Source organism: Nuphar pumila, chromosome 13 (assembly GCF_984573655.1).
Source record: "Nuphar pumila chromosome 13, dmNupPumi1.hap1.1, whole genome shotgun sequence".
Taxonomy (NCBI): Eukaryota; Viridiplantae; Streptophyta; class Magnoliopsida; order Nymphaeales; family Nymphaeaceae; genus Nuphar; species Nuphar pumila.
In genome coordinates, this window is record NC_143261.1 from 100990040 (window position 1) to 101062128 (window position 72089).

A 72089-nucleotide genomic window follows, 5' to 3' on the forward strand; every position below is an offset into this window, starting at 1 on the left:
TTTGTGCGCCAAACCACCTGAGTTATCTGTGATCGCAGTGTCGAGAAATTAAAAAAAAAAGGTAAAAAGGAGAAGAGGAAGGTGGTTTGGTTCCCTCTTTTCTCTCTCTTTTCTGAAGGGATCGAACCAAACGAGGGTTCGGTTCCCTTATTTTCTGAGAAGGGATCGAACCAAACCAGGATTTGGTTCCCTTATTTTTTGAGAAGGGATCGAACCAAACGAGAGTTCGGTTCCCTCATTTTTTGAGAAAAGATCGAACCAAACGAGGGTTTGATTCCCTCTTTTTATGAGAAGGGGCGTCAGTTGAATCCATTAAAAAAAAACACTCACCATTTCGATCAGAGGTCGGATTACCAACCGTCAAACCCTCGCAAGTGGAAGTCTTCAGACGTCGTACAGTGACTGTCGGTCACCCAATCTATTGCAATATCCTGTCGTTGACTGACATCCGAGTGTCATCGGGTGTGGTGTGCAGTTGTCAGATCAATGCCGGTTTTTTTGCCTGCACCGACAGGCAGACAACAAAACAAAACAAAAAACATAAAAAAAGGAGGATGAAGAAAGGGAACATGTACTGCTTACTTGGGCATCTCCGAACAGGCTGGAGGAGGTCGCCGGAAAACTAGTGTTGCTTCGACGAGTAGCGGCGGGCTCCCCTCTTTTCTCAGAACAAAAGTTTTTTTTTTAATGAAAAGGAACCCTAACCGAGTTTCCCTTCATTTAACGTATAAATCTTTAAAAAAATCAGATTAAACTTGAAATTTCTTGCAAATTTGGAAAAGGGGTTATTTTTTTTTGAAAAACAGACAATAGTATCTGGCTTTTCTGAAATTACAGAAAAGTGGTTCCTTTCTTTCTGTTAAACTCAGGAAAATTTATAATTACAGAAAGGCAATGATATTTTATGAAATTATAGATAGTGGGTTGAATCTTTCTGTTTAACTCAAAAAAATTCTTTTTTAAAGTTTATGTTTCTATTTTTTGCTTAAAAAGGCTTCTACCTTTCTGAAAATTACATAAAAGAAGTTTATCTTTTCTGATAAACTCAAAAAGTTGCAGAAACAAGTCTTTATGATTTTTGTTTACATAGAACTTTTTACATTACTTTCTGAAATTATAGAAAAGTGATTCTAATTTTGAAAAAACTACCTGCTACTTATTTTTGTCAAATAGTGCTTAAATTTAACAAGTTTTTTAGAGTTTCTTGCATACTTAAAGATTTAATTGCATGGCAAACTAATTTAGAAGGATCAAAACTAGTTACATTTATAAATATTAGTTAAAAAACTTTATTAATTCTAATATTTATTTATAATTAGGAATATGACAAATCAAATTATTATGACTGAGTTATCCACAATAAAAAAAACTCAATGGGATGCATTTTAGATTATGGAAAAGAAAAATCAAATATCTATTGACTTATGACAAGACCCTATACATATTAAACAAATTAGAATCTTCCCTAACTGATAAATCGAATGAAAAAGAGACGAGAGCTCATAACAAGTTTATTAAAGATGATCAACTTGCTCGAGCAACTCTTCTAACATTTATGCAAGATGATCTCATCTGATTGTCTGAAGATTTTAAAACTGTGAAGAGAATGATGAAATAAGTCAGAAAAAAGTATGATATGACTTCCAAGACTCACATTCAACTTCTTCTGGAATTGTACAATTCTTGCAGAATGAAAGAGTCCAACAACATGCTCGATCATGTGAATCGAATATTGGTAATGACTAAGGACTTAGCCATAGCAGAAAATGATATTCTCGAGCGCATGCAAATCTCCACCATACTAAACAACCTTCCTCCAACTTGAAAAATAGTATCGATTGCCATGAGATTAAACCAGAAAAGCCTTACTCTAATTGAACTCCCTCTGCAATTAGCTCTTGAGCTAGAGCACATGTCAAAAAACAAAAAGAGAGAAGTTATAAATACACAAGAATTTTTTTCGGCAACCTCTCATAAGTTCAAATCTAAAGGCACATTCTTCACAAAATTTAATATGAATAAATTCAATAAGAAGCGTCTAGTGCAGACAAAAAACTCCAAGACTGCAACCAGAAGAGCATGTTTTTCTTGTGAAAAATTTTGGCATTTTAAGAATATGTGTCTAAATAGAACAAAAAAAAATAAAAAAAATAAGTAAATGAAGAACAAGAGTTAGTATGCACTGTATATGAATCATTGATCACAGATAGTGATCTCCCAAGGTGGTGGATTAATTCAGGGGTGACGCAACATGTGTCTAAGACAAATGAAGGACTTGTGAAAATGAAGGGGTTGAAGCCTAGAAATCATAAGGTGTATATGATAAATAACACCTATAGTGATGTGGTCAGGATAGAGACTTACAGGCTTTAGATATAAGATATCAGACTCCTACTAGAAAATGTATTTTATGTACCTTTCATGAGAAAGAATCTTTTAACAGTGTGAGATTTTGCTAAAAAGGGTTTCAAAATCCGCTTTCGAGGTGACAAAGTCGCTATTGGGAAAGATAGAAAAGTGAAGCTCAGGGGTTGCTATGATGCTGACCATGGTCTTTTTTGTCTTAATGTAACTCCTTATATAAGTAATACAATACATATTTCTAGTTATGTTGATTGTGCATTTAATGTCGATGTATATTTATGACATTTAAGGTTAGGGCATGTAAATGTCAATAAAATAAAAAGAATAATTTAGATAGAATTATTACATTCTCTTAAAAATCTAGAATTTAAAAAATACAAACCATGTATATCAAGTAAAATGACTAGAAGACCTTTTCCTAAGAGAAGTAGGTCATGTGACTTGCTAGTTTTGGTACACATAAATATTTATAGACCTTTAACCGTAGAAACACACGAAAGGAAATCATATTTTATCACATTTATAAATGATTACTCAAGGTATGAATACATATACCTAATTTCTAAAAAATCTAAAACTCTAGAAAAGTTTAAGGTATACAAACATGAAGTTAAATGATTACTAGGAAGAAAAATCCAAGTTATTAAATCTGATAGATAAGGCGAATATAACTCTAATGAGTTTAAAAACTTCTGTACTGATAATAATATAACTCCTAATACAACTATGCCTTATACACCACAACAAAATGATATAGCAGAACGAAGGAATAAAACCTTGATATATATGACAAGATCCATGTTGGCACATGCAAATTTTTTCAAAAAATTCTGGAGAGAAGTAATTTTCATTACCATGTATATCCTGAATAATGTTCCTTCTAAGGCAATAGAGCTTACACCCCATGAATTATGGACTGATAAGAGTCATTTATGAAAGTGAGGGTCACTTGCTCATGTGTTGATTCTTAGTCAAATAAGAAATAAGTTAGATAATAAAGCTATCAAATGCATCTTCATGGGATACCCAAAGGGATCAAAGTGATATCGACTATATAATCCTGAAAAAAGATTTATAGAGAATAGAGAGGTATAATTCTTGGAAACTCAAGAAAATATTTTTGATCCTGAAGATGGTGGTGTCTTTCTTGATATCATAAATGATAATGGGGTATCAAGTCAAGAGTTAGGGCATAACGATCCAGTTGTGAATAATGAACACAGAAAAGAACAAGAACTCATCCAATCTATTTGAATGAATATTACACATTCTTGAGTGAGGAATTGTGTTACTTCATGGATTTGAACAAAACTCTTGATAACTTAAGTTTTGAAGATGCAATTGCTTCTAATGAGTCTGAACTTTGGAAGGAAGCAATAAAAGATGAGTTAAACTCTATAGAAAAGAATAAAGTTTGAGAATTAGTTACTTTGCCCAATAGATATAGGGCAATTGGTAGCAAGTGAGTTCTCACCCTTTGCCCAATAGATTAAGTGAGAATTAGTTACTTTGCCTAATAGATATAAGGCAATTGGTAGCAAGTGAGAATTAGTTACTTTGCCCAATAGATTAAGTGAAAAGTCTCAATCACTTAATGCGTTCAAATCCTTCAAGGCTGACATTGAAAACCAACTTAGCAAAAGAATTAAGGCCATCAAATCTAACCATAGTGAGTACTATAGTAGATATGATGGATCAGGTGAATAACGTCCAAGACTCTTTGCTAAATTCTTAGAGAAATGTGGGATTGTCCCTCAATATACCATGCAAGACACTTCTAGCCTAAATAATGTAGCTGAGAGACAAATTATGACCCTTAAAGATATGATAAGGAGTATGATTTCTCATTCTACCTTACCAGAGTCTCTTTGGGGAGATGCATTAAAGACTATAACTTATGTATTGAACATGATACCATATAAAGCATTAACCAAGACCCTATATGAATTATGAACAGACAGGAAATCTACTTTGAAACATTTTCATATTCGGGGATGTCCAGCTGAGGCTATACATGCCACACAAAATGAAACTGGATTCCAGTTTGGTTAACTGCTACTTTGTTGGGTATTCTAAAAGGTCCATGGGCTATAAGTTTTACAACCCTGTGAATAAGTACCTTTTTTAAATGGGAAACACTTGTTTCTTTGAGGGTGCTGAGTTTGGGGGGAGTGATAAGGTAAAAGACATTGCTTTTGAATGAGAGTCTTTTTTTCTTTTTATAGTTGTAGTTGACAATTATCAGATTTTTATTCCTGACCTTATTCTAAAAAATCTAAATCAAGACAATACTTTAGATCTTCCTATTCAAAATCAAGCTTTTACTCATAGAGTACAAACTCAACAACCTCAAGAAACACCTAAAGAATAAGTGCCATTAAGAAAATTCACTAGAGAGATAAGAAGGACAATTTCAGATGATTACATTATCTTTCTATAGGAATATGACGGTGACACTGGCCTAAGGAAAAATGATTCAATCAACTTCCATCAAGTCATACAAAGTTCTATCTCTCAAAAGTGGATTGATGCAATGTATAAGGATATTAAATTCATGAAGGACAATGACGTATAGGATCTTGTCCCATTACCTGAAGGTGTGAAACCCATTGGTTGCAAATTATCATTTAAAACCAAAATGGATTCATAGGGTAAAGTGAAAAGATATAAGACCCGTCTTGTTGTAAAAGGGTTTACTCAAAGGGAAGACATTGACCACAGAGACTTTCTCTCCGGTTTATATGAAAGACTCTTTTAGGATTATTATGACACTAGTGACTCATTATGATTTGGAGCTGCATCAGATGGATGTAAAGAGAACATTCCTTAATTGTGACATTGATGAGACAATATATATGATCCAACTAGAATATTTTGTCTTAAAAGATGCAAATAAAATGGTTTGCAAATTAAAGAAATTCATCTATGGACTTAAGCAGACTTTCCATCAATGGTATCATAAATTTCATCAAGTTGTCCTCTCATTTGGTTTTGAGATGAATATGGTTGATGAATGCATATACCATAAGTTTAGTTAAAGTAAATATATTTTTCTGGTTTTATATATTGATGACATATTGTTTGCCAGTAATGATATAGACATACTACATGAAACCAAGAGATTTTTGATAAAGAAATTTAAAATGAAAGATCTTGGTGATGCCACTTTTGTATTATGGATCCAAATACAATGATACCGTTCTTGGGATATTCTTGGGTTATTGTAAAAGAACTATATCGAAAGAATTCTAGATTGATTTGGCATGAAGGATTGCAAATCAGATGATACTTCTCTTGCTAAGGAAGACAAGTTTAGTCTCGCTTTGTGCCCCAAACACTAGTATGAAATTAAGGATATGAAACTGATTCTCTATGCATATGTTGTAGGGAGTCTTATGTATGATAATGTATGTACACGTCCGGATATAGCGTACATTATTGGGATATCAGGCAGATGTCTTAGTAACTCAGGTATGGATCATTGGAAAGTATTCAAATGGGTTATGTGGTATTTGCAGAGAATAAAAGATTAGATGCTCACATATAGGAAGTCAAAACAGTTGTAGATCATTAAGTATTCTGATTCTGACTTTGTTGGATGCCAAGACAGTCATAGATCTACGTTAGGTTATATTTTTCTGTTGGTCAGGGCAACTATTTCTTAGAAGAGTGCCAAGCAGACATTCATTGCTTTTTCCACCATGACAACATAATTTGTATCTTGTTATGAGGCATCCAATCATAGAATATTGTTATGTAATTTTGTCACAGAGCCACAATTTTTGGATAATGTTGAGAAATTATTGAAGTTATTTTGTGACAATAATTCAACAGTGCTATATTTCAATAATAACAAAAGCTCATCGAAGTCAAAGTATATTGACATTATGTTCCTTGTTGTTAAAAAAAGAACGCATAATGATCAGATATAGATAGAACATATTTACACAAACTCCATGATTTTGGATCTACTTACTAAAGGTTTTCCGCCTAAGGTCTTTCATAAGCATGCTGCTCGAATAGTTGTTTTATCATTTTATGATATGCAGGTTTAATGGGAGTTTGTATTTGGACATTCTATGATATAATAAAGTTCCTTTACCACTTCAGAATAAAATTAAAGTTTCAGTTTCATTATGTACTCATATGTTGTGATCTCACTAAAGTTTAAGGAAGAACCAGTTGAAAATAGGCATGTTTCTATCACATTACATATAATTTTTATGCTTCACATTCATACTTGATCCATGTCATTTGGTTATGTCAATATACATGATCATTAATGGGTTCAATTACATTATTTGTAATGAATACCACTTTTAGTTCTATATTGACATGATCAATGAACCAGATTGATAGAGATGTCAATTGATAAAATAGTGTTTTTGAGTTCGTAAGGTTATAATGTGTGATTATAAGGTTACATATGTGGCCCAAGTGGGAGATTGTTGGAAAAAATCGTGTGGGCCTATATATGACAAATCACACATTATAGGTTGTTTATGGTTTAGGCCATCTTTATGTGATCTAATTCAGGTGGGCCATGTAATATCTCATATGGTGTGGTGTTATTATGTAAATAAGTCTCTTATGCCCTTATATGTCATTTTTTGATTCTATGATGAGCTGAATTAAAAATAATTAGGTTGTGGTTCCCAAACCATATATGGCTTTCTATCTTTAGACTCCTCATCTGCTTATAAGGTCTAGAGAAAATCATACCCCGTTAAAGATCTAACAGAGCACCAATGAATTTAAGTATGCTTCCACATCAAAATTTGGTTTATGTTTTGCTTTCAACGATTTAGCGTGAACATGTTTGAAGATCCTTTTTAGTTTTTCAATGAATTCAAAATCCAACATAAGCACTGCCTATCACAAAGATGGATGACACCATTGGCTTCTTCACAATTGAACATGAAAAGGTCCTATGTACCATCTTTTTCCTTTATAAATATTAATAACAAGCACTCCCCTTCTTGGGGTTTTCTTGATTTTGATAAGAAAGTGGTTCCCATTCCTCAATGTAAAAATGTCCCTCCACTTGAACTTTTGGAAAACCAAATCTCTCTCTCTCTCTCTCTCTCTCTCTCTCTCTCTGAGTGTGTGTGTGTGTGTGTGAAGTCACGAGGGGTGCATGCAAACTGTAAATATCAGTGGCAACTTGAATTTATAGTGAATTTAGGGTGATAAATTCAAAACATAAAAACCATGATGAAATTACAATGAATTCAACTAATTGTTTTTTAGAAAATTTCATGATATTAATGCATTCATGACTTATGTATATTTTTAAATATCCTTAATGCTCTTGTTTTTTGCATTTGCATCTTTTTAACTGTGGTGTGTATGTATTAATGTATGTGTACGTATTTGTGCGCTCAGAGACATGATTAGGTGGTCTGGCAAGAACTTGAGCTGAGGTGGTTTAGCAGCACAGCTTGAACGGTTTCAGCCACTGACAATGAACAATTTGAAAAGTCAGTGCCTTAATTTAATAGGCAAACCCATGACTCTCCAACCCATTTGATTTTTCCAATCTGGGTCCACTGATCTCTTAACTCAACTCATATGTGGGCATTTGAGTGCCGTAGATCTCTCGGGATATCCACGGAGTCGGTCAGACACGTGGATCAAGGTGTTGGCCGCATGCCTCGATCCCCTTTCGGACCAAAGATGAGATTCTAATTTTAGGCCTTTCGAGCCCGAAATCCATGGATCTCTAACTCGATTGTGCCCGCCCCAACCAATCACATGACAGCATTTCATGGCCCCCCTCAAAAACATAATATGGGCCCCACTCAACATTGCTGCTATGTGATTTGCCGTGCACACATAGATGAGTTACACCATTTGATTCCGGTTGCTGATTGTTGGTCAACTAACATTAAAAAAAAAAGGTCGCTTAGTTGGAGCTGTCCACTGATCACCTGATTGCTTCCTTCTTGTAATAGAGTTGAAATAGTCTAAATTTTGACTCGAAATAATGGTCACTTGGTTAGTTGTCTAACTGACTCACAGTTGGCCTTGTAGCATTGAAATAGTGGCCCAGAAGGAAAGAGGTTGGAGATCTAAATTGGTTCCAAAACTCTCAGGCTCTCTCAGCAGCCTCACAATTAATATTAGGTTTACATTCAATAATTTTTGGAAAACAATATAGTCAATAGTGAGCAAAGATTCACATCAGTGGAAAGAAATGACATCAAACTTGCTATATTTATGTGTTGTTAACAGCCAAATAAGAGACGCAAAATAATGGTGAATAAAATAGAAATTTTATTCGTCCTCATGTACTAAAGATAATTCATGTCAATGCACAAGACAAACCCTAACGGTGGCGTTATCTCAGACCTACCACAAATAGGCTGTCGATCCAATAGATTTGTTAGTACCCATCAACTGTGATAGTGCAGGTATATATATATATATATATATATATATATATATAGAGAGAGAGAGAGAGAGAGAGAGAGAGAGAGGAATGAAAACCTATCAGCTAAAAAAATATGCCAAACCTAGTCACTACACATTTTATTGTATTTTTGGTGTTAATATGATTTATATGCTTGTTTTTATAGGAATAAAGCATTTGATTCTGACGCATGGATAAGTTTTTATAAGTTTCAAAAATCAACTGCTTATAATTTTTGTAAAATTTCAATGCTCTAAATACCATTTTCTATCCAAAATTCACGATCCAAGTATAGATTTCTAGTAAATCCATCACGCTGAACACATCTGCACAGTCAGAATTTTTAAAAAAATATCAAAAAATTTCTGTTGGATAGGTTTGGCATGTTTTTTACTGGGTAGGTTTTTATTTTCATATATATATATATATAGTAGAAAGAGAATTGAAAATATAGGCTCTCTTTTTTCATTAGGTCTCGTTAGCCCCCATAGTTTGAAGTGTTTTATGATAGATCTAAACCGTTAGATGTGTTTATCATGCTCGATTTAGTAGGAATCGACTCTTGGATCATGGTTCTTTGATGAAAAATGTATTTTCATGAGGCAAAAAAATTTGATGACTTTATAGCCATTGGTTTTTGGATCACCGGAAAAAGGTGTACACACTTACCCAAAAGCTGGTTCCCACTAAACAAAACCTATAAATCACATCTGTTGTGTTAGATGTGAGAAAAAAAACTAAAAACTACGATTTTTTAAAAGGCAGCTTAAGGAGCCCATTGAAGACCACCTCACTTGGAGAAAAAACGACCTCACTTAGGGGCTAATTTGTGTAAAAACTAAAAACCCCATATCTCCTTTTTGTCCACTAAATGAACCCAGCTTTGGCATTACAGTAAAGAACATACACCTTCGGGTTTCGAACCCGTGAACTCCCTTAAACTTGGTGACATTTACAAGTAGACTGTACCAAATGAGCATAGCCTGCGTGACCGTTATAGGGGCTAATTCACCCTTACTAAGTCCGACTTATACCACCACGTGAGTCGCTCGTATGGCCAGTGGGGTGATTGTCAGAGCATTGAGATGAAGACGCTGAATCAAACCCTTCTGATGCATGGGCGTGTCCGTAGCTTTTAGAGGTGGGGTCACATATGCCGAATCAAACCCTTCTGATGCATGAGTGTGTCCGTAGCTTTTAGAGGTGGGCCACGTAAGGCTAGGGGTGGCAATCTGGTCGGGTTGGTGGGTTGGCGGGTCAGGTTGGTGGGTCAGCATACCTCAACCTGAATCCGACCCGTTTATTAAAGAGGTCGGCTGTGGCAAACACGAACCCGACCCGTTTATTAAACGGGTAACCCGACACAACCCACCAACCCGTTTAATAAACTGGTTGGATCGGGTAAACGGGTTGGCAGGTTAGCGGGTCGGGTTGGCGGGTTGACTCACCCGCCTAACCCATTTATTAAACAGGTTCGTTTTTGCCCAACCCGAACCCGCCTAAGAGGCAGGTTTGCGGGTCGTGTCAGGTTTTGCCACCCCTACGTAAGGCAGGGTGATCGAGGGGCTCTACCTGGGTTTTTTCTCGCTTCGACCAGGGTTCATCATCATTAAAAATAGAAAAACAGAGTCCCAGTTATTTACCAAAATGTTTAATTTTTAGAGAGTGGTCTATAATAAACCAAGATACAATAAGCACAAAGCTTATACGCCAACATGCAACGTATCCAGAATTGCACGATTGTCGTTGGGTAGTTCCAAGAGACCTATGTGGTAGGTGAGCCGAGTTGACTCCACAGAAGGGTTTGAAAGAAGTACTACAGGGCTAATCTAATTAACACACCTTGGTCTACTCCCGAGCCTGTTAGTTGGCCCATATGAACCAAACTTTGGAAGTCAGATGTATAACTTTGGATGGACGTGAAGAAACCCACATGAGTGGTCCGGCACCGGCACCGGCACAGCTTAGACCTTGTTGACTAGGACCATTGTGATGGCCAGATCCAAAAAGTCCAAACTTTGAGTTTCCCAAGTGAACGTCGTAAACAGAGAGAGTGCATGAGAACACATTTCCCTCGTAAACACTTTTTTTTAGAGAAAAGCACAAAGTTCTGCAATCTTTTACTGAACGTATGCAAACAAATAAAAAACAAACCACGTGATCATGAAGAATCGGAGGAACGCTGGGCAGTGGGCATGAAATAAAAAGCGGCCACTGAATTCTGTTTGGAAACAGTGAGCCAGAATTGAATAATGAGGGGTTAAATTTGGAAAAGGATTTCAGAGAGAGAGAGAGAGGGAGCAGTAATGGATGGGGAGGGTGGGAAGCAATATGATACTATTACAACTCCCTCTCTCTCTCTCTCTTTGGTGGATTTAGTGCCTCTTGCTCTGGATGGTACGTAAATGGGATAGGTGAAGAATTTTCTCTCTCTGGACACTAGATAGACAGGAAATATTACTGTGTGTGGCAGAAAATGATAGGTGAAGAGTTTTTCTTCTCGCTAGACAGTACTAAATACCGAAGATGGTAGATGGACAGTTGAAGAAATTTGACGAGATTTTCTCTTATCACAGTAACTAGACAGGAGGCAGCTCTCTCTCTCTCTCTCTCTCTCTCTCTGCACCGGCGGAACATGGGTTGCGGCACCTCCAAGCTAGAGAGCGAGGATGCCGTCAGCCGCTGCAGGGAGAGGCGCCGCCTTATGAAACAGGCGGTGAAGGCCCGCCACCTCTTCGCGGCTGCCCACTCCGACTACATCCACCACCTCCGCCTGACCGGCTCGGCCCTCTCCCGCTTCTCCGCCGGCGAGTCCCTCGCCGTCTCGGAGGGAACCCCTCTTGTCTTCCTCCACCACTCTCTCTCCTCCTCTGCCGAACCTCCTCCTCCTCCTCCGGCCACGAAATCCCACTCCTTCAGCCACTCCACCGTTTCCGCCTCCCACTCCTCTGTCCGCGCGAATCCCTACCCTCCCGCCAAAACGACAACGGCCGGGATCATCGGCGGAAAACCGAATCCCGCATCCTTCTCCACCCTATCGCCTGCCCACTCCATCTCCGGCACCTCCCAATTCTCCAATTTCCCCTTCACCGGAAAACCCCAATTCGCCGAAAAGACGAATTCCGTCTACTCAACCATGTCCCCTTCACAATCTTCGTCCTCGATGTGGAATTGGGAGAATTTCTACCCGCCATCGCCTCCTGGTTCGGATTTCTATCGGCAACGCGAAGAGGAGAAATCCGGCGAGCACGACGAGCACGACGCCGGCGGCGAGCGTGAGGAGGTGCAATGCAGCGACTGGGGAGACGGGTATTGCTGCACCACCAGCGAGAGCAGCTCCGACGACGACGGCAGGAGCGGCGGCGAGCCGGAGAACGCGGAGTCTCGTTCGGAGAGTTGGGTTCCGGCGGAGTCGGCAGAAAAGTTCAGCCGGAGATCGGACAATGTGGAGGTGGTCGGCTCCTCCGTGAATTGGAAGGAGAGCGTGGGGAAATTGAATATGGTGAGGAAGCACAAGGATCTGGCGGAGATCGCCGTGGCGCTCGAGGAGTGCTTTGTGAAGGCAGCCGAGGCCGGGAAAGAGGTGGCGGAGTTCCTCGAGATCGATAGGGAGCAGCTCGATCGAAGTTTCCGCCAATTGACGAGTAAGGATTTCAAGGGTTTTCGTTTTGTTCTTCTTGAAATTTGGTCCTACATTGAATTTCCAAAAACAGATCGTCCTTTTCTTAACTTGTGGCCTCTATATTTCTCAGAAAAAAGTCATTCATTCTTGATAAAAAATCATCGGATTCCGGTGAGAAGTCGGCGTAAAGCTTGCGCTTGTCTTGGTATTTCCAGTGTGTTAAATTTTCAGATTCTTTTTAAACGTCTTTCTTTTAGATCTTGCGTATTTGGCGTTCTCCGTTTTTTTTTTAAATTCTCCGGCCTCATTCCGGCAGGAATCTTGGGTAGCTTCTGTTATCTTAAAATGGTAGCTTTTTTAATTTCCGGGCATCAGTTCTCCAGATCGAGTGGGGATTGCCTATTCCAGATGCTGCTTTATTTTGGAAATTCTGCAGACCTTTTTCCGGTTTCTCTTTTGGAATTTCTGGTTCTCTTTTTGCAAAATGCCGGCGAGAAATGTGGTCCTTTATTTTGTGGTCATAACCAATGAAGCTTAAAGGCATCAACTTGTTTTGCAGAATCCAAAACAACGACTTTTTCCTGCCTCCGGTGTCTTCGCCGGAATCCGTGCTCTTTCCGGCATCCCACCCAGCTTTTGTTCAATAGTGTTTTTAATGCACACTTCTCTTTTTCAGGGTCTCGGACAAATTAAAAGAGAAAAGCCTCTTTTTTGTCATTGTGAGAGAGGCAGGTAGATTTTAGGCATACCAATTTGTTTTCTTCCCCTCTTGTTATTACACCCACCTTTTTTTTTGGCTTTTTTGCTAATGATATTTGCGAAAATTCCCTGTCGATTGGTTGTATTTGTCCTCTTTTGCACTGATATGAAGACAAGGAAAGGCAATTTTCTAATGTTCAGGGACATGAGTGCCAATTGTGACATAGTCAAGGGCATATTAGACTTTTTATTCCCCATTTGTTCCGTTAAGATGTTATACGCGCTCCACTTTACAAAATGGAAATTTCCGGCTTTGTATCCTTACCCTCGGAGAAAACGCCAATGACGCATCTGCCTTACTTATTTTCTTCAATATCCAATATGTCCCTTCAAGCTTTCTGTATGTGGTTAGTTGCAGAACTGAAATCAGCATGAACGAGTCCACTTGGGATTTGTTTTCCTAGTGATGATGAAAGTGCTCCCGAATTGACATGATTCTGGCTGCTCAACTGATTTAGGTTGGTCAATTGTAACCCAGTTATCCATTCCCTCTTATGGTTGGATTTGCTCTCTGTTCTTAACAGGGAAGGTGTACCATTCAAACAATGTCTTCACCAAACTTTCATCTAGTTGGACATCAAAGCCACCATTGGAAATCAAGTACAGCATGAAGGCAGGTGCACTTATAGAATCAGGCGGCCGGAAAAGCCATTGTTCTACATTGGAGCAGCTTCTTGCTTGGGAGAAGAAGCTCTATGAAGAAGTCAAGGTAAGCATTTGTTGGTTCCAATTGTCTGTCTGAATTTCTTAAGGGCTTTGAATTATGCAAGATTATGTAGATACAGATGCTACATTTGATTCTATCTCAGAACTCATCAGGACTCTTTGTTTATGGCAATGTTGATTGCAATGATACATCACCACATGAGTCCTCTTCTGCTTTCTGATTGCAACTTGGTAATTACATGGCATTGCTGACATAAACCAGTACATACAAGCCATCCTTTAATTGGTGGCCCATATGAAATTTGACATGATCCTTAAGATGCCTTTTTCTCTTGCCTTTGTAGTTGAGACCAGGGCCTTGAGTGATCTGATCTTCTGTGTCATTCATAATACTATTCCTTGTTGTGTATGACACTTGATTACTTTAAGTGCCATTCAGATCCCCAGTGATTCTGCTTTAGCAGAATCAGGCATTGCTGCTACCTGTATATCAGACCACAAATTGCTTGAGTGTCTTGTTAATTTATGTATCTCTAGCAAGTTGGGTCTTTTATGAACAGATTGATCATGATAACCAGCTTCGTCCATAAAGAAGTTGACAGAAACATACAGAAAAAGGAGCAAAACAGGCAAGTATTATTCTCATATTGTCTAAGGCACAAAACTGAAAACTTCCCTTACCGCATCATTTGCAATCCAGGTCCATCCACTGATAAAATATACCATCAATGTGTTCTACAGACTTCCTCATACTATGTCCAAACTTTGTAGCTGGAGGCACTTTGCCTAGTTATTTTCTTTTCCTCCTACTTATTATGGGACTGATCTTTTGGTTGTATTCACTTGGCAAAAGAGCTAACTGAAATAAGTTTGTGTGAAAATGCTTGCAAGTGGCAACAACACTGTCCATGCTATTGCACTCTTTGAAAGGCATGGTGGCACTCATTTGTGAATGCAGGCAAGGGAGGCAGCAAAAATAGAACACGAGAAGAAGCTGCATTTATTGCAGAGCCAAGAATACAAAGGAGAGAAGGAGGTCAAGCTGGACAAGACCAAGGCATCTATAAAGAAGTTGCAGTCGCTGATAATGGTGGCTTCCCAGGCTGTAAACACCACCTCCTCTGCTATTACCATGGTCAGAGACAACGATTTTGGTCCTCAACTGCTTGAACTTTGTCATGGGTAGCAACACTTTCCCTTTTTACTTTCTTCTTCTCTTTTTTTTTTCCAATTAAAAGAAGGAAAATTGGCTTGTCTATTCTATTCAAAGTCTATAATTCTTAATCATTTAATCTTGTCAAAAATTAGATTGGAAAAATGGGATATGCATCTCATTGTACATGGAGAGCCAGAAAGTGGTCTTGTTCCCTCACAATATGCACTTCGCCATTTTCATTTGTACCTGTATTAAGACCGAGAGGCTACAGTTAAGGACATATCGAGACCTTTATATTAGCACCATTTCAAGTTAGCAACCATGGTTGAAACAGCTGAAACATGGTTTTTGTGTGAACTGCAAACTCTCTATTGATAATTTGTAAATTATTGAGAACTTAGAGTTCCAAATGGAAGGCGGTTTTGTAGCCTGGCTTGTCAAACATGGGCCTGTGCGTGCATTTACGGACAATACAACATACTTCATAAGCCTCTCATCCACCGGTTGGTACTTCCATTGCTCTGAGAGATGACACAAATGTTAACATGACACAAGGAGGTTGTACTTCCATTGTCCTGTCAGTCTTAGCCCAGTAGAACTGATACTGTCATATGATTCACCTCTAGGTGACAGTTACTAACAGACTCAGCACCACCAAGTTCCTCATCGAGATGCCCATCATATGTGGCTACGTGGTGCCTGATCATAATAGTCCTAACATCTGGTACCCACAGCATCACAGCCCTCAAGTATTCTGTCTGTATAAAGCCTAAAAGCATTTTATTGCAACTTTTATCCAGTACTGACCATTTATCATTATCATGCTCTCAATAGGGATGGGATACCGGTTCCTCTTTTTCTCAGTTTGTAAGTTTTAGGATCACCCTGTAGAAAAATTGATCTTATAGCCAGATCATATAAATAATGCCATTTTCCTATGTTGGCAAATGTGCACACACATGTTCAGACACATCATGTGTGCACACTGGTTCTTTGTCTCGTAAGACCAATAACTGCATACACATATAGGCTCATTGTTCTTATCTTAAAAATACTTGTTGCTGGATAGTGATAAATGCATATGCATTAAAGTATTTCATCTGTTGCTGCATGCAGGTTGATGAGAATGTGGAAATCCATGAATCATTTCCATGAGATCCAAAATGATATTGTTCATCAGGTTCGTGGTCTCGTAAACCATTCTAATTCTGGGGAGTCAACTTCTGATCTTCACCGTCAAGCAACCCACCATCTCCAACTTGCTATCTCTGGCTGGCACTCTTCCTTCTTCCGGCTAACAAAGCACCACCGTGACTACATCCAGTCATTGCATTCTTGGCTCAGACTCACCCGTTACCGCCTTGACGACTCATCAGAGGACAAGGATGCCTCTGCAACTGCATCTCCTGCGGCCTCTGAATACTCCCTCTGTGAAGAGTGGAGACATGCTGTAGACCGCCTCCCAGACACCGTTGCCTCTGAGGCTATCAAGAGCTTCGTCACTATTGTGCAAGCCATTGCACTGCAGCAATCTGAGGAGCTCAGGTGCCGGAAACGGTCTGAAGCATCAGCAAGAGAGCTTGAGAAGAAGGCAGCTGCCCTGGGAGCACTTGAGAAGAAGTTCTATGGCTCAGTGAGATCATACTCACTGGCAGGAATTAACATACCAGGCAGCGGATCAGATCCCTCGACCATTGATGCAAGAGATCCCCTAGCAGAGAAGAGGGTAGTGGTGGCATCATGCCGGAGACGGGCAGAGGGGGAGCGTTCAAAGCATGCAAAGGCAGTGCAGGTAACACGGGCGATGACACTGAATAACATCCAAACAGGGTTGCCTGGCGTCTTTCAGGCGATGACAGCATTTTCTGGCGTGTGCTCAGAGACATTTGAAGCAGTCTACAACCATGCTAGAGTGCTGTTTTAGACATTTTTATGACACAATTATACTATGATATGCTCCAGCTAAAACCCCCACAAGCTTGGTAGTTCAGAAGAGGAATAAAAAATGTTTTGGCTATCATTTTTAATGAGTTACTATATTACTATGTAAACTTGTACAGGGTTTGGGTGATTCTTGCTTTATGGAGTAATAAGATCGGGTGTCTTTGAAAATCAGTCTTTAATAGTCTTGTTTCCACAACCTTTATCATTTCACCCTGTGTATGGGTGTTCTTATGAGTTATATATGTACTGCATGTTCAAATCATCTGAGAAAATATTGCTTTCCTCTTTGATTGGCCTTGTCCCTAAAGTTCCGCCTTGCAAGGATTTGGAGTCAAATAAGTCTGAACCTTTGCATGTTGGCAGCAGAACCGATGCCTTTTTTAATAAATCAAAGAACCTAATGAATCGAAAAACATATTGGCCTTCTCATGTTGACCTTGAAAAACATACCTCTCCCATTCGGACTGGCAGATTACCATAGAGAACCCGCCTTGACTGCATCCCGATCCTTCCTCTCGCCAATCTTCTCACTGTGCATAAAGATTTTAGAATTCTTATATATAATATATATATATAAAATATATATAAAGAGTAAAATGAAACATGCTATTGTTCGGTGTTTTTTTTAGACTTAGCTGTCCTTGGGGGCGTAAAACACTGTGGCTAGGGCCCTTTCTCCCATGGCCTATGCCAGGCTTCGGCTTATGCAAGGGGGTGTGCCTGCAGGAATCGAACCTTGACTGGTGGTATGCCAGCCAAGGCCAGCTCTAACTATGCTAACCCCTTGGGTACACTTTTTGAGCATTTGATTCCGATGCATGAATAGGTTTTTATAAGGTTTCAAAAATCAACATCCTATAATTTTCATAAAATTTTAAGCTCTAAATATCATTTTTTCAGCCAAAATGCATGACCTAAATGTCAATCTCTAAGTAACTCTATCATGCTGAAGACATCTATGGGGTCAGAATTTCGAAAAACATATATAATCATTTGTTAGACTAGCCGTCAACCTTAAAATGCTCAATCTGTAAATATATTCATCTACCCATCTCTTTCTTTTGCCTATGTTTCTGTATAATACAGCAGTACAAGTGATTACCATTTTGTGATATCCATTTTCTTAAACCGATTTATGATTATTGACTAGCTTTAATCGCTATCTTCACTTTAAATTTGCTTGAATCCTGGCTAATAGGTGTGTAAGCAGAGTTGAGCTAAAGTGTGCATCATTATACTGCATAAAACAACAAAAATGCTAAAGCCTATCACGGCGACACCACAAGGTCACACATGGCAAATATTTCCATCATTTTTTTTCTCAATTATGAGGCTAGAAAGAAATTTCAAAACCTTAAGAAATATTCCAATGCAACTAAGTTATCTAAACATTACCAACGGGGGCTCCTAGTGCACGTCATCTTGTGTAGGGACGTTGCAAGTTCAAATCCCAATGGTATCGTTGCATAACTGGTAGGGGTCTGCCTAACCCCAGCTTGCCTTTAAAAAAAAAACTTATCCACACATAGGAGTGAGTTTGGATATGGCAATATGGACCCTGACAGTGTCCTACTGATTTTACTTTTCTGGATAGGTGGGTGCAAGAGAACACCACTTGAAAATGTGTACCCCATATGAACCACTCATCTTTTAAGAGGCTGTCCGTAGCTAAAAGGTACGATCCATAACAGCAAAATCCAGGCACGCCTCTTAAATAGACCTACCACGATTCAGTGATTGGCTGGGGCAGCCATAGATCGGTGCCCTCATGAATGCTGGTACCCACTAAACTTGTCCTGTATTAGTAGAACCATGAGGGTATTCAACGACAGGCCAAGCCTCGACCTTGGTGTTCACCTTTTGTCATCAATCTTGGGCCACAGGTCCTTCAATTCAAGTACTGGATCTCGTGTTGCGCAAACAATCCCCTACCATGTGGGTCGCCACCATGTGACACGTCTAACAGCATGCCCAGAAAGGTGTTGGTTGGTCCAGTACTTAATGGCACTCAAATTGAAGTGCTAGATCCACTCCCAACATGGATCCATTAACGTAACCATTAACACGAGCAAATTCATCATGGCAAGTTTGATCGAATCTATCCGGATCTTACTCACCTATCTTACTTTAATAATAAAAATATAACTACAAAAATGAAATTCTTTGTAACATAAGATTTTTCGGCCCACAAAGGCTCCACTCATTTGGTAGGAGCAACTTGTGAATGTCTTCAAGTCGACTGAACGTCACAAGTTCAAAACCCACAGGTGGCATCCCTTGCGGCAAGATCGAAGCTGGGTGTACTTCCCAGTGAATAGGAGGGACTTAAAGGGTTTTACCAATCGGAGACCAGCCAATGTGCGATGTGATTGGGGTGGGGTTTTCCCTTGGTTTATAAAAAAAAAAATACAGGGTTTTTAACTTCTTTGAAGTTCAATTTCATGTTGCAAAAATCAAGATATTCATTTTCTAAACACAAGTTTTTGGTAAAACATCAACACAGACATGGTTTCATACTTCTTAAGCAAGTTTGGCTTTTACTTTTTTTTTTCCTTGAAAAAAAGTTTCAGAGGCTTTCATAAACATCTTGGGGCTCTGCTCCTAGCAATTTTTTAGCATTTCAGTGTGGTGTCTTCAGTTAGTAAACAGTACACATCACCAGTATGAGGTTGCTGAAATGAAGGCACCAGATCAAACCCTGCTGGTGCACGGGTGTGTTAGTAGCTTTTACAGGTTCCACATAAGGCAGGGTGGTCGTGAGGCCCCACCCAGGGTTTTTCTTGCTTCGACGAGGGTTCCTCGTCATAAAAAAATCAGTACACATCACCACTCAAAACCAAGATACGTCAATTACAGGTGAACTTCATAAATAGTAGAGATGATTTTTTGTGCTAGCAATAAGAAAAAGAATAACGTGAGAGCGGATCCTGTAAAACGCTGAGTGAGATTAGCAACCGCACCCAGTGTTAACAATCACAAAACCCACCCCTCTGTAATGTAGCTCAGTACAAGTGGGACGCACAGGGGTGGATTTTGTGGTTGTAAGCGCTGGGTGAGATCAGCCGGGAACTAAGGAAAAAAGTAAAAAAAAGGCAGTCACTCGCTAATGCATGAGATCAGTTGATCACAAAAGAGTTGACTCTCGTGTGCACTGAAAAAGGTACCTGAACAGGAAGAAATTGCTTATAATCACTAAAGTGAGATACATGATCACAATATTTTTCTCTGAAAGCAAAAAGAGGTGATCTGCAACATCTCCAAAGGACCATTTCTGATGGAATCCATGTAGCATGGCAGCTACTTTCCCCAAAAGCAACAGAATAATTGATGTAGCCAAGAGGCTAGTACCACCAGGGACGCAAGTGGGTCGGATCCAGGATGGGATTTTGCAATTTTTAGCTGTTCCAGATTCGATTATAATTTGAACCCCCATGATTTATCTATTCCAGATCCGAACCATTTGCACTCCTACGTCCCACTGCCAAGTTTACTATTGCTGTTTCAAATATAATGTTCCCTGAAGTATAGAGATAGAGTCTAGACCCGCACAAAGCTTAGGGGGACCATCAACATTTTAGACAAGTCTGGGTCTAAGTCTGCCAACGTGCATGGTAGCCAACCCATAGAGGTGCGCCCGAACCTGCCCAAATAACGAATAATCGAGTTCGGGCTCGGTTCAGAACCGGGTGAGGCAGGGTGCAAGAAAATGGAACCTCAAATCCACACACAATTTAGAGGGTAATTAGAAATTTTGTTTTTTTGTTTTTTACAAATAATTATATAAGAGAACATTCGGGTCAGGTATGTGGCATTTCATGTTACTCGGGTAGGGATTACCGCGATCCAATAATATTCTGACCGATATTTTTTTATTCCATACCTAAATATCAGGGTTCCAGTCCAGCCAGGTACATGTCACAGGGACACACCATTTTGGTGGTGTTGATTCTGGTGACACGAGCAGACACGCTTGGACATGGACACTGACACATGTCTTATTTAAAAAAAGAAATTAAACTTTCGAGTCGTGTCCAAGTGTCTTTGTGACGGAGCAGATAAGCCCCCATTTCACACGATTGCTGTTCAAATTCTAGGAGGTAGGAAATCCAGGAAAGGACACAAATGCAACACGGGGAAAGTACGTACCATACAATTTCTGTGAGCCTCGAGGAATGATGAATTGCTTTTCCCATAAAAGATTCTTTGGATATCAACATACTTTTCCACTTCATATGATGCTTCTTCCCGCCAGCCTTCTATCAGCTTCCCTCACAAAGAGTGATTTTCGCTTAGGATTTGCTTTTGAGGAATGGTCCTTCATGTTTCTACTTCCAATGTTGGCTGACTTTGCAGGAAAAGCAACCGCAATGTGCCTGCTTTCTGCTGATACAAGTGGTTTCTTGTCTCACACAATTTTTATAACATGTGAACAGATTTTTATGAGGTTTCACAAATCAACAACTCAAAATTTTTATGAATTACAAAGCTGATAAAGTCATTTTTTTATCAGAAAAACACTACACAATAGCCTATTGCTAACAAATATAACATGTTGAACACATCTATACGTCTGATTTGCAAAACATGACTTGAAAGATTGAAAATCAACACACACACACACACACATTGATTGGTTCCCGCTACCGAGGTAAGAGGGCGCGGACCGTTTTATTTTTCTTTTCTGGTTCTTTTTTTCAAATCTGACATTACACAATGTGATTTACACATTTTATTTAGTAGTTACCAGCTTTTAAATCATCCAATTACGATGTGTGAGCAGGTCTTTATAAGGCTTCAAAAATCAATAGCACAAAATTTTCATAAAACCACAAATTTTCATAAAAGTACACAATTCAATCAATAGCGCGCGCGAGAGAGAACTCGTTCATTTGTAAAAGTGGCAGTGACAACATAACAGTTATGGAGAGGCTTTTGTGCATAGCGAAAAAACCAAGCAAAAAGGGAAAGGTGCTTAGGGCAACCGATATAAGAGCGGAGAGAAAAAGCCTAGAAGGAAAGATAAAGAGATGGGCAAGCAAAGAAGGAAACACAAGATCATGGAAAGGTGATGGCATCTAATAAGAATATAAGAAGAAAGGGCGGTTACAAAAAGGCAGGTGGAACAAAGGCAAAAGCGGCCCTACAAAGGACAACTTTTTTCTTGTTTTTTGAAAGGCAAACTGGGGTTAGGCAGACCCCTACCAGATATCTCTTAACCCCCGTGGGGGAGGGATTTGAACCTGGGCCTTCAGTTTAGCACAGGACCCCGCTTACCACATGGGGTACCACCTCGGTGGTACAAAGGACACAAACTTGGTAGCAATCATCCAGGATAGCCTCAAATCTCAATGTTCAAATGAAAAGAATAAGTGCAACTTTATCCCCCAACACTTATCGACAATAGTAACATTAAAAAAGTAAATGTAAACTTCATTGAAGGTCCATGTTACCATGGGCAACCTCTCAAAGTAGATGACACCGTGGCTCAAAAGTTTTTTTTTTCCGACAGAGAAAGCTGGGGTTAGGCAGACCCCTACCAGTCATACAACCATATACCATTGGGATTCGAACTTGCAACGTCCCAACACAAGGTGACGTGCACTAACTGCTCCTGTTGGTTCGTCGCTAAAAAGTTGACAAACCATTCCAATAGGATCTAGGTTGAGGTACTAAGCATTGACATTATTTTCAGCATAATTACTTCAAAGATGAAAACTGGGAAGGGTGGCATTACTAGCATAGGTAACGCTAATGTTAGCTGCCCATATACTTTTTAATTAGAAAAACCAGGGAACAACAGAATTGGGGTTGTTTTTTCTTTTTTGGGCCAGATTTGGTAAAATAGTTGCCGGAGCTGTTCAGCACTCAAACGGAAAACAACCACCATTTTTTATTAAATTTTATTATTTTCAATTTTAATAGCATATATTTTTGCAAAAGAGCCAGAACAAACTAGGTTTATTTAAGTGGGACATGCCATGAACTCAAGTTTGGCTATGCTACCAACGGGGGCTCCGCTTGTCTGGTAGGGGCAGCTAGCGCACGTCACCTTGTGTTGGGACATTGCAGGTTCAAAACCCAATGGTATAGTTGTATAACTGGTAGGGATCTGACTAACCCCAGCTTGCCTTTAAAAAAAAAAAAGTTTGGCTATGCCAAAAGCCTTTGTTCGATTCGTTCAGATCGTTTTAGCATATAACTCATTCCAATGAATCATGAGCACTTGACCTTGTTGATCAGACCTAAACTGATCCTCGACTGAAAGAAAAACTAACAAGACCATCATTGCGTTGGTTCACGCCCATGACCGTGTTCCATTTTATAGCTCTGACAACTATGCAGTTACAACTGAAAACTACACCTAGAAAAAGCAATACCAAGGTTTTCCTTATTTTCCCGCTGTTGTAAATCATATATTTTACATATCAATACCATTAAGTCCTTGGACCCCCAAAATAGTATAAAAAAGTGTCACACTACTACTATTTAACTCGAACTTGTTCTTAAATGTTGAAGTAATTCTAATTCATTTTTGACACATGCAAAGTCAGGGAAAACCTCTTAAATGATTTCAATATTGGACCTTGGACATTAATGTAATAGTGCTAAATCTCTTAAAAAATATCTATTGTCTTATGACAGCCAGCTGCAGCCATCTTACCAAACTTTTGTTATTTAGTAAGCCATATATTTCATATGTTTCTAATCATTCACATGACATCATCAACAAAATGACATGAGTCTTAAATAAGAATTTACAGCATACTAGAACACCCTTGTTGGCAATTCATTGACAACCAAGGTCCCCCAAACAAATGTAATACCTCACAAAGTAAATCCTTAATCGTTTCGGAAATACCATATTTTCTGACACAGGCATTGAACTCCATGTAAGAAGATAGGTTGCACCCACTGTCCATCAGATGTACAATGAGGTACTAAGCACTTATTCTTACCCCCAACTCATGGAAAATAGGTTGCAACTAGAAGTCCCTTAATGGTTTTGGGATGGGGTATCCAAATTAAGGGCGTGCACGTTAACATCTAGCAATTGCTAGAGATTGGTTGTCACGATCTCTTTTCTCCCTCTCTCTATGTGGTTTGATTCATTGTAGCATCTGCTATGGCCATGGCTTACATGAGCAACCGTAGAGATGTCAAATTTATCACTATCAACCTGAAAAAAATGCACCAGAAATTCCTAAAACCCCCACCATAACCATATTCTGAAGTCACCTAAGGTTTCAACATTAATAAAAAAGGCACCTAAGTTTTGAAAAAAAAATAAAACGCACATTAAAAAAATAGCGTGGTTAATTAAAAAGACCCTGGACTTAAATAACCATAAAGTTTGCAGTTAGATGTGATGTGGAATTACCATTTTACCCATCATATTTTAATAAATGCATCTAAAAAAGGAGGGAAGGAATCTTGAAAGAGTTAACCAGTAAATTAACTCTCTTAACTCATCTTGGATTAGCAATAAGTTAGGTTAAATGGATGGAAGTTTTTTATTAACAGCGCAAAAATTTAGGCGCCTTTTTAATTTTTTCTAAAACTTGGGTGTATTTTTTATTAACGGCTAAATTTTAGGCGCATTTTTTGGAAATTTCCCTTGGCATTAAGAACACTCACAATTCCAATAAATTATACATAATGGACCCACCGTTCTTGTGTCTCATGGGGTTCCATTTGTGAGACCCTCAGAGTATGTTTGATGGCTCGTCCTGTGCATCGCAGGGGACACGGGATGAAAAAGACGTTGAGAACCTGATAGTTAACCAACATTGGATGCGGCAGTCGGCATTCCGCATGTCCGCCGCTTTCATTAAGCAGTGTAATTTTCAATCCACCTCCTCCCTTGTTACAAAATGAATATGAACAGAGGGAACGAAAAAAAAAAAAGCATATACGGGCATGCTGCACCGGTTGATACGTGTCTCTCTGCCGATTGAGCAAGGAAAGCCACATGAAGGTATGGTTTCCCCGCAAAGCTGCTTGTTTTCCCATTTTTGAAAAGTTTGGATTTCTAGGGATGATGATAGCTAGTCCCCGTCCCCTTATTCGGTTCCGGAAGTTGCATGAGTTTGGCCGAGAAGACAAGGTTTTCTTGCAATGCTACTCTATATCGGTCTTAGTTTTTCTGTTTCTGAAAATATTAAGGCTTTTTAAAAACACACGGACACGTCTTTTTTCTTTGATTCCGGTCCATTTGTTAAATTTGGCTGTGGCATGAACAGATGAAGGTTTTTCTGGCTTTAATCGTCGGATCTCATTCTTCTTTATAATTTCTGTTTCTAGAAACAAAGAGGGGAGGAGGTGTTGGATCCTGATATGGATCCAGTGTGACCAAATGGGTCTCACATAGAATCCAATGACCACCTCATGGGTCATTGAGATATACACCACCAGGATAATGGTGGGGCCCAATCTACATTGGATTCCCAACATATTTGAGAATCCAATGAGACAGTTAGGCTGGATAACGGCTACCCAAGGGAGGTTAAATGCTCCAGCCCTCTGCCTCTACAGGATGATCTGAACAGGATCTATGATCTCCCTTGATACAGGTCGTTAATCAACTTCACAATGCTCTTCTCTTCTACTCGAGTTTCTTTATGCGCACACCATGATTCTAAATCCTAGAGTGGTATCAGAGCTATGGTTTGGTGTGTGCATTGGTGTTTGACAATGGCAGCAGCTAAAAAGAAGCTACTGCGAAAGGGAGCCCAATGTTTGAAAGGCTCGTCCACTGAACAGTGGTGCCCTGCAGACAAACATTGTTGTCAGTGAAGCAGCGAAAAAAAAAGGTTTCTTTGAAACCCCTGATCACTATTGACATCATCAACTCTGGAAGAGATCCCCCTGTCGTTGAGTTGCTGCCAGAGCCCGATCCAATCAAAACGGTATTGCCTCGATCGTATCTACGACACGCCGGATTGACATGCCAGAAGTATTGCGGTTTAAAAAAAAAAGGGGATACCTGCGCTTGCCAGAACACCGTGCTCCAGTGCGGCTTGAGGGCGGCAATGTCGCTCCACTCTATTCCTATGTCAGAAGTACAACCTCGAGAGGAGTGGATAGCTGAGGAGCTCGGCATCAGGCCAGTGATCTATCTGCTAGCGAAGCAGGCGGCAACGCCAAATCATGTAATGGAGGTTCTTACACCAGGATAGGCCAGAAGGTGGTGGAGAAACCCCTCTTCAGGGGGGTGGTTGCGCCAACCGACTGGTTGCCGAACTTCACGACGATGGCAATGGCGATGGCTACGGCCATTGCCCCCATTTTATCTTTTCTTTCTTCAGGTGAGGCGGTGGAGGCGGCTTCACTGGAAGGGCATCACTGCCCTGCCAGATGCGTGGGTTCCAGGAATTGCGACACAGGGCGACCGTGGAAGAGGCAGTGGAGCAGATCTTGCTGGCGATTGCACCGAAAACCATGGCAGGCGACCGCGGAAGAAGCGGGGCAGCAACCACCCACTTCTGTTTCTCTATGAAAAAAAGGGGAAACTCTTAGTCGTGGAGATCCCCCAGAATGCCGGATCTTCCGGCGAAAGCAGCGACGACGGTGGAGGTTGTGATCCCTGTCGATCTCTGGCAGCAGGTTGTTGAAGTCTGAGGCAAAGGGAAAAACCCATTTCCGTCAAGAAGTTATCGATTGAGGGGTAGTGAAGACCCCCTCCCGAACAGTTGTGCTGAAATCACCGAGTGGCGGTTATGGAATGCCTGAGGCCCACTAGCTGGACGACTGTTGGATACCATGGTCGGCGGTTGCAGGATCTTCTGGCGACGAGGACGAGAGCCACCAAGAGGTCTTTGTCGTGCTTCCCAACCACCTCTGCTAGGCCGCGCTCATCCCAAACATCACGCAGAGAAAGTCGATGGAGAACCCCCTTTTTTTGAGGTGGTTGCGCCGGTCGGACAATTGTTGGATCTTTCAGTGGTAGCGACGACGACAACCACCCTCGTTCCCCCTTTCAATCCACTCTTGTGTTTCCCCTTTTGTAAAAAAAGAAGAAGGAGATCTAGCGGGCTCCCTCTGCTTGCTGGTGGAACACAACAAGGATGTCATGCCTTCGGCGGCGTCAGGCAGACGAAAATCCATGGAGGATAGTGGAGATCCTCCGCTGGTCGACGACAGCCGGAGGGCGGCGACACTACCGTAGGGTGGAAGATCCCCCAGGAGGCCGGCGGTTGACGGATCTTCCGGCGAAGTCAGAGGAGGTGAGGACGAGATCCCCCAGCCTGTCAGGCACTTGCCGGATCTTCCGGCGGAGGCGGATGGGGCGGCTAAGGCGACGGTCATCGCCTCCGTCCCTCTCCTTCACTCTGTTTCCCCTTTGGTAAAAGGGAAACCCTAAGAGAGTTCCCCTTTACGAAAAGGGTAAACCAATTAAAAAAAACTTTTACAATGCCATTCACGCTCTTTTCCTGCTTATTACACATGTGTCCTTTGTTTTTCAAAACAAGGGCTCAACTTTCTGGGTAATTTTAGAAATATGTTAGTCTCTGGAAATTATCCGGGACAAGGTTGCAGAGTTCAATTTTTCCTATAATAGCTTAAAAAAAAATCCAAAATTTTCTGTTTAACTCAGAAATATTATGTTTTTTAATGTTATGATTTGTTACCCAGAACTATTTCTAACATTTTTGGTTTCGCAAAAAAGTGCCTCTGGTTAGCCGGAATACCTCTAACAGGTTTGAATCTGAATTGGGTCAAGTTTTTCAAGTAGATTCTTATTTATCTTGGTTGGATCTGGTAAAGCTTTCTAGACCCAGTTATGATTTATATCTCTATTGATATTTTTTGGATCCAACAATATTATGGTTGCATATATTTTAATATTTTTTTCATATTAATATCGGGATCCAATATGGTTTGATCCAATTTTCTTTTATATAGATCAAGTTTAATTATAAGACCTGTTGTTTGGGTCAATATTGGACTCTGATCCATTTGATCTTATGCTTGGCTCAAATTGGATTTGATCCGTATTAGATCAAATGTTTGGATCTAGTAAGGTAACATAGACCTAATTGGATCCAATAAAGTAATATTGCATGAATCTAGATAGTTTAAATTTATTGGGTATAGATTCAGTTGAATTAGTTTTGGATCCAAACATTATTATTGGATCTTGTTGAACTTGAACAAATCTAGTGTTGGGTTCGGCGGCCCAGATATGAGATCTGGATCTAGTTTGATCTAAATTGGATCCGGTTGGGTGATATGCCCAAATAAGGGATATGGATCCAGTTTTGTATTTTGATCCGGATGAGGGTTATAACCAGATATGGGATATAGATCCAGTTTTATGATTGGATCCAGATAAGTGTTATGCCTGAATATGGGTATGGATCCAAAATTGATCCAGAGACAGATATATACATATATATAATGTCAGATATTTTGTATAGATCAAGATTTGATTCAAGTTTTATTGTTGGATCTAGATAATATCAGTCCAGATATTTGGATCTATTAATGATATATATTTATATGGATTCAGGATTTACGCGGTTAAATCCAGATAAGTAGCATACTGGATGTGTAATATGGGTCCATTGGCATTAGAAATATATGGATTTGGATTATAGTCAAATCCTTTAAAAGATCCATGGTTTTAGTTAAACTTGTACGGAGATCCATTTTAAATATGGATCGTGTTGGACTTGATAGATAACATCTCAAGTCAGATTCAGATATGTAATTCTACAAATCTAATAAAATTGGATATATATATATATATATGGATCCGGTAATGGATTTGAACTTAAATGTTCAAACTTGTGGTTTGATTAAAGCTTGGTAATTGACTTATCATAATTTGGCATATCCAAATGATAATGAGATAACTCTCATTGGATATGGATCTAGTGCATATCCAAATTAGATTTGGGTATGAGATTTATTATTTACTTCATGATGGAAAGCAACCTAGTTTGTGAATAACCTCATGACAGGGATATATCTTGAAGAAAAAAAATCCAACTAGCGTATGTAAAACCACATGATGTCATGGTTTAATGCAAATATTGCTTAAAATGCAATGCATGAAAAGTGGGAGTGGAATTATAATTTTGCACATGCATGTGAGGATATTTATCTGTAATAATGATAAATAATCATAATACTCCTTATAGTATGATGATATAAATACATGAAAGAATATCTTTTATGTTTTAAAGTTTTGTATCAAATACTAAATGATGTTGATCTATTTGAATCCGGATACACTAATCTGAAATGATCAGGTAGTGATCAACACATGTTAATGCACATGGAAAGTGCGAGTATTTGCTATGTTTGACAAATTATGAATTTATGAATTTTCATAGTACTTCACTAGAGTGCATGCCTATGGTAAGGTCATGAAAGAGCAAAAGATCCCCATGACTATGTGAGACCCACATTATGATGTATTCGTGAACTGCATGACTTAATATGCAATGAATTGTGAATACTTGAAAGTTATGACATAATGGAAAAATAACCTAGTTTGTGAATAACCTCATGATAAAGATATATCATGAAGAAAAAATCCAACTAGCGTATGTAAACCTCATAATGTCATGAGTGCAATACATAATGCACTGGTTAGGATAAATATGGGTGTTCTCCCCATATGGTCAAGTGAGAGATGTTGAATCCTGATATGGATCCATTGTGACCAAATGGGTCTCATGTAGAATCCAATGACCACCTAATAGGTCATTGAGATATACACCACCAGGATAATGGTGGGGCCCAGTCTACATTGGATTCCCAACATATTTGAGAATCCAACGAGACAGTTAGGCTGGATAACGGCTACCCAGGAGAGGTTAAATGCTCCAGCCCTCTACCTCTGCAGGATGATCTGAACAGGATCTATGATCCCCCTTGATGCAGGCCGTTAATCAACTTCACAATGCTCTTCTCTTCTCCTCAAGTTTCTCTATGTGCACACCCCGATTCTAATTCCTACAGGAGGCTGTTGGACTTTAAGATTTGCTGAGTTCGACGTTCGACAATGACGTTCATGGAGGTGATGCCGATATATCATGATTGTCCATGATTTTCTTTTGTTTTTTCCATCTCTTGGAGAGTTGATGTTCTAGAGGTTTATAATCCCTCTTTCTTCTTTTCCTTTGGTTTTAGGAAATTACTTGAATTCATTCGATTTAGCCAGTAATTTCTTGGATCTTGTTGGTCTTTCTAGTTGAGAAATTTTAGGTTTGGATGAATGAAGAAATTGGTGTTTGAGGATTTTGTTGAAGTGCTTATGATCAGTTGTGACATGAATGGAGGAAGTAATTTGGTTGGATCAGGTGTTATTTTTCTCTTCCATGTCAAGGCTGTTGGGATCTGATTAATATTGGTGTAGCTGCATGCTTTCTCTCTCGGTAAATAGTTTTGGTCATTGTGGAAATGTTGGGGTACTGGGAATTTACATTTGGATCCGATATTCTTGTTCTGTTACAAAAAAAAACAAAAAAAAATTGTGTATTGCAGAAAGTGGAATTAGTTTTATACAGTTGGTTGGAATTACTCTAAGTTTGGATTTAGAATGAAAAGAAACCGAAGATGGAGCTATGGTGATTGGTGACATTGTCTAATCTTGTTTACTTTCCTTTCCGGTTTGTATGCATCAGTCTATATGGGGCAAACAGAACATAGTCATATTTTTCGGCATACTTTGCGTGTGTGCAGATAAGGATTGGATTGTGTACTTTGGCTGATTTTTGGTTAGTGTGATTTCTTTAGTACAGACCCAGTCTGTACAAATTTGGGCCAAGAGATTCTTTGTTTTTTATGTACTTTTTCTGTGTCAAAGTCTGGTTCAGAATAAGTATGTGTCCTGAATTTTCTATTTGTTGCTAAGTTTGTAAAGTGTTCGATAATTTGTTTTTGAGTTTGTGATTGTATTGTAAATTGGCCAAGTGTGGCCTATTGTGCTCAAAGGGCCTGTAATTGATCAAGTACAGTTGGTTTTAGTGCTTCAGAGAGGTGGAATCATTTGTAATGGATGCACAGGCTTATTTCAGCAGCTAAACTGAGCTGAGTTTCAAGAAATAAATTTATTTCTTTTCCTCTAAAATTTACCTGGCAAGCGTAGCTACTGTAGTTTGGTATCTTAAGATTGGCTTGGTATCTTATCGTGAATTCTATGATGTTATTATGCATTTGATTGCATACCTATCTTCCTTTCCCTTTAGCCTATGTGCTTCACTACTCGCATAATGCAAGCATCTTTCAGTTGAGTTCCTGGTTGTGCATGAACACATATAATTTTATATTTTTCACATTTGTGTTTTGTACTAATATTTGTGTACATATTAAAACACGTGATATGGTGTCAATCGTATGGTACACACCTGTGTTAATACATGTGTGTGTCTTTAGGTGAGATGATAGAGTATACATGAGGAAATGCAATATAGATAGCTGTAAACCTCATGAAGGTGCACACATCAATCAATCTTGCATCTCATTGTGGCCCCTCACGTTAAGGCAAAAATCTCATGCCTCGAGTCATAGTTTTTTACTACAGAGACTAAGACAAGAAAAAGAGAAGCATCATACCTTATGATTTATGCTTACTTGCATGCACATATATGTTGGAGATTCCCAAGTCAACAACATTAGAAATTCTTAAAATTTTGCATGCTTAGTTTAAGCATAACATGTGGATTTTCTTTTAGATTTTTTTAGAGACTCCAGTGTGGAAGAGTTATTGATACAGTCTATAAATAACACAAATGACTATCTTACATTCCCTAATGTCTGTGTTGGCCACAGAAAGAAACATAAAGCAACAAGAATTACCTAATTATTCCATCAGTTCTTTGGAGAGAGGATTGCAAAGCACGCCTTGAGTTTCTAATCCATGGGTGCATTAGCAATTTCTTTGCATCTGGTCGCTGCATTGCATCCTGAAAAGTGATTTTCATTATCACAGACATGTCTATTGCAAGAGAACCTAATATAACACAGAGATACAAAGACTCATAATCAAAATGTGTAACAATGAAATAATATCTAAACTACAGTAGCTATGCTTTCCAGGTAAATTTTAGAGGAAAAGAAATAAATTGTCTGGTAGTAGAGAATGTCTTGACATATTCCTGCTACTTCCACAGCCCCAGTACATTCAAAATTGGTACTTTTGAAGCACTCACAAGGCTAACATTAGAACTATTTCACTTACTATTCCAGAAAGCGTTCAGTGAATAATCATGTTATTGTTAGGCTATTGATTGGCTTCGTTATAGGAAAATTGGTTGTTACCCCTCCACAAGTGCGGATATTGGTTACTACTCCTTCATACATATCTTTAATTATACTAATGTACTTAAGAGAAACACCTTTCTTCATCATTGTCCACCAGAGAACGTCCCTAGGTACTCTATCGTATGCCTTCTCCAAATCAATAAAAACCATATGCAAATTTTTGTTCCTCTCTCTATTTCTCTCAATAAGTTGTCTAAGAAGATGTATAGCTTCCATAGTTGATCTTTCAGGCATAAAACCAAATTGATTTTCCGATATCATGACAACCTTCCTCAACCTAGACTCAATCACCCTCTCCCAAAGTTTCATAGTATGACTCATGATACTGGTGGCTATAAGTATCTAGTTACAGATCATGTTTTTAACTAAAATCAACAGAGGATCCTATCGGTTGCTATTCGTGTTATGTAATATCAATTTTGGCATAGGAGGTCTTTTAAGTACTTCGAGATTGTTATGAGTATTTTCATGATTTCATCATTTCTAATATGTAATCTTTGTAGATACAACTGTTTCTCATCTTAATAGTATATAGAGCACCATCCTTGGGATCCACAACTTTTCCTTTCAGAAGCGGCATCTTAAGTATTATTGATTGTTCGGATACCTTCACCAGTTGACATATTGTAGTACATGTAAATTACATATGTTCTCATGATTATTGTCAAGCCTTACCTTCAGCAAAGTTCCAGATTATCTAAAAAAAAGCATGTTTCAATTATTCAACAGAAGAAACAAATTTAATGATAAAAACAATAACATCTTGCAGACAAGACAAGACCTAATGTAATATGCAATCATACTGTAAGCAGAACAGAAAATTTCTGTAGTACATGTAAATTACATATTCATATTCTCATGATTATTGTCATGCCTTACCTTCAGCAAAGTTCCAAACTTCCAGATTATCTCAAAAACACAATGTGTTTCTATTATTCAACAGCAGAAACAAATTTAACAATAAAAAAAATATCTTGCAGACAAGACCTAATGTAATATGGAATAATACTGTAAGCAGAACAGAAAATTTCTGTATCAGTGGCTAACTAGGCCTTCTTGCCTCATCTGTGATGGGATAAAGGAAAATCACTGCCACTGCAGGCTTTGGAACCATCTCCAGGAGCTCTTCCTCCAAGCCATACACATCATGAAACTCTGCTTCATCCTATGGGAGGCCAAGGCCCCAAAGAAACTATAAAGAAGTATAGCAAAAAATGTAAAGATTCAAAATACTGACATTGCCCATATCTGTTAATAATTAAAAAAGAAGGTTTCTAACAAAACAAATAAGAACTCAAAATTTGCCTATAATCATAAATTAGTCATCATAACAATTCTCATCGAGTAAGTAGTCTCCAATTAATTATCCATAGATGTTATAACTGGTACTTAATTTTACTAATCTAATATACACCTAGTAAACACATATTCCAGCAAATGGGACAATTTTAAAATGAACAAAACAACAAAAGCAGCAGAGTTCCATAAAATGGCAGTTCAGCAAACCATTCAACTCGCATGGAAACAGGAGGTGAGATTGCATTGTTCAACTCCATCATTCCATCATCCCTGATCATGCATCAATAACAGAAGCACATAGCTGAAGCTTAGTTTTTATTTTCATTATTTTATATTTCCTTTTATATTTTCAAATACTTTGTTTATTTTGAGAAGAAAATGGATCATTCAGCTATAGAGTGATGCCTTGGGCAAGATCAACATCAGATCAGATTCCTAACCCAGTGTTCAATGCCAAATCTTTAGTTTTGGAATCAAATGTTCTCAATACAAACTAGCGACTTCATTATAAGTTGATCAGCAGTTAAGCATTGGATTATCTATTACATTGGATCCAAAAATCAACAGAAATCAGGAAAAGGCAGCACGTACTGTCCAAATTTCAATATTTTGGATGATAACAAATATCCCAAAATATAGCAGGAGAAAGCATGCGTGGGAGCTCCAAGGGAAAAAAAGAGTGTGATGCACATTGACGTGATAATCATACCATCCAAACCCTGATTCTTGCACACAGAAACACGAAACTCTCGTGACTCTTGTACAACTTTTTTACAACTGAAAAACAGGAGGTTGAGAAGGAATTACAAAGAACGCTTACATTGAACCAAAGAAATCAAGCAAGGGAACCTTAGTGCATTTTTTCCTAATTTCACGTAAAAGAAATGGATGATGATGATCAGAAGGGGCTCTTTGTTGTTAACTGAAAACCTACTCAAAGTTCACAACCATGTCAATTTAAAGAGACATCAAAATAGAATGTCATTGGGCAGAAATCATGAATATTCCAATGAACTAAAGAAAATAGTCAAAGAACACAATTCTTGAGGGAACTCAAGGTACGTCCGGTTGAATGTCTCCGTGTTTTATATCTGTGCAAGCAGTGGACCAAGGTTAACACAAAGAACGCCTCATTTCAGGCACTTACACATATAAGAAAAAAAAAACAAATATCATCCCATTCCCAAGTTAGCATCCATAATATGAGAACACGGATTCTCAAAAAAAAAAATTACATTGTGATTGTAAAATTTTGAGTCGCAAAGAAGAGAAGCCCCAAAAAACAAAGAAAGAAAGAAAAACTTAGATCACATATACAGAAACAAGGGCCCCATCAAATTTCAATTTTTTTTTCGACAGAGAAAGCTGGGGCTAGGCAGACCCCTACCAGTTATACAACCATACCATTCGGGGTTCGAACTTGCAACGTCCCAACACAAGGTGACGTGCACTAACTGTTCCTGCCAGACAAGCGGACAGACAAAACAATATAAGAAAACATTCTTTACTGCAACGTCCCAACACAAGGTGACGTGCACTAACTGCTCCTGCCAGACAAGCGGACACAAAACAATATAAGAGAACATTTTTTACTGCAACGTCCCAACGCAAGGTGACGTGCAGTAAAAAATGATAAGAAACATCATAAATCCAATCAGAGATTCAAAAGACAGAGAAAACAATATAAGAAAACAAAAGAGGACAAAATGCACCTCGTTCTTGAGATTAACTCCGGAACTCGTCTTTTCTGTGAACAGAAAGTGACAAAAACGCATGAATCAGGAGAAAAAACCCTACCGGAACTCATCCACGTTTCCTTCTCTATTTAAAACCGAGAAAAGTTGCTCAATGTCCCTAGGATTTCTTTTTTGGATGATCGATCTGGATATCCTCGCTATTGAATGTAGAATAGACTAAAAATACCAATTACATCTCCGTTTCAGTGATTTTCTGATATGGCAAATACAGAATGGACACACACACACACACACACACACACATATATATATATATATATATATATAGAGAGAGAGAGAGAGAGATCGGATTTGTTTTTTCGACGATCGATCTGGAAATTCTTGTTATTGAACGTAGAATAGACGAAAAATCGCCAATTACATCTCAGTTTCAGGAATTTTCTGATATAACAAATACAGAAATAAGGCACACGAGAGAGATCGAACTTCTTTTTTGAATGATCATCTGGATATTCTCGTTATTGAACGTAGAATAGACAAAAAATCCGCAATTAAATTTCTGTTTCAGGAATCTTGTGATATGACAAATACAGAACGGAGACCCACACATGCGCGCATACGAGAGAGCGAGAGAGAGCGCGCGCGCGCGAGAGAGAGAGAGAGAGAGAGCAACTCACTCGAGCTATCGGTAGACCCAATTGAGAAGGAGGAGGGGGAGAAAGAGACCTCGTTTATAACGTCCAGGTTTGCTTCTAGAGGAAGCCATCGCTTGGTGCCATCTCCCTCAGCCATTCCGATTGCTTCTCCGCTCCTCCTTTCCCTCTCTGCTTTCGCGGCTCGCTCGAGACGAAATTAAAGCGGGAAATGATGCGAGCGTATGTATAGGTATAATATATATATATATAGAGAGAGAGAGAGAGAGAGAGAGTGGAGGAGCCCTCCGCAATCTTGCGTCGTAAGCTTGACGTTACTTGGGGCACTGGGTCGGGTCGGAATTGCTCAACAACGACTTGGGTTGGGTCAAGAGAATCCAATGATTTGGTACCCATACAAGGCAGGCTTGGGTCTGGACCTGTTCTGTGGGAGGTGGGTGAGTGACTCAGTCCCTTGGGTGGTGTGCCGAGCCAGGCCAGTTGGTAAGGTGGGGCCGCGGGGGAATAGAACAAAAAATAATTCACATTTACCGCTAGAAGGAGGGCTTGAACCTCCGACCTTGTGGTTAACAGCCACACGCTCTAGCCAACTGAGCTATTCCAGCTTTGTTGATATAGGTACATTTTTATACATTATAAGACGATATTACTCTTGTCGAGTCAATACGATCACCGCAGAAATTTTTCTAGAAGACAATTGAGCATCCTGAACTTTCCCTTATAGTGCCCCGTAAGATTGAGATTGAGCCTAACATCTATTTCGTTTCACCAGATTTCATACGCTTCCAAGCAACAGTAAGATTGAAGATTCTTATTTTGCCTTTCAATTTTTTTTTTTTTGAGATTCGTATCATGCTAACCCTGCCCTGGGCCCAGACACAAATCAATTTTACGCATGTTCGAAGTACGCAGTTCCGTTTTATGAATGTTGGTCCAACAACAGAATAAGCTGGATGGATCTAATGTTGGTTTCACACCATCCCTGGCCGCTTCCAACATATCATGGCTTGAGCCAGCACGGGTAAGACTGAATCTAGACCGACTAGAATGCCACAACTCATAAGATCAAGTGGGGTCGGCACCAACATCAATTTGGACACAGCCCTATTATGAGGTTCAACCAAACTTTTAGGCTCTGTTTGGGAACTGGCAGTTGGAGGGAGATAACTTGGACAGAACCTTGTATCTAAAATTCTGAATACACATTTCTCTACACCTTGACAAACCCACCCACAAAAAAAGATGAAAAAGGAAGTCTGTCTTGTATCACTGATACCCAGCTCCATATCCTACCAGTTTCCACCCCCAAAGAGAGAGAGAGAGAGAGAGAGGCTCTACGGATTCATCTGTATAAAGAATCATTCTGAAGTCGGATGGCATGGTGGGGAATTTTCAGGGGCTGGCCCGCCGCATCAATGCAGAAGGTCCATGGACTGTTGCATGGTTTTCAGTTCAGCGCTTTTAGTCAGAAAGATGGTAGCTATGAGCTGAAAGAAGATGAAAGGGGAGGACCTGCTCTAACTCTTCAGGGATTACAGAGGGCAGGAGAATGATCTGCATAAGCACAGAGCTCAAGCTATTAAAGTTGGCAAACATATAAGAATGACCAACGTTGCCCTTCAATAATCTTTGTAAGTTGTGTTCCTAAAGAGATAGCACACTCAGCTCTGGAGAACTGACCAAAACCATCCATGGAGGAAAGAGAATTTTTCATAAGAAATGATCAAAGAGCTCTATTACCAACCAATTTCCATGCTTGCTCTTCGCATGTTCCCATACAATGCAACTGCCCTTTCTTGATAAATGACTACAACGACCTCTACATCCAACCAATAGCCATGCTCTACGTAACACGTGGCAACTACCAAGAGAACTGTTTATCACTGATTAATAACTAACCCAGCTTAGAAGAACTCAAAGTCCAAGTATTTTCCTGCAGACTTCACATCTGCTCCAACTGCCCTCTTGCTACTACTACCAACCCCCACTGGGCCAGCTGCACCAACAGCACCAAATTTCCCGGGCAACTCTGTATCGAATGGCCTCGGAACCTCCGGCGGCGTGCTGCACCGTATCAATGCCCAGTTCACGCCTTCAAAAAATGGATGCTGTTTGATCTCCGTCGCCCCCCTTTTCACTCCTGACCGGTGCTGTGGCTCCTTGACAAGCAATCCTCGGATCAAGTCCCTGCTTGAATAACTCGTCACCGGCGAGTCTGGGAACCTGAGCTGCTGCCCGACCACATTGAAAAGTGTTGCACGGTTGCCTGATCCTTTGAATGGAGTCTTTCCATAAAGAAGCTCATGAAGGAAAATTCCAAAAGTCCACCAATCAACTGCACTTCCATGGCCCTCACCCTTGATAATCTCAGGGGCCAAGTACTCGTGTGTTCCCACAAAGGACATAGATCGGGCGGTGGTCGGCTCTGCAACAAGTTCAGGCAGTTTGGTGACCAGTTGTCCCATGTCCATTTTGGGTTTTCTTTTGTTTTTCTTGTTTTTCTGAGGGAAGATACGAGGAAGCAAGCAAGCAGGCTGGATGCAGACAGATGTTGGTTCTATGCATGCAGGTTGGACACAGAACGCATTCCCACGCTTGGATGGATCAAACTCAGAGAAAGAGGAATTGATTAAGGTAGGTTTTACTGCACAGCGCAACGAGAGGTCAAAATCGGAGAGCATGATGTGGCCATCTTCCCGGACAAGGACATTTTCAGGCTTCAAGTCCCGATAAACCACCCCCAGCATATGGAGGTACTCAAGGGCCAGAAGAACCTCTGCTGCATAGAACCTATTGAGAAAACCAGAAAGACTTACAACGCACATAATGACATGAAAATGCACACCAAAAGACACGTAAAAAACTCAATGTAACATGTACACATGAAGTGATGATTATTCAGAGCCTTCAAATAATACATGCAAAGTTCAGAAACATGAACTCTGAAAGTCTTGACTTGAACAACTAACTGAAAGTCACTGTCTCAGCTAAAGCGAGATCAAACCATACACACAATCTAACAATGTTTAAAAATCTAAGGATACAACTCCATGCAAACACACTAGGGATAAAAAATCTTCCGTGTGTGGTGCTTGATGATTGTTGCGACTCAATCAGCAATTGTAGTCAGGAATGTTGCAAAATCTCACAAAGGCAAAAAAGTTTGTACTGGAAACTCCAGCTTGTAGTGATCGAAGACACTCATGGCTCATCAGCAAGCATAATTGGGTTTATTCACTTAAATCTAATTGGAAGGCAGGGAAGTTTATTGCTAAATGTTGTTAACAAGTGAACAATGATCTTGACATACTCATTTTACCCAGTGGGAAATGAGACAGTATGCATAAAGAACAAGTCATCAGATCCTTCATGTTACAAACAGTAGGTTTGTAAACTTGTATATTTGAAGCCATAATAGGCATATTTCCTTAATATTCATAACATAAGCCAGCCTATAACTACATTCACTTTTATTTTGTTTCAGTAGGGCAAGCATTATATAATGGCTACATCTCCAAACCTGGACACCCTTGGTTGCACTCATCAAGCAACCATGCCTCTCTTTATATAGGGGAGAAAGAGTGGGGGTTACATGCATGTGAACCCTTCACATGCCCACAACGTAACCCCCTTCCACTCTTCTTCCTTGTCTTTTGGTGTGCTTTGTGTCAAACCGGGTCACCTCCGATTGAACCCGATCCAAAAAGTTCAACATTCTCCCACTTGACCCATTGACACGAAAAACACACAATCGAGGTTCTTTACCGTTATCTCAATTCAATTTTCATGTGAGTTCACATGCTACCCTTTATCACAATAATGAATCATATGAGTCATAGAAATGAACAACTCTATAAGAGATGTCATATTTTCATACACTACAATATTATTCATTTTTAGTGTTTTAGTATATTAAGATTACATTTATGAATGGGTTGTCTCTGTTAAAATGTAAAACTGTACATATATGTATATATAATAATATTATATTATTATATATATATAAATACATTTTTAATTTCTTTCTTTTCTGTATTTTTTTTCCTTTATTTTTATTTTTTGTCTTTATGTCATCTAGTTCAGTTTGAACTAGAATGACTGTTGCTAGTCAAGTCCTGTCCAGACTTGACTAGCAATAGAGCTGTTGGACTGACACAGTCCAACAACTCTTAATAGAGCTGTTGGACTGACACATTCCAACAGCTCTATTGAGTCCTCTTTCAGCTGTGTATATAAAGGGGTGCAGCCCCTCTTGTATTTTACTCCAATGCTTCTTAAGCAATTGGTTTTTCATATCAATAAAGAATACATTTTTATTTTTATTTTGTTTCCAGTTATACCCTTTTTAAGGGTTATGCTTTAGTGTCATTCTTGACACTTGCTCTTGTTAATCAAAGCTCGTGTTTCGAAGATCTCCATTAGTTGGGCCAGGGAAACTGGTGCATCCTGATCTTTAGGCTTCGATCCAGCAATTGCAGCCTCATCTTTTTCTGATTTAGGTAAAATTTCTTGGCTTCTTGACTCTGGTGCATCTTTTCATATGACCCCAAATAATCAAAGTCTATCCAAATGTGTTAAAAATAAAACAAGTGTGTCAAAGGTCTTTACTGCTGATGGGACTTCTCTTGAAATAGAAGGAATAGGAGATTTTGAAAAAATTTATAAAACAAAAATTTTTTTTATTCCAGAAATTAGACATGTTCCCAAATTAAATTTAAATCTTTTATCTGTATCTCAAATTTCTGATTATGGGTGTAATATTTCTTTTTCTTCTCATGGTTGTTGGGTACAGGATCGCCAGTCAGGCAAGCTGATTGGGGAAGGCCATAGAGAAGAAGGACTCTATTACATGGATTTTTTGGAAATGCCGAAGAAAGCTTTTTGTTATAATATTCAAAAAATAGAGTTGGAACTGTGGCATAAGAGACTTGGTCACCCACATATAGCCAAAATCCAACATTTTCCAAATCTAGGGAAATTTTGTAACTCTGAATCATTTGATTGTAAAGATTGTATTCTCGGCAAAATGAAAAGATTACCATTTCAGAACAGAACCTTTTTCTCTTCAAGACCACTTGAATTAATACACTCGGATGTTTGGGGTCCTGCACCAGTAATTTCTAAAGGAGGATTTGTTTACTATGTTATTTTTGTCGATGATTTCTCCCGACATACGTGGATGTACTTTCTCAAACATAAGTCTGAAGTATTTTCATACTTTCAAACTTTTCATAATATGGTTAAAAACAAATTTCAAAATGATATTACTATTTTTCGCACAGATTTAGGGGGAGAGTTTTTATCCACAGATTTTCAAAATTATCTTAAATTGCATGGCATCACACATCAAAGATCGTGTCCTTATACACCTCAACAAAATGGACTGGCAGAACGAAAACATCGCCATATTATAGAAACCACTAGAACTTTATTAATAGCAAATCAAGTCCCTAAAGACTTTTGGGCAGAAGCTGCCTTAACTGCCACCTATCTCATTAATAGGATGCCATCTTCTTCGTTACAAAATATCACTCCCATTGAAAAACTTATGAACATTTCTCCAGACTACTCTAGATTAAGAATATTTGGGTGCAAATGTTTCATATTTACTGACAAAAATGATAAACTTTCCCCTCATGCGATTCCCTGTGCCTTTTTAGGATATGCTGAAAACCAGAAAGGTTATAGATGTTTTGACTTCAAAAATAATAAACTATATGTGTCTAGAAATGTTTCCTTTCTTGAAAAGGAGAGCTTCTTTGATTTTAGAAAATTAAAAGACGTCACTGAGTACTCCTTTTTGCTAGATCTAACATCAACATCTGATGAATATGACCTTGATTGTAACTTTGATGATGATCCAAGAATTATTGATCTTAATGTTGAAAATGAAGTTCATAGAGATACTAGTATTCAATATTCCAGGCGACAAGAGTCTAATACTCCATGTGCACTTGAGAAATATTCTAACATTCCAACTAGACAATCATCCCGAATCTCGAGGCCTCCAGAAAAGTTTGTATCATACGAGTCTTTCTCACCCACATATAGGGCAGTTATTGCATTAATTCACTCATATGAAGAACCATCCACATATTTTCAAGCAAAAAATGATATCAAATGGATAGAAGCCATGAAAGTTGAATTAGATGCACTTGAAAAGGCTTCTACATGGAATATTCAAGATCTTCCTCCAGGGAAGAAAACTATAGGATGTCGATGGGTTTATAAAATTAAAACCAAGAGTGATGGTACTCTTGAAAGATATAAAGCCCGTTTAGTAGCCAAAGGTTATGCCCAAGAATATGGGATTGATTATGAAGAAACCTTTGCTCCGGTGGCTCGTATGACTACTGTCCGAACCTTAATTGCCTTAGCTTCTATCAAAAAATGGTCTATTTTTCAAATGGATGTCAAAAATGCTTTTTTAAATGGAAAGCTAGTTGAAGAAGTATATATGGAACCCCCTCCTGGTCTAAGTATTCCTAAGGGTAAAGTCCTTCGCTTAGAAAAAGCTCTTTATGGACTTAAACAAGCACCAAAAGCTTGGTATGATAGGTTTAGTCGTGTTATGATTGATATTGGTTTTCAATTCTGTTTAACTGACACTGCTTTGTTTATTAAGAATTCTGATGCAGGGATCATTGTGCTTCTTCTCTATGTGGATGATATGATCATCACCGGAAGCGATAAACAGGGAGTTGAAACAATCAAAACACTTCTTAAATCTCATTTTGAAATGACTGATTTGGGCTTGTTGAGATATTTTTTAGGCATTGAAGTTGCTTATTCTCCTAGAGGATATTTATTATCTCAGACTAAATTTGCTTTTGATATTGTTTTCAGGTCTGGTATTACTGATGATAAGAAAGTTGACACTCCAGAAGTTGTTAATGTTAAAATGAAGATTGATGATGGAGAACTTCTTGCAGACCCTACTCCTTACAGACAGCTTGTCGGGGCACTTTCCTATCTATCCATTACCAGACCAGATATAGCACATGCTGTTCATACAGCAAGTCAATTTCAACATGCTCCTACTTCTGTTCATATGGGAGCAGTCATGCGTATTATCAGATACATCAAGTCCTCTCTTTCACGAGGACTTTTCTTATCTTCCTCCTCTTCTCTTGATTTAATTGCATATACTGATGCTAATTGGGGAGGTGATCCCAATAACAGACACTCAACCACTGGCTTTTGTGTCTTTTTAGGGGAATCATTAATCTCGTGGAGGTGTAAAAAGCAGCAGAAGGTATCTCTCTCATCCACCGAAGCTGAATACAGAGCCATGGCAACCACGACCATGGAAGTAGTTTGGCTCCGACGACTGCTTGCTGACATAGGAGTTGAAGCAACAAAGGCTTCACAAATGTGTTGTGACAACAAAAGTGCGATCTACATTGCCAGTAACAGAACATTCCACGAACGCACCAAACACATCGAAATGGATTGTCACTACGTCAGAGAGGAATATCTACACGGGATAATTGATCTGCCATATGTCACTTCAGAATATCAGTTAGCAGACCTCTTTACAAAGCCTCTCGCTGCTCCCCGATTTCACTTTCTCTTAGACAAACTTTCGCTCATTGTACCGTAAGTTTGAGGGGGAGTGTTAAAATGTAAAACTGTACATATATGTATATATAATAATATTATATTATTATATATATATAAATACATTTTTAATTTCTTTCTTTTCTGTATTTTTTTTCCTTTATTTTTATTTTTTGTCTTTATGTCATCTAGTTCAGTTTGAACTAGAATGACTGTTGCTAGTCAAGTCCTGTCCAGACTTGACTAGCAATAGAGCTGTTGGACTGACACAGTCCAACAGCTCTTAATAGAGCTGTTGGACTGACACATTCCAACAGCTCTAAATAGAGCTGTTGGACTGTGCCCAACAGCTCTATTGAGTCCTCTTTCAGCTGTGTATATAAAGGGGTGCAGCCCCTCTTGTATTTTACTCCAATGCTTCTTAAGCAATTGGTTTTTCATATCAATAAAGAATACATTTTTATTTTTATTTTGTTTCCAGTTATACCCTTTTTAAGGGTTATGCTTTAGTGTCATTCTTGACACTTGCTCTTGTTAATCAAAGCTCGTGTTTCGAAGATCCCCATTTCATTTCAGTCTCTAACCCATTCTATTGGTCATTTTTAATATTGTTATTCTACTATTCTCTCTACCCAAATGAGAGATACTTTATACAAAATCAACAATGCACAAAATCATAGAAAATCAATTTAGTTTCAGAAATATGATCAGATATACCCATAATGTATTGGCATACATCAGAAGGAATCAAACAAACCTATCATCATTACATGTTAGGAATATAATTATGATGCTAGCCCTTTAGTAAGGAGATCCACAATCATTTTCTTCGTATTGATTATTCTCAGTCATTTCTTTAACAAAATACTTTAACACCATATGTCAACACGAGGTTGAGCTCTTGTTATTCGAGAATGGCACGACAACTTCATTATTACAAAAAATCTTCAGTAGTCTCTTAATAAAGTTTACAATCCTAAGACCCGTAATGAAGTTTCTTATCCAAATGACCTGAGACGTATAGAGCAATAAATTCAGACTCCATGGTATGAGTTATAGTCGTAGATTGCTTTTCACTTCTCCATGAGACGACACCACCTGACAATAGGAGGATGCATTCAATAGTAGACTTTCTACAGTCAAGACATCCTCCTAAACCTGCATCAGAGTATCCAATAACCTCTAGGTGGCCAACCATACTGTAGGTCAAGATATAATCATTCGTTCCTTGCAAATAACACATAACCTTCTTCACTGCCTTCTAGCGCGCAATGTCTGGAATGAACTAATATCTACCAAGCATTCACACAACAAATGTGATATATGGTCGTGTGCAGGTTTACACATATTGCAAACTCCCAATCGTCGAAGCATAAGGGACAATTGTCATTCGAGCTTTTTCATTATCATCCTGAGGACAGTCCTTTAAGCTCAATTTATCCCATTTCACTATGGGTGTCGATTTAGGAGAACAATTTTCTATCTCATATCTTTTAAGAACCTTAAGTATATAGGATTTCTGAGGCCAAGGACACCCTTAGTTCTATCATGACGAATCTCAGTTCTAAGGACATATGTGGCATCACCCATGTCCTTCAAATCAAAATGAGAGGAAAGAAAATTTGTTGTCTCATGAGGGATACTCAAATCATTAGTTGTAAGAAGAATACCATCAACATACAAAATCAAAATTATGAACTTACTCTAACTAGTTTTAAGGTATATGCATTGATCAACAATGTTTTCAGTGAATCTAAAATTCAAAATTACCTAATTGAACTTTTTATACTATTGGCGGGAGGCTTGTTTCAGTCCATAGATTGATTTATTCAATTTGCAAACTAAACTATTCGAGTCATCTACACTGAAACCAGAAGGTTGTTGCATATATACCTCATCCTTTATGTCATTCAAAAAAGTCGTTTTCACATCCATTTGATGTAGATCTGAATCAAAATGAGCTACGAAGGTCATGATTATTCTCAACGATTCCTTAGTTGAGACGGGAGAAAAAGTCTCATTATAATCAATGTCCTTCATTTATGTGAATCATTTTGCAACGAGCCTAATCTTGTACCTTCCCACTCGACCTTCTTAAAAACCCACTTACAACCAACAGACTTTACTCCATCAGATCGAGGTATAAGATCCCACACTTAATTCTTTGTCATAGAGTAAAACTCTTTTTTCATGAAATTAATTCAATATGTCGATCTTTTACTTTTAATGGCTTCTGTAAAGGTTGAAGGATTATTATCAATGTTTATAAAATCATTGGGCTATTGTAAATACACCATATAATCTTGATAGATAGCAGATTTTTTGGTCCTCGTAGACCTTCATACAGGCGCTACAGGTGGTTCAAAATGAACCTCCGGATCCTGTTGTTGTTGTATATCCCCATCAACAACTGGATTTTTCCTAACATCATCCAAAAGAACAATGATCAGAAAAACTGGTCATTTTTCCTTCAAAGGTATGAAAGCCGAATTTTGCAATTCCTCAAATTCAAAACTTTAAGATGCTAGTATCCCAACCTATGTCACATGAGTGCGGGTGCGGGGATTCGGCACTTCCAAAAAAACCAGGTGCGGGGGTGCGGTAGAGGCAAAAATGTAATATATATATATCATGTATAGTGTATATGTATGAATGTATGGTAGCTGTTAAGGTCCATGACATTTATGCCCAACTTACTTTTTACCATTTTTTTATCTTATATGGTTGTCCCCAAAGATGAAAGGGATGAGTTGTGGAGCCTGATTCATTGTTTTTGCCTTTGCAGGAAGGGGGGTCCGGGGACTCCCCCCGGCGCGGGTCCAAAAAAATGGACAAAAATGACCCTGGGTGCGGTCAACACACCCAGGGTCGGGTTGACCGCACCCGGTGCCGCACCCGTGTCGAGTCGCGTCAACGCGGGTGCGGCACCCTGCTAGCCGAATCCCTGTGACATAGATCCCAACATAATTATTTTCAAGAAATCTTGTTTTATTTGTTTTCATTATCTGTGGTGTATGATATGAACAATAAAACTTAAAGTTATTTGAACTTTCTAGATAACTAATGAAAAATCGACTAGTCATCTTAGGATCAAAGGCTTTTATATGTGGATTATACAATTTAGTTTCAGTTGAACATCCCCATATACGCATACATGACAAGGAAGGTTTCCTATCGGTTCATAGCTCATAAAAGAGTCTTTTGGATAATCTTTGTAGGAACATTGTTCAATATGTGTATTATTGTCTTAAGAGTTTCACCCTACAAAGGTCAAGAAAAGGTTTGAGTCATTTAACATCACTCGAACCATTTTCTTAAGTGTACGATTTTTTCTTTCAGTTATATCATTCTGGTAAGCACTACAAGCATGTGTATTGAGGTGCAATACCTTCCGCTTTTAGAAACTACGTTAATGGTCATTCTTTTTATCTCAACTCAGTGAAACAACCATAATATTTGTCACCTTTGTCAGACCTAACTACTTTTATAACTTCACTGGTTTGTTTCTCTACTTCTTTCTTGAAGTCCTTAAAAACACGAAAGATTTTAGATTTTTCAAATAATAAGTAGAGATACATATATCGTGAATAATCATCTATAAAGGTGAAAAAATATTTTTCACTTATGTAACATGGGAAAAACGGCCTGCAAACATCCATATGCACAATCTCTGATTTCTCATTGTTGTGTTTGGCATTTTTATTATGTGTTGGACTGCTTAACCTTTATGCAGTCAACACATGGTTATGTATCCGTGAAATCAAGGGATCTAAAAATCCCTTCTTTCACAAGTATTTGGACTTTCTTTTTTGAGATATGTCATAACATTCGATACTAAAGCAAATAAGATTGATCATCCTTTAGACCACGTTTATTGCCAATCATTGTATTCTCAAAGGAGTGAGATTCACAGATTTGGAATTTGGTTTTCAAATGATACAAACCATCACTCACATATTCAGAATCAATAAAAATATAATTTTTAACAATAATAAGTTTGGAGTTTTCAAACTTAAAAGAAAATCCAAACTTATCAAGTTTTGAAATGAAAATTAAGTTTCAACTATAGGATGAAACATAAAAAGTATCAACCAAATCCAAAATAAATCCATACACCAACACAACTCTGCAGGTCCCAACGTTCTTAACATGCGAACACATCCTGAGAAGATGTTTCTTTCATACTTTGTTGGTTTCTTTTTATTAAGAAATATCTGCAAAGAGTTGTCAATGTGCACTGTGGTACTAGAATCAATCCACCAACTATGCAATGGAACATGGATTAAATTATACTCATGAGAAACGAATGACTTGTTATCTCTATTCTCAAATCATTTTTTATGCTTCGGGCAGTCCACCTTCTTATGTCCCTTCTTCTTGCAAAAGAAACACTTTATAGAAGAACCTTTTGCCTGGGATTTAGCCTTCGCCCGAGAGTTGGAACTCTCCCCAAAGATTTTCTTCTTGTTCTTCTTTTTAAAGGAACCTTTCTTTGCCCCTTACCTATATTTTCCCTGATGATAAGCCATATGAGCACTCGACACCTTCTCATCCTTCAATTTTTCTTCATCTTCAACACACTTGGTTAAGAAGTCATTAAAGGACCACTCATCGTTACGTGTGTTGTAAGAGATCTTAAAGGGTCCGTATTCAATAGGCAACAAGGTCAAAATCAAATGAACTAAAAAAGAATATGAAATGGGAAATTTAATGTCATTCAACTGAAATGCATGTATTGTCGGATTTGACTATCACTAGAATATTTCATAGACACCAATTTGAACATCAGGGTATTTGCCCTAGCCTTATTAGAACTGACAAACCGAGCCTTAATGGCTTTAAGGAATTCCTTAATTGTCCCACAGTGAGGGATGGTACCTCAAATGTTCTTAGCTACTCTTGATTGCAAAAGCAACAAGCCAAGTCTATTCGAGCGCTCCCACTTCTCAGTGGTAGCCTTCTTTTCAGCTATACTCTGCTATGTAAAAGTAGGAGATTCGTCAATTCTAAGAGTCAAATCTAGGTCCATGTAACCCAGAGTGAATAACACTATTTCTTTCCAATCCAAAAAATTGGATTTGTTTAAGATAGGGATATTATTAGAACTATTAATGATCAAAGAACCTAATATAGCAAGAACAAAAGGAAAAGACCTTATAAACGCATAAACGAGACTCATGCTGAAAAGGTGAAATTGAGACCCTTTATTATTCACATTTTCTGAGATAAGCATAATTGGATCATTATCGTTCCACTTTGGTGGAAACGATAATACTCAAAGTTTTGTCTCCTCAATTATCAAAGAATTGACTTCAATTGGTGAAACTAGCAGAATATGTAACCATAGGCAATTTATCACTGTACCTTTGGGTACGAACATGCTTCATGGGCTGGTATACACACCTACTATTACACCCTGTGTGAATTTGAAACACAATGACCTACCTTTGGATAGAATCATTGTTTCATAAAATCACACACAATCACAATATTGAATCTTAACACAGTTCAAAGAATCCTCAATCAAAACAACTCAGATCACTTTAGTGATTGCATGAGTCAATTAATCGAGATTTTTTTTAATCCCTTTCTTGTGGTTTTAACTCAACATCCCTAATAATTGTCACTGGTGGCCAGCCCTCCTTAGACCGACAGTTGGTTGGCATCCAATGGCTAGCCACCGTCGGCCTTGACCGACGTCGCTGGCTGCATAGGCGAGAAAAAAAACACAAGTTTAGATGGGGCTTACTCCCCATCCACCGACTGCTAAATCAGGTGGTCGGTCACCTCCATCGACGGCGACGGCTTGACTCAGGCGGCAGCCACCGCTGACCATGGCCAACCAGCCAACGATGGCAGCCGACCAGGCGTTCGGCTGTGATTGACCGTGGTTGTTTGCAGCCACAATCGATCAGCAATAGCCACCAACCACCACCACCTGCGGTCGGCCTAGGCCGACGCTGACGACAGCCAGCAAAAGAGGCCAGTTGCTGCTTGGCAGAACCTCAATTGGCCTCATGGTGGTGGATATGACCGGTTATGGTGGCAGGGAGGGAAAACTAAAATTGGATTCCGACAAGTGTTCTCGCCAGCAGAGCGCGCCAACGCACCCACACCAAATATACGTGCAGCTGAGGCATAGTGTGGGCCCATAACCCAATGTTGGTGAAAAACTGCATAGAGAACGAAAACTTACTGGAAGCGGCCATCCTCGGTCTGATCGAAGCTTGCATTGACGTGGGTAGTCGACTTTCTCATCAACCTATTGACGCCCACGATGAGCCTAGGCCGTCAGGTTGAAAGGTGAGCAAGACCCTTGAACCCGATGTGAGAAAGAGAGCACCTTGGTTGCAACATCAAGCAACCATGTCTCTCTTTATATAGGGGAGAAAGAGTGGGGGTTAGCATGAGCAAACTATTTCCATAAGAAGATCAGATATACTGAGATGAGCTTCAAGTTTTTTTTATTCGGAATCTTGTTGTGGCACCTATGTACATGTCATCAAACTTGCAAATTTGGGCAGTTTAGGAGCTCATCCTATTTTGATAATTTCAAGTTCTTGAAGGGGAAGATGGAAGACACAACCAACCATACTTGAAGCTTTCTTGAAAAAATAGGCCAGCTACACAAATTTGATAGGTTGAGTTCTCAATAATTTTAATTGATAGAAAGAATGGAAAAAAATGCATGTTAGGGAATGACTCAACACCTATGTCACATGGGTGCGGGTGCGGGTGCGACACGGGTGCGGCGCAATTTCAAAAATTTTGGACACGGGGACTCGGCTATATATATATTAAAAAAAAATAAAAATAAAATATATATATATATATAAGACTCGGTCAAAGTTGTGCCCATTAGGGGACAGGTGATGAGTTGTGAAGGCATTCTGTACACTTTCTTCATACAGGAATAATTCACTTTTGGGCACTTTCTTCATACACTGTAATAATTCACTTTCTTCGTACAGGAAAAAACCACAAAAACTTGAGTTGTGCCCATTCTGTACTTAAAACTTGAAAGTGTACAGGTTTTTTAGTTGTGATGGGTTTTTTTCTTACAGCTGTAGCCCATAAAATTTAAAAAAAAAAATTCAAAAAAAAAATTCCAAAAAATGGACCAAAATGACCCTGGTGCGTTGACCACACCCAGGGTCGGGTTGACCGAGTCCGAGCCGCACCCGTGTCCGCACCCGTGTCGGTGCGTGTCGACGCGGGTGCGGCGACCTTGGAGCCGAGTCCGTGTGACATAGCTCAACACTATTGATAGATCGAAGAAACAAAAACAGGAAGAAGAGAAAGAAATGAACTACACAAAGAACAAAGATTTTACGTGGTTCGGCAAGAGTTGCCTACGCCCACGACCGCACTGAGATCCACTATTAGATTGAGATACACACTTACAAAAGACGGATTGTCCTCTTTAAATACAAGGAGTCTAGGGCAACTTGTTGGAGTAAAATTATAAAACTACCCTCCACACTCCAATATGTAACCAAGTGGTGAATCACAATCTAATATAGCTTAAAGCCTTAAACAGTACAATCTACAAGCACAAGACAGTCAAACTTCCAAATCACATAAGGCATTGGATCTTCATCAGCCCCTTTCATTAAGGATAAACAAAGAAATGTTACAAGATCAAAACAAACCAAATCTTGCCAAAATAGGCCAGCTAATTATAGGTTGAGTTATTGATACAAGTTGATAGTGTTCATTAATAGAAGGCGAAGAAAAAAAAATACTTGCATGTAACCAAGTGGTGATCACAATCTAATATAGCCTAAACAATACAATCTACTGGCTTGATATAGTAATATGGAAGAACAAGTGGCAAAAGGCTTACCGTGCTGCATATTCAGAAAAGTGCTTTCCTGGCTGTCTCTGACGTAAGGTATGCAGGTCACCTCCAGGGCAGAATTCCATGACCAAGCAGGAAAACCTGTCAGTCTCAAAATGTGTATATAGAGTTGGAAGGAAAGGATGATCCAATAGCTGGAGAATTTCCCTTTCTGTCTGTGCCCTTGTCAATTTCTTTCGCCTTGCAAGAGATTCCTTATCCATCACCTTCATTGCAAAGTAGCATCTGGTGCTACTCAGCTCTGACAAATAGACACTGCCAATGTCACCACAACCCAGTCTCTTGAGCAATCTAAAATGGCTCATCCCCAATATACCATCACGAACACGAACAGCTAGAATTGCTTTCCACCTTGGATCATTGCCTTTGTGAGGTTTATTAGCGCTGCCAGTAACATTACTCCAATTGCTATCATCACTGAGGCCACTACTATCACTTGCCCTGCTAATACTAGTTTTATTACTCTCAAGCGAATCACCCTTGGCACTCTCACAATTCCTTTCCATGCTGAGTGTCCCATCACTTCTGTAAGCACTTGTGGAGCTGTTGACAATGCTCATGGCAGTGACAACTCCAGTACTATCTATGCTGCTGTGAGGGCTAACATTACCACTGGGTGGCAATGAAGCATCCCATATGCACTCTTTCTCCTCTGATTCAATTAGGCATTCACTCATTTGAGCAGCTTTGGCCTCCAACAAGCTTGACAGAGCAGGTGCCTGCAGTTCTGCGTTCTCAGAGTTGGATGACAGTGGATCCATTGACCGTCCCAGTTCACCAGGCTCTTCTAGAAGGCTTTCGGCTGGAGATGGAGAGCAGGTATCTGGTTTTATGGCCGGGATGCTTATTGAAAGATCTTCTAGAAATGGACCTTTCAATGGAACAGCTTTCATAAAGCACCTCTCATTTGCTGGATTATTCTGATCAATAGTTACATAAACAGCCTGCATTAGATCACTGTCCACAGGCTCTGGAGGATGGCTGACTCCAGAAAATGAGCTGGAATTACCTTCTTCACACAAATTGGATGAGTCCAAAGTTTTGCATGTTTTTATTGGAGGGGCCATATTCAGTGCAGAAGATGCAGTGCTGTTCTTAATGGGATGCACTGATATCACTGGTTCCATTACAGTAACTGTTGGTTGGCAGCTGATCTTTTCAATTGTTGGGGTTGATTTAACAACTCTAGGCACAAAGGCTTCATGACTCAATACAGAACCTTTCCCTTTCCATGCTTTCCCGTGTACAGGAGAATCTACATGCTGTGATCTCCATGAGTTTGAAGAATATTCAGGCAGCCTCGATACCTGGTCAACTGAAGGGGCCTGTTCCTCTGATACTAGTTTCTTTGAACAAGGAACACTATCCATGTTAGGTATATGCATTGATCATTATAAACACAATATAAGATATGTTTGCATCTCTCAGAAGTCACGCTTCTTGAAGTCTGCTACAGCCTTTCAGTGACTACATGGATGGTCAAAGCTTCTTGGTGCAGTGAGCAACACATAATATTTATATCACCTTCCTACTTTCCCAATCGGCACATAACATCATCTTCCCACTTTTCCAGTCAGCATATCAAGAGTGACTTCTTCTGAAACTGAAAAGGAAAAGATCAACCATATCAGTGACTGCTCAGGGAGCCTTTCATGAATACAAGAGAAACTTTAATATGCCCATTTCTTCATATATCAAATGGAATCAACATACCTAACACCATCTAATCCTAGCACTTAGATATCAACCAAAATTGACATCACAGACTAATTCTAATTCTAGCACTTAGAGTCTCTCTTTGGTGATCATGAACTGATAATTTTACCAAATTGCTCCAAGGAAAACCAAGAAATAAAATTTCATTGAAATTTTAGTTCATTAAATAACCAAAAGTCAAAACACCACCTAATTATACTAAGTGCCATCCATACAAACTCTACCAAGTATCACGTATATAGAATTAAAATAGACAATGCAAATTAGGGTGAAAAGGAAATAGCCTGATGTGCAACGTAAAAATTTTCAATATCCAATGGAAGCAATTTTTCCCTTTCAGGCAGAACTAAGGAGCTATGCTAATCGTGACTTAACCCCAACCAACAATGCAGACAGTCGGTGATACATATCAATCAGGTTACATTCATGCACATTAGACAGAAGAACATGAAATCACAAACCCAACTAATCTTAATGTTATTACTGATTATTTCCAAACTTAGCAATTATATATAGGATTTGAACTGCCATATTCACTAAAAAAAAGGAAAGAAAAAAGAACAAGCATTATAGCAGGAAAACACTATCCTCCTAGAACGAAGCAGAGGCCTTTTTCAAGAATCTCCTCAACATTTCAGTCCCAGGCAATAGATTCCTTCAAACAACTCGCTGACAGTCACAACTCGGCACACATCCAGATCGTATTCAAACCGCTAACTCCAACTCTCAATCTCTGTTTCTGAACCAATCAGTGAGTAAAGGGTGTTCAAGCATATGGTGTTTAATTCCTGTTGATTGTGTCAGAAACAGACCAAGCCAATAACCATCCATTTCACCATGAGAACTCTTTAATTATCCTTGACACAATGCCTTAATAAACATAAGCAGTCCAGACTCCACACATATTCAGAAATTAAAAACTTCCAAATTTGAGAATTTCAAATAAGACTCAGCAATCAACATGAAGAATTACAGATCACTCTGCAATCTTGAGTTCCCAAAAGCGGTTATCTGTCTGGGGCTCTGGGAATACCAGATTATTCGGAAAAGTGGGATAAGTCGGAGCCTGCAAATATGGAGCACAATGCAAAATCCCAACTTATCCCTCTTTTTGGGATAAATGAGTTGATCCAAACGCCGCAAATATTCTTTTGGGAAGAAAAAATGTGCCGGTTAATTCACCACAAATTCTCCACCTTTTAGTAAGAAGTCAGCACCACAAATACCAACAACTACAACAACGACATCAATGCAAATGAATCTTCTCTGAGATGAATATAGAAAAAAAAAACATAAAAATACAAACAAATAAGAAAAAATGACCAAAACCATTCACTAGAACGTCAAAACCCAACCGAAAAAAACTCTTCAACATTTCAGGTTTCCCCATCATCATCATCATCTTTGTCAATCTAGACGACATGTCCGTAATTTTCACCAAACCGGTGAACGTTTAGGTAATTTCCCTTCAGATCCAAATCGAGACTCAAAACAACTCCAACAACGAAGATCACCCTCATCACGAACCAACACCAAGATTTCCTAAACTCCTTTTCCCGACACTCCTCCCGCAGAACAACAAAAAAAGAAAAAAGGGGGCAACGAATTTCTGGCATGCACTCAAATATCGTAAAAGTAATTCCTCGGCTTACAAGAAAACCACAAAAACCAAAAACCATATCAATTTGAAAAGGGAAAGGAAAAAGCAATTTCTACTAAATAAAAAAAACAATTTCTTCCCATAAAAAGGATAAAACTATAACAAAAATCGCTAAAAGGTCGTATCATTGCAGTAAAATCCGCAAAAAACTCCCTTGAAAATTTACGAATCTATCGTGTGCCTCCCTTAGAACCAGAAATCCAAACTGAGAGAGAGAGAGCTCGAAACCGTACAGAGAACACGAGAAGGAGAGAAATAAGCAACACGAAGCGAGGGCTGAGGCGTGTGAAACGTACCACGATCCGTTCGCAAGTGAGAACCTCCTCTCCTCCTCCCCTTCCTCTTTACTCCATTAGCGACTCTCCCCTGCGAACCTCTCCAGCTCGAGCTTCCCCACGCTTCTCCCTCTCTCTCTCTCTCTCTCTTTCTCTCTGGGGAGACTGGAGAGTGTTAGAGAGAGCGAGAGGAGATAGGAATTGATGAGAGCGTGAGTGTGCAGTATGCAGACGGCATGCTCGCTTTTACTTTTTCACCTTCTCCTTTTTTTTCTTTTCTTTTCTTTTCTTTTCTCTGTTTTTTCCTGAAAATATGGTGGGAAAAAATAAAAGAAAAAAGAAATAAACAAATTTAAATTATTAAAACCCGGTTTACAGAATTCCGGTAACTGGTATGAGACCTGTATTTTTTTTAACCCCCTTTCCTATTTTTTCACCCGTTTGTAAATGACAAAAATCTCCCTGAAATTTCGCTATATGTCAGTAGGTATTAAAAGACGGAATTGGGTATGATGACTTTCAGATGGACGATAATAGACTTTAATGGATGTTCTGGTCTATCAAACCGTCTCTAGGGCTGGAAACAAGCCAAGCAGTGGACTCTCCCCCTTCCCCAGTGCCGCGGAAACGGAATCGAATCCTCCACCGGAACCATTTCCTTGGAAAAGGGGTCCAGCGTGATGCCAGTTGAGGTAAATTCATGCTCTTATGTTTACACTAAAAGATAAGATTCGGAACAAGGAAATACGTAAGAAGGTAGGCGTTACACCCATTGAAAATAAGATGAGTGAGAATCGTTTACTATGGTTTTGGCATATTCGATGAAGGCCTAATGATGCTCCAGTTAGAAGGATGAAGAAATAGGAAAATATATTAGCTAAAAGAGGTTGAGGTAGGCCTAAGAAGACTTGGATGGAGATGATAAGAAAAGATATGAAGGCTTTGAACCTCATCGAGGACATGACATTGGATAGAAATGATTGAAGGCTGGTTCATATCGCCGACCCCAATTAGTTTGGGATGAAGGCGTTGTTGTTGTTGTTGCTGCTGCATAAACACACTTTCGTTGACGCATTTTTTGCAGAAAATGTTCATTTTTCGTTATACTCAAACACCCCCTTAAAGAACTCGTTCAAACTCATAAAATAGGTTCAGCAAGCTGAATGTGAACAATCAGTAGGCAACTCTACTCGATTCCACTCGGAGAAGCTCCTTGGATAGTAAGAAATATATCTTATAAGTAGTTTTTTAATCTTATTTCTCCCCGCTTTAAAACAATTGTATTTTTTTTTTGTAGCGGGTGCGGTTTCTTAGGGTTAATAATTTCACAAAAAAAACAAAACAAAAAAAAAACTTTGGAATAAGGCATTCATGCAGCCCAGTGATTCTCACGGGAGTCCATAGAGGATCCAACCATGACAAAGTTGGTCCGTAAAGCGTTTCAAATCCTTGATCACTGTTCCCAAGATCAAGATTTTTGTGCAACTTGGAGATTCAAAACTCTTAGTAAAAGCAGCCCTAAAAGATTCCTGCTTCCGCTGGAGGAGTAGGGATAGTTTCGTCATATCGAGAAATTTGGAGGAAGCTTGTGGATCATTTACGGTTTGTCAACATGGCCGTTACCATTTCAGACGTGAAGCCAATAAGGGTAGAATCGTCATTCTATCACGTAAGGATCCTTTTCTGTCCTTGACCAAGAATCAAAATTATATTTGGCCTTTTCCTATTTATTGCAGAAAGGGTTAAAAAAGCGTCAGAGCACGCGAGAGCGAAACGGGGGTTTCGATTAGTAGGCAAAGTGGGTCCCCGTGGGTCCCACAGGATCGAGACCCGAAGCCTGGTCTGGGCCCACCCTGCCCCAGCTTTCCCCAGCCATCGCTTTTCGGGAAGTGTAGGACTCCCCGCGTCAGCATACGCTCACCTCATCCGCCCTCGAAGATTGGGTGTCTGTTCTGTTACTCTGCGGTATGGGTCATAAAATTACCAAATTGGCCTTCTGTGTGGTAATACGGGACGGTTAATTAGATTACGAAAATGGCCTTTGAAATTTTTGCTTAACGGCGAGTACCGAGTTTAAGAGTTGTTACTGCCTCAGGTCGGCTCTCATGTGACTTGCGTGAGTCTCTCATCTGCACCGCCTGTAACATGAAGATCTGACAGGTTCTGTCACAATCTGTAGGCCGTACGCATCGATCCTCTATCAATGCGTGGACTAAATACCAAGGCGAGGTCGGCCAGATGGCCAGTAGGGTAGTTGTTAGGGCGTTGAGATGAGTATGTCGGATCAAACCCTACTGGTGAACGGGTGTGTATGTAACTTTCAAAGGTGAACCATGCAAGACAGGGTGGTCGTGGGCCTCACTCAGGGTTTTTCTAGCTTTAATGGGGTTTCTTGTTATACAAAAAACATGAAGTAAATGATGCGAGAAGTAACCTCGTGAGATCAGTATCCGGGTTTAATGCATCAAAAACTGTACAAACTGAGGGCTATCTTATCCTAAAAGTATTTGGATTTTGAATCCTACGGAGGTAACAACCAATTTAGAAAGTTTGAGCTAGAAATAATATCTTTTTTTTTATATTTACGCAAAGAAACCACCCTTAGGATCAATAACCTAGTTCACTGGCTTTTTTTTCGTGTATTGTCCTGACAACTTAAAACTCTGTGGGCCCCATGAAGTCATCAGACTTCGGCTTGCACAAGAGGTGACACCAATGGGATTTGATCTTAGATCTTCCTATATTTTGAAAACCCTAGATTTTGAAAAAGCAAGAGGAAGTATCAAAAATTTTCAACACCCGCCTAAACTTTTATCAATAATAAAAAATACACCTAAGTTTTAAAATTTGTTAATAACACACCTAAACATTTTTATGGTTAATAAAAAAAAGTCCAAAGTTCAAAACTTTTCAAAACACTTTTTGGTTCAAAACATGTTTGGGAGGAATATTGCTACACAGAGTAATGCCCTTCTTCTATAGAGCTGGAAGGAAGTGCATAACCTGCCTCCAATTTCTTCTTCTCAATGAGTCTCCTGCAAACCCCTTTAGTAACTCTTGTGATTCCCTTAATCTCAATCCCATCTCACCAGTGGCGTAGCTAGGATTCATGTGAGAGGGGGCAAACAGGGGTGTAGCAAAAAAAAAAAATTTGTGTGATAGTCGGGGTTTCGGGAGCAGCGCCCCGAATTCTTTTTTTTTGAGATAAAATAAAAAATGGCTATAATTATTAATAAAAATTTATTTCATATGGACGAATCAAACTATTTGCTGCAGTCAGGGCTGGGCTAGGACTGGGCTTTAAAAAAGAATTAACTGTTTCGGGAGCTGCCCCCCCCCTAACTACGCCTTTGCATCTCACCATCTTCTAAAGGCAAGCTAAGGGTTAGGCAGACCCCACCAGTTATACAACGTACCATTGGGTTTTGAACTTGCAACATTCCTTATCGTGGTGACGTGCACTAACAGCTCCTACCAACAAACAGAGCCCCGTTGGTATCTCACCATCTTCTTCATCAGCTAGAAGTTGGGGCATTGCCAATGGAGTTGTGTTGCCGTGCTGGCTGTACTTATGGTTGCTGTCCTGACAGAGTAAAATTTCATGGGCTTATTACCCCTTGCCCTCAGCTCCTGCTTGCACAATGGGTGATATCCATGAGATTTGAACCTAGACCAGCTGTCTAGAGACCTAGGTCTCATCCCACTAAGCCAAACTCCTTTTGGAGAGAGAGAAAGAGAGACATAGAGAGGGAGTACTTGAATAAGTTAAGGGTAAAATTATAAAATTCGATTCATAAGGTCTTTTGAGAAACCGATTCACAAGCTGAACCGATTTTAACAACATTGAGCTGAGGTGCATCAAAGCAAAGCAAAACACGTTCTCCTCTAATCATCCATTTCAAGGGCTAAAAATGTCATACACCGGCTTACACCAAGAAATATCATTTTTGTCATTTCTCGCATACGGTGGGTCCCATTCTTGGTCTATGACGCATTCCCCATGCATGGTCCATGGGCGATGGACCAAGATCCAAGCCACAAACCCAGGCTCACTTTCCACGTGGCAGGTTGCTGTCCCCTTAAATTGCCACGTGGTCAGCTTCAAGCTGCCTCCTTGTCTTACTCCTTACTGCTGCAAACGGTTGGGACTCGGGTCCATGTGGATCCAGATCCAGATCCAGATTCTGCATCTCTTTTGCATGGTCGAGATGGGAAATGCAGAAACGGACCGGACCGCATCCTTATGTATGTTGGTCCGAAAGGCATGTTTAAAGGTAAGCAAAACTGCAAAAGTATACATGCCAATGGGTCGGATCCACCAGATAAGGTAGAGATCATAAAGTTCCCTAACCAGGAAGGGGTCACCCAAGTGGGCTTCACATCCTCTCCTGCTCAATAAGCCTCATGGATATGGATGCAACTGATCAGATACGATACGTGTCTGATCAGGATTGACCGGAGATGCTATCTGTTTATAGAGAGGGTTCTGGATCCTGGATCCACTTAGGCCCTGAGCTTCTGTGGTACCATATCCTCAAAAAACTGGAAAAAAACTAACGCTTTTATGCAGAAAAGGTTAATTAAGTGGGTGCATTAAACCCAACCCAACTTGGATCCGAGTACACTTGCATTTAACATGGTTTTTTCTACTCCTTCTCCTTGAAATCTTCATACCACTCGAGCCATTGAAATAGCATCCGGATCCGGACTCATATCCAAATAGATCCGACCATATTAATTTGTTCCAGATCAAGCTCATAATCGAATATTCATACACTTGCATTAATGCATACTATTTAGGGCAGGTAAAAGAACCGAGCAGCTTGTGACTCAGCTAGGTTTGGTTCATCACTAACTTGTTCGTGATTGGTTCATATAGCTGGTGAGCCGAGCCACGAGCAGCTTATTTAGCTTAAACAAGTCGAGCACGAACATAGGCTTGGCTTGGGAGAACTCATATAGATAAAAATATATATATTTAGATGTTTTATGTATAATATATATTTTAAGTGTAATGTATAAAAAGAATAATGCATGAAATATATATAGATAAAGAGAATGATGAATGAAAAATATATACATAAAATATAAGCTATTAAGTGTAATATATAAATATATAATTTAAAAGTAATACATAAAAATATATATTCCATGTATAAATAACATGAAATGTTTTTACACGAGCCCGCTCATGTTTGGCTTGTCTCATTCAAGGACTAGCTGAGCTTAAGCTCAGCTCAGCCGAAAACGAACACGAGCTGAACCATGAGCTCACTCCACTAGTAAATGAGCTGAGCTTAAGCTCAGCTGTTTGGTTTGTTCGTTTACCAGCCCTAATACTATCAATCTGATAATTAATTCAGGTCAGATCCAAACCAGTCTGGAGTTGGATCTCCAACCCATTAATACCAGCAAGGGCATAAATCTGGCATAGTTGTACGGAAGCAAGATCGTTATCAATAAAAAAATAATGATCAAGTGGCACAATATGATTGTGAGGCCATTCTCTTAAATCTTATGATGCAAGTTGTTCTTAACTTTTTATCAAATCTGACCCCCTAATTAAGGTGGGTCAGTTTAATAAGAATGGCTCCTTGGATCATATTTTTTAACTAAAAAATATGATTTTTTAAATCATAAAAATTGTGTTTTCTCAATTGTTGATTTTTTAATCATAAAAAAGTCCTATATACAAATCGGATTTTGGCTAGTTAAGCATTGATCTTCACTAAATGAATGATGTAGATCATGCCTGTGGAGTCCAATTTGATTAAAACAAATTGCAACAATGAAATCCTAAAGAAGGGTATGAAGATAGGAATGACATAGGGGATGAGTGGAAGCGGAACCGATTTGCACATATGTTGCAGCTACAGCGACAAAAGTTTAAAATGAGAAAATAATGCCATTTTTTCTGAATTTTAAATTGATTTATTTTCTTGTGTTTTTATCCGCAAAATATTGGCGATGAAAAGCATTTTTTTGCTCAAAAGAGAAAAATAAAAATGAGAAAAAGAATTTGCCAACATGTCTTTGTTGGCTGGTAAATTAATTTTTTTTAAATGCCGGCATTTGTTACAATGGTTGCTGCTTAATGACTTAAACAAATGACACACCAAGCAATTAGTGATTTACATGGCTTAGAAAAAAAGAAGTGAAACACTTTCACGTTGATCATGGCGTGATAGCGTATGTGGGGCTAGGTTTGTTTGGTAGGCGCTGTTAGTGCAGGTCACCTTGTGTTGGGACGTTGCAAGTTCAAAACCCAATGGTATGTTCCGTAGCTGGTGAGGGTCTGCCTAACCCCAGCTTGCCTTTAAAAAAAAAAATTGTGTGGTGGAGTACGTGGGGCCAAGGACAACTGATGTTTATGATATTGGGGTGGGGTATGTGGACCCCAGAAGGTCACCTTCTTTATGTCATAATCCACAACTTTTTATTGAAGGCATTAACCTCAATCACTGTAGACAATAATGTGGTGCTTAATTCCCTCTTGCATTTGCTCCAACTTTTTAAAAGGGAGCCTTATCAAATGTATAATCAACAACCAGTTGTTCAGTTTTAATATAAAAACAGACCACTACTTTCGGCGGGTTCACAGCATCATTAAGGCCCTGATAAAGCCAAACAATTTTTCCTTTTTTTTTGAAAAAAACTCACCAAGAACTCGGTCGCTTAATGGGTCCGTCCCGCTGTGAGGTAAAACCCTTGATTAGGACACGACTACTTTGCCTTATGTGTAAAGTTGTGAACACACCCATGCACGCGACCCCCACTGTGGTAAGCCAAACAAGTTTTCATAAGCTTTAACTTAGTTTCACTCCCTTGGGATCGAACCCTCAACAGCAATGGAGCAGCACTGTGGGGCCAGTCCACTCTCTTGAGGTTTGTCATTATAGGGTGGGACCAATTAGAGCTCCATCTTGATGGGTTCCTTGTAATTAATAAAAAAAAGTGTTCCAACTGTAGTTATGTTCACCCTTGCCAACCAAGACCCTAACTTTAAGAGTGGTATGATGATGAACATTACTATAGCAACCCTTTAAAATCAGTTGACCCAAGGGGAGCTGGCATGGTGGGGTCCAGTCTTGGCTGCTAAACGAGCAGTCAAGGTTCGATTTTCATGGGCGTCGCCCCTCTGCGCAAGCTAACACATAACATAGGCCCCCGGGCAGGAGTTGTAGCCTCAGAGTTTTATGCTGCGGGCACGATGACTGTAGGTATGGCAGGTTGAGCCAGCGGGATCAGGTCTTGGAAAAAACTTTAAAATAGTTGTTGTAGACTTGTAAGGTTGGTCATGTGAATATGTGTGTGAAATGAATACAATGTTTAGCTTCAAACTATTTCTCTAGCACCACTCAAATTATGGAGCTAACTTTTGAGGTAAGTTTCCACAAACGAGTCAATAAACAACTAAAGGTGGTCGCCTGCAATATCACTCTGGAATCTAAGATAAGGAAAGATATGCCTGCACTAGTGCACTTAATCCTATGGTATAAAATCAAAAGTACGTTGGAAACGGGAAAAGGCAAAGTTATATGGACTCTTTTTATGATTCCTCACCCTCTTTTCCTTCTCACTAAAGCACGGGTTGTACTGTGTCTTGTTTACATGGAGAGAGAGAAGCTAGGGTTTAGCTTTGATCTAGTTGGTCCCTATGCCTCTCTTGGAGTTTACTGTGTTATGGGTTCTGAAATTGGAATATGAGTTCATCTGAGAGTTCAAAAAAATGCTCAAATTCCAAGTTTCAAGTTCATACCTGAAAAATGTCAGAGTTCAACAATACACGATTATCTGGAAAAAGAAAAAGATTATACCACCATATGTCATAGTTCAAAGTCTTGGAATTCGTAAAAGGAGCTGACAGATATACCTACATGACACCAAACAGGAATTGTGCAGCTCCCAATTCAATGGAATGTTCTAGACAAAGTATCCAATCAAACAAGTTACAACAAAAGGAGAAAATGCAAGTTCTCAATTCTTCTGGCCCTGTCAATTTTGTGTACTTTTTAGCTGGCATTTGTAGTAATTAAGTCAGATAAAAGTCGAACAACGACAAACCATACACTCGTAATTCGTCTTGGTAGAGACATTAGAACACCGACATGGATAAGCAAAAGCAGTGTTAATCCCATTGGATACTACAAAATAGAGAGAGGTTTCTCTTCCATGTAGGGGTGGGCATCGGGACCGGCCCGGTCCCGTTTAGAGCTCGGCTCACCCGACTTTAAGTGCGGCCTGGCCTGGAGATGGCCCGACCCCTTTATTAACGGACGAGTTTTGGCCTAGTTTTTAACGGGCTCGGGTTTGAAGAGCAGCCCATGGCCCAATAGGCAAGCGGGCTGGGTCCGGCCCAAATTTATTTGTAAATAGTAATAGCTAACAAGTTCCCAACTTGCCATGAACCCAATTAATTATCTTTCTAGTTTTCATAAAATTAATGTAACAATTGGGTAAATAGTAATAAGTTACTATGCAATGACGTTTAATTTTTAAATTATTAAATAATTCAAGCCCAGCCCACATATATAATGGGCCAGGTTTCATCCCTAATGGGCTCAGGCCTAAAACCTTGGCCCAAGGTGAGCATGGTTGGCTTGGCCCTTATAAGAGCCACCCGGCCCATTGCCCACCCCTACTTCCATGAATTGGTATACTTAACCATTACCCGCAGAAGCAATACTAATTAGTCTAAGGATACTGCAAATTGGAGGAAGTTTTGTTGGATTAAAATTCTGATTATCAATGTCCTTCAAGCCCTCATTATCATTATCTGATAAGAGCTATTTGTAAATGTCACCAAATTGATGGGATATCACAAACTTGAAACCCATGAGTAGCTTCTCTTACCCAAGGTCAAGCTGGTGTACTCTTCAGTGGGCAGGGTTGTGGGTGGACCTCGAGGGTTTTATCATCCGGAGGCCAACCAATGTGCGGTCCCCTCTCGGTTATTGGGAGGTTTTCCCTTAGATTAACCACCCCTTGCACAAAAGAAAAAAACAGCTCTCTTCGGCCAAAACCTCTACACATATAAGAGTTATCAAGGGCTCTGCTCATCTGGTAGGGGCTACTTGTGAACATTACCAAGCTGAAGGGATGCCATAAATTTGAAACCTATGGGTGGGAAGCCGAAGCTTGGTGTGATCTCTGGTGGGCAAAGGGGGAGGGGGGATTTAGGGTTTTCCCACCAATAGGCTCGTGAGCATCATACTATCCATGAATTCATTTTGATAGTCCTCCCACAGCATGATCTCAGGGCAGAAAGTAACATTCCAGGCAAGCTAAACCACTAAAGCATGACCACTGAAGATTAAGATTATCCAAGTAGGTCAAGAAAGACATGGACTGAATTCTCTACAAAGTACAAACAACTCATTGGGCCACAAGAAAGTGTGATTTGGGGTTGCACCTATATATGGGAATGGGAAGCACGATTGGTAGATTGACATGGGCTGCCTGTGGACATACAGACTAGGAGGGAAAGTTCAATGTGTGGTCACTTGACGTGTCTCACTCCCACCACATGCTTGGTGGACACCGTCTCCAGTTTCCCTAACCCAGTGATTGAATGGTGTAGACGTGCTAAATGAGATCATTCAATGCTGAGCCGAAAAAGCTATAGAGAGACTGCGACCCAACAAGAATGGAGAGCGGATCCTGTCAAAGTCTGGGTGATCTTAGCAATCTCACTCAGCGTTTACAACCACAAAACCCCACCCCTCTTTTACAAGTGGAACCCACGGAGGGGAGGGGTTTGTGGTTGTAAACACTGGGTGAGACAGCGTTTGACAGGATCCGCTCTCACAAGACAAAAGTGATGACGGTAAAACATATCTCTATCTTCCAAAAAACATAATGGAGATCAAAATGTAATCATTCTCATTGAAGTAAATCTGAAGAAGTGAAGGGCACATTTATTAGTTTTACCCAGCAAATGCAAAGAGTCAATCACATATTCCAATGAATTTCCTAAGCAGGGCTATGCGTGGCTGGTAGGAGCTGTCAGTGCACGTCTCCTTGTGGTGGGACGTTGCAGGTTCAAAACCTCAATTCATGATAAGTCGAATAGTTACTCTTGAAAATTAATAAATTAATCTTTTCGCCTGTTGCTTGTTGTTGCTCTTCTGAGCCCAAGATCCTGAATTCTTACATACTTGATCGAAGGGCGATTGCAGAGCCAGTATACGTGCTGTACCTCCGGAGAAGCAAGAGTTGAAGCGCAGCCAAGTAAATTAAATGGGGGTCACGGGAGATATCCCTTGTGACTCAGTTAACAAAAAAAGCTCATGCCCAACGGGCCCTGGTCAGCTTGCTTTCAAAAAAAATGAATTACCAAGACACTCTGAAAGGTAATGATAAAAGCAAAACATGACCCCTATCGCTTTATACTTTTTTTGTGGTGGGGGCAAGTTATCAACATCCAGTGGAGACAGTGGAAGTTAACAACTCATGCCTATAAAAGTACTAACAACGGTCCTTTTCCTAAAATTGGTATGGTATACCAACAAGGTGGTATAGCATGCGGTAAGCCGGGTCCTGTGTCAAGCTGAAGGCCTAGGATCAAGTCTCTCTGCCACATGGGGCGGCTGTTGTTGTGGCAAGGGATCAGCCTAACCCCAGCTTGCTTGTCAAAGAGGAGAGATCACTTGAATGGATTTTTTTAACAATTTTAAAAATGGCACCATCAGCAATGGTGGTGGTGGTGATGGGAGCAACGGGACAACCCTCTCTCTCTTTCTCTCAAATCCCACTCCGAGATCATGTTTTCTGGCTTGGCAAATCTTACACGATCGGGTGCAAACTGACAACTTCCTCAAATCCATTAGATTTCATCTGCCGAGTAAATGTGTGTTGTGTGAGGCGGCTGAAGAATCTGCCTTCCACCTTTTTTGGGAGTGCTTTATTTTTCAAAACATCTTTAAGGTGACTTGGAATAAGCCGGGGGTCAGCGTGCGTCAGGAATCGTTCGCCAACGATTTGTTGTGGGGCCCTCAACAAGTTCGTCATTGCAACAAATGACATATTATTTGGCAAACCTGGCTGCTCTCGTCATGGTGGGTCTTATGGATGACTCGCAACAACGCTATTTTTCGGCATATTCCGGCAGTGTTCAACAAAATGGTGAACCTTATTTTGGTGGACGTATACGCCATTCTCCGCATCAACATCCCTGATCTGCAACATCATCTGCCTCCAGGGACCATTCATGATCCAGGGTGATGCTCGTCGCCTAACTGTATTTGTTTCTTGTATTTCTTCCTTTTCTCCTTGCATCGCTACTTTTCTTTGTTCCTTTTTTGGGTTCCTTGGCATGTCTTGGGCCCGTGTTTTGGTTTCCCGGTAGGTTCAATGTTGCTTGAATCTGTTGTTCGTATCGTAATGTTGATGGTTATAGTTCGGCTCTTTCTCTCAAAAATGCGGCCAATGGCGGCAACCAGACGACCTCTCAATCTCTCTAGATATGGTTTTAGAAATGAGGACATTTTAGTCTTTTTCCTCAATAACTCAAGGTCTATTGCCTTATTTTAAGATTAGGCATGCATTTGAAATATAACTTTGAGAACAGGCTGTTAAATGCAAAAATTAAAACGTCAGGTTCTTATTTGTAAATAAGTGATAAATTAAGCACTTTTTTTAAATTGTTTTTTTTTTAAGCCAAGAGAAACCCTTTCCCCAATCACCGACCTCATATTGGCTGGCTTCAATTGATAAAACCTTGCGGTTTTCCTGCTCATGATGGAGTACATCTAGCTTGAACCTCGCTACATCTAGCTTCAACCTCGCGCGGCAAGGGATGTCACATGTAGGTTTCGAACTTGTGATATCACGTTAACTTGATGACATTCAAGGTCGTCCCTACCTGGTGAGCGGAGCTTTCTGTGCATGAAAATTAAGCTCGTTGTTGAAATCAATAAATGGTATAGAAAAAATATGGAAAACCTGGATATGGCAAGGACCCTTTGCTTTTGCATTATTATTCTTAAATCGTCATTTTCATATTAGTTATTACTTTTTAATGAATACTATATTTAGATGCTTTCTAGATTTAAACTTACTAGCGGATCCTTTTGGAGTTTAGATAAAGTGAGATGATAGATGATGAGCAATATTATTGAAGAATTAGTCTTAAAAATCAGTCATTTAGCGATCCACTCATAAAATTTAGGGTTATCTTCAAAAAAAAAAATATGGTAATCACGAGCCAAAATCAAAGTGAAAAAATCACAACTATTAATCTTTTTGAGTTTAGCTAAACAAACTTTGATGATCAAACCATGCCATCTTTCTCTTCTTGACATGTGTATAAAACCCTTTATGAGTTTTGGGGACCGAGGTGTGTGCAATGAGGGTGAACTCCAAGTCTCGTGAGAGGATAAGAGAATTGAGTTTTTTGTTAACGGCCTACTTGGGGGGGATTTTCTTGGTGCAGTTAGTGAACTTTCTCTTGAAGAGGGTCTAGATCTAATTATCCTTCCTTGGGTAACAGTTACCTAGTCATAACTGTCTCATCAGATTCTCACACATACTGAAAATTCAATTTAATATGAAGCCCACTACTATTTGAGTGGTTCATAACTCACTCACTAAATGTCATTGGATTCTTGACCCACTACTTTGGAACATTAGATTCTCTTATAAAATCCAATGATACATTCTAGATCTAACTTTGGATCCAATACTTAGATCTAACATACAGGATCCAACAACCCAAATTCTCTAATAAACATATCACTACGTTCCAGAAAGATACAAAGAGTAAATACATTTAACTTATTCACCAGTACGATTTTCATCTCTCTCTCTCTCTCTCTCTCTCTCTCTCTCTCTCTCTAGCATGGAAATGCCACGGATGTTCTCTTTGTTGGGGTTAATGTGATGATCCACAAATGGCATTTAACTGATCACAGATTCACAGGTGGAGAAGATGGCTTAAAAACCCTTAGCTCTAGGAGTTAAATATCTAACCATCTGTTTATTAAATATTTTTGACCCTAACACTAAATGATGATTCCGTACACTACAAATTGAACTATGGATTCTGGATTCATCTGAATTCGCATCATCAATCCAGTCGGATATTACAGTAAGCGTTGATGATATAAGAGACCTAAACAAAGTGAGATTTCTCTCGAGACCATTTCTTCAGAAATACAAGAGCAAATCAATCCAAAGTATAAAAAATAAAAGGTGTAAAAATAGGGCATGTTACAAAAATTTATGATTTTCCCAGATTGTTTTGTTATTTCAAAATATTGCAGCAAAATTGTATTAATTTTTTCAGTTGTTTTGGGCATGTTAATTGATGCAAGTTGTTTTGATCAAAATTAGACTCTATAGATGTGATATACATCGTTCACTTAGTGAAGATTGACATTTAAATACCAAAATCGGATCTGTGTGCAGTATTTTTTTTTTTGTGATTCAAAAATCAATGGTTGACAAATCATAAAGTTTTGTGATTTTAAAAAAGCACAGTTTTTCATGAAAAAAAGGCATCCAAAGGTCAATTCTTATTAAATCGATCATGTTGAATTCATGTATAAGGGGTCAGATTTGATGATAACAACTTTGCATCACAAGGGGCATGAAGAGCAGATCAGGTCCAAGTAGGGGTGGCAAAACCTGACACGATCCGCCAACCCGCCTCTTAGGCGGGTTCGGGTTGGGCTTAAGCCAACCCGTTTAATAAATGGGTCGACCCACCTAACCCGTTTATTAAACAGGTCGGGTTCGGGTTGGGGGTATGCCAACCCGGCTGACCCGTTTAATAAACGGGTTAGGTGGGTGGGTCAACCCGCCAAACCGATCCGTCAACCCGCCAACCCGACCCGTCAACCCATCAACCCGACCCGCCAACCTGACCCGAGAACCTGTTTACCCGACCCAACCCATTTATTAAATGGGTTGACGGGTCGTGTCGGGTTACCCGTTAATTAAACGGGCCGGGTTCGTGTTTGCCACAGCCGACCCGTTTAATAAACGGGTCGGGTTCAGGTTAAGCTATGCTGACCCGCCAACCCGACACGATTGCCACCCCTAGGTCCAAGGTACCTTGGATAGAAAACTGTCCAAGGTACCTTGGATTCCCTTCATCGTCAAAATGAACCGAACCCAGAAACCATCCAAAGCTTCTAGTGGATCTGATCCGCTCTCTTATGAAGATGGGGGATGACATAGGGGACGAGTGGAACTGAACTCGATCTTTTGGGCCTAGCTTGGGGCCTAGGGTAGGGGTACAAACGGATGGGATTCGGGCCAAATCCTGCCAGATCCGAAATACAAACAACAGATTCAAGTCTGGATCCAAGTCCGAATCAGATCCTAGGAGGTTAGATGGAATCCAAATCTGGAAACCATGTGGTAATACTGGATCTGGAAAAACCAGATTAAAACAAGATTTTTTACTTGTAAAAAATGCATTCAGGTTGGATTTTGATTTGGATCAACTTTAGATCCGACTTAAAATGCTGATGCAAATTTGAAAGTGATCCGATTGCACTGATCTAAATCCATATTTGGATTTTACTTAAAGGATCCATATCCAGATCAGATAACCAACCATATCCAATCCGTTTGCAACCCTTGCCTAACGGAGTGAGCAAAACGATCGACCCCACATTCTTTTACAAAAAAATGATTTGATCCATATATTGAACAGACGGCAGTTTCAAGCCAAATCTCTGAGCTTATACATTAATATATATATCAAATGATTCGGTCAGGCTGTTGGACCATAGCGACCAATTCGCTGGTGAAGATTGTTCTTTGTGAGCACTAAACTTCCATCACCAAACTTTGCCAATTATAAACAACGAAAACTGCCCACAAGGGTCCGGCTCATCTGGTCGGGGTGACTTGTAAATGGCCACCAAGTTGACCTTAAGGGTTTTACCAAGGTAAGGTAGGTGATGGTTTTTTTTTTCCCTTGGATTATCAAAAAATAAAAAGGCAAAACTTCCGTTAAATGATTGGATTGCCCAATAAACCATATTTTTATATCACAAATGACAATTATATGTAACCAATTTAATAAGCAGTCGACATAAAAAAGGTCATTTCTCAAGATGTCAATGCGTTTAACGTCAACAAATGCTGTCATCAATTTTCCCATCAAACAAGAAGCAAATGGTTTGTCATCAATAGGTTTAGCTGATATTAAAAATGTAGCAGTTGACTTATCACATGGGTCACTAAGGGCAAGATGGACGCATCCTCTTTTTTTTTTGTTATTTAAATATTATTATTATTTTTTAAACTCATATCATCCTGAAATCCAAACTTCTGCTACTACTCTCTGGTTGCCTTGAATCAGTTAGTATCTGGGCGCCACTATAAGCACAGCATGTAGAATCTAGTATGACCAGGTCACTGACCTTAGTTGGGTTTCGAAGTTTAATATATAAATCCAAACTTGTCATAGAAATCTTTGTAAATTTTAAGGCTCCAAATATCATTTTTTTCATAGAAAACACATGATTCATGTGTAGATTCGGCATAAATCAACCATATCCAACACACTTATGAGGTTGGAATTTCAAAAAATACAGAAAGAGCACAAAAAACCATTTACCACTTATAATCTAACATATTTCATTTAGCACCTACCCATTGCTCCCTCTTAGGGGTGGCAATCGGGTCCGATTGGTGGGTCATGTTGGCGGGTCAACATACCTCAACATGAACCCGACCCATTTATTAAACGGGTCGGCTGTGGCAAACACGAACCCGACCCATTTATTAAACGGATAACCCAACCTGACACGGTTAACCCGTTTAATAAACGGGTCAGGTCAGGTAAACGGGTTGGCAGGTCGGTTTCGTGTTGGCGGGCGGGTCAGGGTCGGGTAAATGGGTTGGCGGGTTGGGTTCGGGTAAACGGGTCGACCCGCCCGCCTAACCCGTTTATTAAACGGGTCAGCCCGGTTGGCGGGTTGGCATACCCCTAACACGAACCCTACCCGTTTAATAAACGGGTTAGGCGGGTTGACCCATTTATGACACGAACCCGTTTAAGCCAAACCCGAACCCGCCTAAGAAACGGGTTGGCGGGTCGTGTCAGATTTTGCCACCCCTACTCCCTCTCTCTCTATATATATATATAGAGAGAGAGAGTAATGGGCAGGTGCCTGATGCATTTTGTGCCTACCGTGTGCCTAATCTACATGCTTGATTTGAAGGGAATTGACTTTTGGATTGTCTGATTCCAACACCAAGTTAGATTTTTATAAGATGAAAAAATTAACAGTCTGTAATTTTAAAAAACACTCAATGTCTAAAAATTCATTTTTTTTTCTCATAAAAATATGATCCAATCATGTAGGGTCAGATTTTTGAAAAACAACCTGAAAACCTCCTACCCGCTGGTGATAGGCACGTGGCAGGCAAAAAAAACATCAGGCACCTACCTATTACTATATATATTGAATCAGTTAGTATCTAATCGCAACTATAAGCATAGCATGTAGAATCTAGTCACTGACCTTAGTTTGGTTTGGATGTGTAATATATATAGATAGAGCAAGTGGTAGCTGCCTACCATTTTTCTAGCTTCCTGGACTCTCAAAAGTTATTTTCATGTTCTCCTTAAACATGACCATGCAGATGTGTTCTACAGACTTGAATTTACATGAATCGACTCTATGATCATCTGATTCTTATTCTGACACTTTTATAAGGTTTAAAATTCAATGGTTTAAGATTTATCAAAATATTTAAAGCTTAAAAATCATTTTTTTATATAAAAAAACATGATCCAATCATCGCAAATTGATCACGCAGAATACATTAATAGGGTCAGATTTGTGAAAAATAACCTAAAAACACATTTTCTGGTGATATGCTGGCGGTAGGCCAAAAACATGGCAGACATCTAATATATATATATATATATATATAATGTGTAGCTTTCTGACTATTTATTTTCAAGACAGTTATAAATGCTTCAAAAAAATTGTAATTGCATATGATTTTTGTTTAATCCAAACTTGTAGAATTGTTTATCATTACTTGTACACTAAAAATCATTTATTCGATCAAATTAATTTAACAAGAATTCTTGGTTTCTAGTTAACCAACTTTTGGTATAATATAAATCGTTGATTTTTTTTATGAGCCAAAACCACATCATGAATTTTTTTTATCTAATGCAAGTTTTTTATTATATAAGGC

The 72089-nt window shown here is 39.3% G+C and overlaps 2 protein-coding genes and 1 non-coding gene across 5 annotated transcripts; 1 reads left to right on the forward strand and 2 right to left on the reverse strand.

Moving 5' to 3' along the window:
* Nucleotides 1-11132: 11132 nt before the first annotated feature.
* On the forward strand, nt 11133-17094 carry LOC149819482 (nitrate regulatory gene2 protein-like). 2 transcript variants are annotated; one of them, XM_089984304.1, is made up of 5 exons: nt 11133-12420; nt 12529-12603; nt 13682-13866; nt 14782-15005; nt 16096-17094. In XM_089984304.1, exons 1-5 carry the CDS (start codon nt 11412-11414, stop codon nt 16901-16903), a joined length of 2301 nt encoding a protein of 766 aa, XP_089840430.1. In that variant the 5' UTR covers nt 11133-11411; the 3' UTR covers nt 16904-17094. The 2 variants fall into 2 exon arrangements, with proteins under 2 accessions (XP_089840430.1, XP_089840431.1); XM_089984305.1 differs by lacking the exon at nt 12529-12603.
* A 19282-nt stretch (nt 17095-36376) lies between these two features.
* Nucleotides 36377-36450, reverse strand: TRNAN-GUU (transfer RNA asparagine (anticodon GUU)). Its single transcript has one exon. It is a non-coding gene; the product is annotated as a tRNA-Asn (tRNA).
* Nucleotides 36451-37551: 1101 nt separating this feature from the next.
* LOC149819484 (serine/threonine-protein kinase D6PKL1-like) lies at nt 37552-55076 on the reverse strand. Of its 2 annotated transcripts, none has more exons than XM_089985305.1 (3): nt 54939-55076; nt 51252-52869; nt 37552-38635 (listed from the first exon to the last, which is right to left on the reverse strand). In XM_089985305.1, exons 2-3 carry the CDS (start codon nt 52649-52651, stop codon nt 37750-37752), a joined length of 2286 nt encoding a protein of 761 aa, XP_089841431.1. In that variant the 5' UTR covers nt 52652-52869; nt 54939-55076; the 3' UTR covers nt 37552-37749. The 2 variants fall into 2 exon arrangements, with proteins under 2 accessions (XP_089841431.1, XP_089841432.1); XM_089985306.1 differs by having other exon boundaries at nt 54876-55041.
* Between the last annotated feature and the right edge of the window lie 17013 nt (nt 55077-72089).

What these genes read in the sequence shown, in the direction of transcription:
- LOC149819482 (XM_089984304.1), top strand. Translation starts at nt 11,412, where the DNA reads ATGGGTTGCGGCACCTCCAAGCTAGAGAGCGAGGATGCCGTCAGCCGC. An exon ending in AAGTTTCCGCCAATTGACGA is followed by an intron (nt 12,421 to 12,528) that starts GTAAGGATTTCA and finishes TATATTTCTCAG; the next exon opens with AAAAAAGTCATTCATTCTTG. An exon ending in CTGCTTGAACTTTGTCATGG is followed by an intron (nt 15,006 to 16,095) that starts GTAGCAACACTT and finishes TGCTGCATGCAG; the next exon opens with GTTGATGAGAATGTGGAAAT.
- LOC149819484 (XM_089985305.1), bottom strand. Translation starts at nt 52,651, where the DNA reads ATGCATATACCTAACATGGATAGTGTTCCTTGTTCAAAGAAACTAGTA. An exon ending in TTTTCTGAATATGCAGCACG is followed by an intron (nt 38,636 to 51,251) that starts GTAAGCCTTTTG and finishes TTTTCTCAATAG; the next exon opens with GTTCTATGCAGCAGAGGTTC.